The sequence below is a fragment of the Rhinopithecus roxellana genome, chromosome 2 (assembly GCF_007565055.1).
Source record: "Rhinopithecus roxellana isolate Shanxi Qingling chromosome 2, ASM756505v1, whole genome shotgun sequence".
NCBI lineage: Eukaryota > Metazoa > Chordata > Mammalia > Primates > Cercopithecidae > Rhinopithecus > Rhinopithecus roxellana.
In genome coordinates, this window is record NC_044550.1 from 61,692,312 (window position 1) to 61,764,400 (window position 72,089).

Below are 72,089 nucleotides of genomic sequence, written 5' to 3' on the forward strand. Positions count from 1 at the left end.
TTTCCAGTTTTCTATAATAACTTCTGGGTAGTGGGTTTTTTTTTTAGCTTATGTTTTCATGACTTCAGAAGTTTAGAAGGTTCCTGAGCTCTGAAATTATGTGCAAATTTTCATGAATATTATCTTAAAGAGGTCTGTGACCCCAAAATATTAGTAACATTTACTCTAAGCTTTGCAGAGCCACTACACTGACCTCTGAATGACTGGAACCCAATCACTGTTGCCTGCCAGTGCCCCACATCTAGACATGTTTCCTTGCCTCACCAGTTCTTTGTGTCCTTTCTGCAAATGGGTGCTTTCCAAAGTGATTGACTAAATTAACAAAGTCTTTCTAGTAAATAAGTTAAAAGTTAAAAAATTGGCTTAATGTGTCAGTTCTCCTGTTTTTATGTTTATACTTTTATTGGTGGCTTGTACCAAGGCAATATCAATAGACGAATAATCATATAGGAGCATAAATTAGGAATTAAAAATTGTTTAGAACCTCAATTCTATTGTTATAAATTGTGTGACTCTGGTCAGTTGCTTAGATCTCAGGACCTCCATTTTACCATCTGTAAAATGGAGAGAATTGCTGATGCTCTAACTTACAGAGTTCCTATGAAGATGAATGAGATAATGTGCATTAAGCACTTAGCCCGAGGTATAGCACATAATAAACATGCAACAAATGGTAGCTATCATTATTTTATAAAAACACTTTTCTTCTATTCTTTAGTTATAATGTTTAGGCAGTGGTTACCTAGGGTTAAAAAAGATACACATAAACTGATCAATAAATATTTGATTGTTCTTTGCTCAAATATAAAATTTAGTTCCTCCAAAGTATCCTTAAACATAACTTAGACTTATAATCGAATTCTCTTGATTAGTATGGAAACATTGCCTTTATCCATACGATAGAACCAAATAGGAGGCACTGCAGATCTCTAAGATTGTTGACTTCCTATGCTTATCTAATTATTACATTGTCTATTTAATTTAGTCATAAAACAATCACCAAATATTTACTTTGTGTCTGACACTGTGCTAGGTACTGAAGAAAAATGGATGAATATGAGTGAGTCCTTAGTTTCCAGTGGCATAGAATATTATGGGAAGGATAAGCCAATGGGGAGAACCATTTATATTTGCTATGAATCATCTAGTAACACAAAGGAGTCAAAATGTCTATCCATGTCTATCTATCACACTGCTATAAGTCTTAGGGTTTTGAATCATAGGTTTCCAATTGTAGGTGGGTAACTGATTATTTTACAAATGAGTCAACTGAAGTTAAAGAAAATGGTTTTGCCCCAATTGACACAACCAGTAACTTCAGATAGATTGATTCCAACTATGCTTCTTCCAGAATGTCATTACTATATCACTTTTACTTTTTTTTTTCTTTTTTTGAGATGGAGTCTCGCTCTGTTGCCCAGGCTGGAGTGCAGTGGCCGGATCTCAGCTCACTGCAAGCTCTGCCTCCCGGGTTCACGCCATTCTCCTGCCTCAACCTCCGGAGTAGCTGGGACTACAGGGGCCCGCCACCACTCCCCGCTAATTTTTTCTATTTTTAGTGGAGACGCGGTTTCACCATGTTAGCCAGGATAGTCTCCATCTCCTGACCTCGTGATCCGCTCGCCTCGGACTCCCAAAGTGCTGGGATTACAGGCTTGAGTCACCGCACCTGGCCTACTATATCACTTTTCTTTAACGCCAGTGTTAATTGTTTGACAACCCCAAACTTAATCCTTCAACAGAAAAGCTTTGGCAGAATTCAGGTTTAAACAAACAAACCTTGGACTCACGGAAATTCTGAAAGATGATCTACCGGATAATGTGGACTCAACTGCAACAAGGTTGCCCCTGGGAATTAGCTGTCACAGTAATAGGAAGCTTTGTCATTTTCCTTTCACCGCAAACGTCCGACTGCTTTCCCATATGTGCTAAGTCTATGAGTTGCTAGGATTTTCACAAATAAAACAAACAGACAAAATGCTGCATTTTAAGTAACTTAGCTTTGTATTTTCAAGTTCTTAAAATCCTACAGTCTTTTATTTAGGTTAGGAAATATTAATTTCTCAGTTTGTGGTTGAAGTTGATTATTACTTCTGCTTCCTCATATACTTCCAGCTTCCACAGAGGAAGCTAGAATTAGGTTAGGTGCTATATCCTCAAAGACCTAAAAACACATTTATTGAGAGGAATTAGTGTAATAATAGTAATAATAATGAACATGAAGCATTAGGTAACATGCCTAGCATATTAAAACATTTAATAAAAGGAGGTTATTACAACTTTAACATTTATTTCTGGCGTACAATGGGACTATATTTACATTTATTGATTTTAAGGCAATGTTTTAATTTCTCTTTCAATATGTTAAACATATCTTTCATGTAATAATGACCAAAAAGACTTCCATAACTTTCCAATTGACAATGATTTCCTTATTACAGCTTACGAACTCTGGTTTAAGCAAATCCTCTGGGAATTGGATTCTGTTCGAGAGATCTTTCAGAATGGCCATGTAAGTTCTTATGTCACAATATTGGTTTCATATATATTTTTGGAAGATATGGAAAGTATTATTAATGAGAGAAAAACATTAACACCAAATGGTGGTCTTAATGTTTAATGATAAAACAAACAGACATTTTCTGAATGAATAAGGAGTTCAGTCATATTTTCCCATTGCCACTGCGAAATTACATGTGACGTTAAGGTTCCTTTCAAATTTCAGTTTCAAGTCCCTCGTTTAGAACTCATTTCCACACACAAAGATGTTATAAATGGTGGATTACCAAACTAATGGGGATCCTTTAATTAACAGGTATTAGAGTTGTATTTCTACTAAATATTAGCTGCAGGAAGATGGGAGCAATAATAAAAAAGTGATAAAGGAAGAGAAGGAAGCAGTAGAGAAAGAGTGGTGGGAGGAAGAAAAAGAGGAAGAAAAGGGGGAAAAAGGAATGGTGGAATGTGGAAGAAAAGGACAGGAGGACAAAGAGTGAGAGGAGAGGAGGGAAAGCTTCCAGTGATGGCAGGAGTTTGAGCTGCACTTCTCCATCTCCCACCCTGCTTCCTCTTGCCATGGCTCTGAGGATCCTTCCTTGGGTCCTCTACCTCTGAGCCCCTGCTCCAGGAAGGGCTAGGAGAAAGAGCACATACATACAGATGGGACTCTTCCTGCCTGTGTGAATCCACTTCCCATTTATGTCAGTGGCAACTTTGGCCCTCAGTAAAGAGTAGATTGATCTACATGTTGTTTAATCCTCACCCAGAGGTTCCTGTGTTATCTTGACCTCTCTCCTTTGAAACAAAACTAAAAGAGAAACTTGTTTTGAAATCAATGGGGGGTTGTATTCTAGAATTCACTTCTACCTTGCTTCTGTATAATTTTCTATTGTCAAAGAAAGAAAAAACTTCTTATTTTGCAGAAATTCCTTGCACACAATTCAGAACTGTTATTAGTTCAACATATACTCTTGGCAAATTTTAGTTTCAAAGTTTCCCTTTAAAACAAAATTAGAGATAAAACTAATGGGAATGCAGTGCCATTGTCTATTTTGTATTTTCTAGAGGTCAGCATTGCTAACTCAGTGTTTCATTTCTTAACCATCAGGTCAGAGATGAAAGGAACATGCTTAAGGTTGTTTCTCGGATGCACCGGGTGTCAGTGATCCTGAAACTGCTGGTGCAGCAGTTTTCCATTCTCGAGACGATGACAGCATTAGACTTCAATGACTTCAGGTGCACACCTTTGACGTTTTAAAAAATGTGATGGAGTTTACTTTCTCATTTTGGTGGGTAAAAGGAGCATGTGTGTGTTGTGTGCCATGAGGAGCCTGTCTTACTAACACTTTGTCACTATATGGACTTAGGGGTCTTCAATCACAAAGCATCTGAGAAGTTATTAAAAATATTTTATTATTAATTTTTACATGTAAGCATAATATGATCAATTAATTTAAATTCATCACTGTGTGTCCTGTTTTTCTCCAAAAAGAATTTTAGACAACTTAGCACATTGACTAAAATAGTTAATAAAATACATGTAATTAAATTTAAAAAATATAAAAACTCAAAACAGGAGCGATATATACAGAAGCATGTCAATCAAAGTAGAAGTTATGGATTAAACCATAAATTTTACCTGTACATTTCAAGGCAATACCATATAGATAACTTTTTTCTTACCAAAATATAAGAAGAAAAAAGTTTAAAAATCTTTCATTGGGTGCAGGATGTAACAAGCAATGTACTGAACATGTCTGACAAAGGAAAAGTAGAATTTGTGGTGAATTTAAAACGTTAAAGTCTTAGCAGCAGCGAAATGAAAGACATTCACAAGGATGTAAAATGGGGAGTGGGAGTAATAACATTTTTGATATCCAATAATGTTTAAGTAGCTCATTTTTCTGAATTCAGTGAGTCAAATCACAGGTCTAACTCTAGACAGTTGTGTGTATCTGCTCTTGATATCCAAGAGAGCAAAACTGACAACCTCTTACAATAGAAGAAACCATTATGGTGATTGATAATGTGAACCCTTCCTTTCCTCTCCTCCCCTCCCCTCCCCTCCCCTCCCCTCTCCCCTCCCTCCCCTCTCCCCCTCCCCTCCCCTCTCCCCCTCCCCTCCCCTCCCCTCCCCTCCCCTCCCCTCTTCTCTGCTATTCTCCTATCATCTCTTTCCCTTCCCTTGCCTTTCCTTCCCCCATTTAATCTCAAAGAGAGTACTTATCTCCAGCATCAGGCTTCCAGAGTTTGCAATTCCGACTATTAGAAAACAAGATAGGTGTTCTTCAGAACATGAGAGTCCCTTATAACAGAAGACATTATCGTGATAACTTCAAAGGAGAAGATAATGAACTGCTACTTAAGTCTGAGCAGGAAAAGACACTTCTGGAATTAGTGGAGGTATGGATTCATACAATTTCTAAAGTTTAACTCAATACATCTTCTTAATTTAGCTTTTGCTAAACAGAATTTTTAAAACTCATCAAAATTGAGTTACATTCAGTGGAAATAAGGATAGAAAGAATTCATAAAAATACATGAATTTATAAATTCATGTTACTAAAATATTGAAAGTGTCAAGAACCCCAGCTGAGAACGTCAGAAATACTTATGTAATCAATTGTATGTTAAATTTAATAACCTTGTCATCTCAACAACACAATTCCTTAAATATCCCTACTAAGTAACACTTAATTAGCTGATTTTTAGACTGAGTGTGATTATTTAGTGAGCTTTATTGTTTTAAAATATTCTGTAATTGAAAATTTTCAGTTATTTAGTATTTTTCTTAGCTGAATTAAGTTACTAAGAATATACACCTCAGAAAATGTTCCCTTCGTATCCAAATTCCCTAAAGGTCTACAAGTAGCCTTTAGGAATTATTAATTTTTTCTTCAAAAATAAATTACTAAACAAAGATTGCATTGTCTTGGTTTCCATTGCAAAGCCTGTTCTTCTGCAAATCAACTTTTCTTGTGTTGAATTATACTCTGCTCATTAATCCTCTGGGTAATGTAAATGTGGATTTAGGTTAATGCGTTACATATAATGTCAAATAATGGCATATAAGAATAGGGAGAAAAAGAATTACAAAGCTAATTTCAGAACTGTAATAAGTATGGGTTAAATGAGAACTCACAGAGGTACATGAATTTAGTTTTATTTCTAGATTTAAGAATATTTTAAAATCTCAAAGTAATTGCATGGATGGTTAATTTCAAAGTTGCTAAGTACACAGTTCTCATGAATTTAGAGGAGATCATATCTTATACACATCATCATTTCTTCAGCTCCTAAGACATGAAGTAACTTGAGAATAAACCAGAAGATATCAGTAAAATAATTATTAAGAATATACTCTTTAAATATGTTTAGATAGAACATGTTTAGATATGTGTATAGATTTCTAGAAGACAATTGGAATTTTTGTAATCACATATTTCTTAAGAAACAAAGAGTAAACATTATTAATGGTTGCCATAAAATTAAGGAAATTGAATATATTAATTATTTCATAAGTGAAAAAAATGAAGAGAAATAAAAAACATTTACAAATAAAACTTGTAGCATACGTTTCTGGAAACCGTGAAGATTTCTTGTTTCAAGTTTATACATGTCAGTTACAATGCATTTTACGTAATTTAAATTTTACCATGTACTCACTTAAAAAATAATGTTTATTCAAGGCATGGCTGGAAAGAACCCCAGGTTTAGAGCCACATGGATTTAGCTTCTGGGGAAAGCTCGAAAAAAATATCACCAGAGGTCTGGAAGAGGAATTCATAAGTATTCAGGTATTTAGAGGACATGAGTTAATATCAATTTAATACAGAAATATTCAAAAGTTAATTATTTTTACTTTTCTCTTAACCTTTCATTTTTCTCATATTTTTTTCTTTCATGAATATATTTTCTTGGACTACATTACATGATTGATTTCATTTTCTTTATGTGCAATAAATATTATACTAAAATAAGACCTTCATTGCAACGGAGAATTTTATCTATGATAAGTAGCTGAGATTAATATTATTTTTTCATTTCTATTGAAAATTCTAAATTAGGACCAATTCTAGACAGAACTAGGCCCACAATGAATCAACGAACCAAATCTGTTTAGCCCTGTAGCTTTGCTTTTGCTCTTGTATATTTACTGCTCTTGTATATATTTCTGGCAGCTCTCAGACAATGTCAGTTTTCTCCTACTTAAAAGATACTGTTGATTTCTCATTGTCCTGATCTTTCAGGTCGCTCATCCTCTTTGCATGACTAAATTTCCTGGAAGAGTTGTTTAAATTCTACATCTTGAGAGGTTGCATCAGGTAGTGCTGAAAGCATATACTTTGAAGTCACGCTGCTTGGGTTCCAGTTCCGCTTCCACTTAAACAACTATGTGACAGAGAACAAGTGACTGCACCTCTCTTTGCCTCTCTTTCAGCATTGGCAAAATAGAAAAATAAGAATATCTAACTCATAAGATTATTATGACAGGAAATTAAATAAATACTTGTAAATCATTGAGAACAGAAGTCAGAATAATTATTTATCTCTCATCTAATCCTCAGCTTACTTCAAGCTGTCTTCCTATGCCGTCATTTTCATGTGGTCTTCATGTACATTTTTAGTCTTAACTTAGTTGACCTCGCAGAAACATTCAATACTAATGACTACGACTTATTCTTTCTTGAACATTCTTTTCTCTTGGATTTAGTACATACCATTATGTTTGCTTCTAATTCTCTGGCCCTTTTTTCTCTATCTCTTTACTTGCTCTTATTTCTCTCTTAGACCAATAAACGATAGAGTTTTGTAGTCCATTGGCTTAGATCCTTTCTGTTCTATCTCTATACTCTTTCATTAGATGGTGTCATTTATACCCACTGCTTCAATATCTACTTAGCCAACATAATTCTCAAACATTTATCTCTGGTTTATATATCCCCTTATATTTCAGAACATGTATATAATACCTTACTTGATATTTCCTCCTGGTCCTCTCAAAAACACACCAATAAAACCAAACTTGAACATTACCCCTTCCATCCACTCTTGTACCAACATTGTCTTCTCTGCATTAAAGAATTTTTTCTCCTATAATTCGTCTAGGCTGTCGTCAGACTCCTATCAATCAGTGATCCTTGGCTCTGCCCTCTTGTTTCACCACTTCTTCAAGCTATCGTCAAGTCCTACCGATGTTGCCTATTTAGTTCTCAGATATCATCCTTTAATCTACCACTACCACTCAAGTGCAACCTGCCATCGTTTTTCACCTGGACTATAATAATCTCCGAACTGTTCTCCCCCACCTTCCCAGTATGCTTTTATTCCACTTTAGTCTCCACATTGCAGTCTGAATAATCTTTTCAGAAGGCAAATCTGATCACATCTTCCTCTTGTGTAAAGCCTTTTGATGTTGCCTCATTGTTTTTAGAATTGAGATAAAAACGTTAACCTGGTCTATAAGGCCTTTATGATCTCACATTCATGTGGTCAAACCATACTGAGTTTCTTTATTAGCTAAGTTTAGTTCTTTGCATTTAGCACCAAGGAGTCCTTTTGTGTTCTTCTCTGGACTTAGAATGCTCTTCCCCAACTACCTCCTTCCGATTCTTAAGATCTTGGTTTAAGGAAAACTTCTTTAGGAAGGTCTTTCCTAAACTCCTTATTACTTTAAGTTATGATGCCAATACTGCTTCTGTATAGCATGGTCTATGGTTGTAATTTAATGACTGGGTGATTATTTGTTCAATGTCTTATTCCTACCAGATAATTCCTGTACAATATCACAACTTTCAAGTTTTGCTCACAATTTTATCTCTATCATCTTAGCATGAAATGTATTGAATAAATAATTAATTGGAAATAATACGCATATAGGTTAATACTACATAGGGTGGTTGTTCTGATGAATTGGAAATAATTGGGTTACATAATTTGCCCTAGCTCAATTAATTGGCTTATAAACAGAATATGTGTTGTAGGCAGAAAAAATAAGAATTTTCTTAAACCAATCAATAGATAGAGAGAAAATGAAGAAAACATGAGTCAGAAATATCTAAGAAACTGTATTTACAGAAGTCAATACTGAATATAGAATTTCAATAGAGTTAATAGTTCTTTTGACTAGGAATTCTTAACTTTTTCTAAGTGAAGTTACCTTACTTCCTGTGTTAAATAATTCTTGTTTAAAATTAGGTCATTATTAACTGCTGATAGTTATCTCTGCTTTTGTCCATCTGGGTTCATTGTTCATTATATTTATGAAGATAATATTTAATATTGAGAAATCATTTAAACTTAAATGAAAGGATAGAGCCACTGAGTGTGTGGAAGATTCCTTTACTTTTCATAAGACATAATTTCGAAATAATAATATTAGATGATACAGTAAATATTAAAAGTACATCATTTCTGCAACCGCAAGTCTCTTCCTCGTAAGCAAAGTTTTCTAAAATATCACTCTATTTATTCTCTCTCAGGACTTTTTTTTTTTTTTTTTTTTTTTTTTTTTTTGAGACGGAGTCTCGCTCTGTCACCCAGGCTGGAGTGCAGTGGCCGGATCTCAGCTCACCGCAAGCTCCGCCTCCCGGGTTTACGCCATTCTCCTGCCTCAGCCTCCCAAGTAGCTGGGACTACAGGCGCCCCCCGCCACCTCGCCCGGCTAGTTTTTTGTATTTTTTAGTAGAGACGGGGTTTCACCGTGTTAGCCAGGATGGTCTCCATCTCCTGACCTCGTGATCCGCCCGTCTCGGCCTCCCAAAGTGCTGGGATTACAGGCTTGAGCCACCGCGCCCGGCCCCTCAGGACTATTAATGCCATGTTTTTCCTAAAGGCTAAGGAAGAGTCTGAAGAAAAAGAGGAACAGGTGGCTGAATTTCAGAGGCAAAAAGAGGTGCTACTGTCCTTATTTGATGAGAAACGTCATGAACATCTCCTTAGTAAAGGTAGATATTTTTATTTTTTATTTTATGAATCTTTTCCCTGAAATGTGTGAATATGAGCTCAAAACATCATTTTATAAGCCTATCAGCCTTACTTTGGAGAAATAGAATGAAAATTGATATTCTACTGATAGAAACAAAAATGGAGTAAATGTTCTCAGTGATAAACCTATTTTAACAGGTTTCTATGTCCAGATTATTTCAAAAACATTAGAAAAAAAATTTGTATAGTCTATGCCAGATACAAGGGATATCAAGATCAATTGCATATAGTTTCTCAAATAGTTCACAGCCTAATAGGAACAGAAATGAAGACAAATCGTTGTAATAGTAAACACTGTGGTAGAGGTAAGAAAAGGAAGGAATAGCTACTGTGAGAACAACTATTGATGTCACCCCATTGTTTTAGGATTAAAACAAAATCTTTAACGTGGTCTACAATGATCTCATATTTGTGTGGTCCAGCCATACTAATTTTCTTTTATTAGCTAAGTTTAGTTATTTGGATTTATCACCAAGGAGTCTCTTTATGTGTTCTCTGGGCTTGGAATGTTCTTACATTCCAATTACATGGAATGTTCCTGCCCTCTTTCTCTCCTCCTCCCTCCTTTGTGTGTGGGTGAGCTCTTTCATACAAATCTGCTTGACTGACCAGGAGACCAGGAAATGCTTACATTTAGACTTTTCGCACAATTGGTACTGAGCTATTAGTTCCTGAAACTTATTGAGCCATAAAATCAGTACTTTCATTTCTAAACTTTTGTGTTCATTTTTACTTAGAACTTTTATTGTAAAGAATCTTAAACCTTTATGGAAATAGGCAGAATAAAAGTAAAAATTAATTTTTATAACACAAGTACAAAACATAGCAACATATGAAATTGGTATTAAGTTTAATAAGCTTAAAGGTTGTTAGCTTCTGTTTTCTTAAAACAACAACAACAACAACAAAAAACCTCAGTAAAGGAATAACAAAATCTTGTTTACCTGAAGCAAGGAGAAAGTATTTCATTAGAGGACACATATATGATTTTACATAATTGTGCTCATTAAAAACAAGTTAACTAATTTCAAGTGAATTAGTGAAAACTACTTTGAAATGATGCTTATAACGCATCTGTACTTTTTGAAATGAAAGACATACTATTTTACTTGGAAAACGAATTTTGTTATGAACGTCAAGTATTTTCTAGAAAAATCAGGTTTTCTTAACATGCTATTTGAAGGTTTTGAAAATTTAAAATATGTACATTTTTAGTTTGTTTTAAAAAATCCAATGTTAAAATTGTATTTTAAGTGATATATTTGTAAATTCAACCTAAGGGATAAAAAATGTAAACTGAAACTTATATTGATTTCTAAACACATGTAATCCATTAAATTTTTTAAGATGATGATGCTGAATTAATATAAAATTACCTTAAATTACCTAATAAATTTAAATTTGCTACATATTTTGCAGGTGAAAGACGGCTGTCATACAGAGCACTTCAGGGAGCATTGATGATATATTTTTACAGGTAAAACAAATCAGAAGAGAGACTGACATTAAAATTGAGGGGTGGATATGGATAACGTATCCAGTATAAAGCCTAAAAATTATAATCATAGTTCAATGCAGTAATTTAGTTTTTGGAGAAAACTTAGAAAATAATTAGTAATGAAGTTTTAAGGCCCCCCCTTTTTTTCTTTTAAATAATAATAGCATAACTTTTTCCCTGAACAGGGTTAAATGGAGTTAAACACTGCACAAATTAATCAAATATCCTTTTTGACTGAATTCTACAAAGCACTATGTAACATTACGTGTCCTAAATGGCCAAAGTTTACTCTCTCAGAGACTCACTCATGAAATGTGTTCTATCATTAAACAATGTTGTAAGATTATTCCTGTTTAAGAAAATAAAAAATGCATGAAGTGAAAATAACTTGCAAACTGTACCACTTATTCAGCAATTTCAAGTAAAATTATCTTCATGGTCTAAAATGTTTGAAGTATTCCTTAAATGTTGACTCATTCCTACTCTATTGTATGAAGGTCCCATCCTCAGGGTTCATGAATTAAATATTTCAGAACAATAAATATCACACTAGTAAAAAGTATCTATATTGATAGGCTGTCATGCTTCTGTGTATTTAATTTTTAAAATCTTTTCAAGTCTTTCTTCAAAATGGCAACATAAACAAAATCTTCTGACTCTTTTCCTAAACTCAAGTAAATGTATGCCAGTCAGGCATATGTGTCCTAAGTAGAAAATATACTGAGAAAGTTGAAGAAATAGATGTAAAAATAAAACAAAACAAAAACAAACAAACAAACAAAAAAACCCAAAAAAACCAAATAGATGAAAAGAAATAAAAAGTGTTTTTCCTTTTGTGCTTTAATATCTTTGCCTAAAAGTGTTTGACTATTTTTGGCTGGAAAATCTGTGATAGTGCATCTGTCTCCTTTTAATAAAAACCAATGTTAGGTGTGACTCTGGGTGATTACTTCATGTATCTTACATGGAATTTTCTAGACTTCAAACAAACACCGCAAGTTGAGTAGTAGTATTTCATCTTTGAGACAAAGAAACTGAGACTGAGAGAATAAGCCAAAGCTGTCACAGCTCCTCACAGGCAAAGCTGACATTTGTTTCCAGGGCCAACTGATTGTCAAACTCATGCTCCTTCTAACGCACTCTATTTACTTGAATATATTCTTCTTTTTCTTCTTTTTGCTTTAGGGAAGAGCCTAGGTTCCAGGTGCCTTTTCAGTTGCTGACTTCTCTTATGGACATAGATTCACTGATGACCAAATGGAGATGTAAGTCCTTCCCGCTCACCCCATGCTGCTTCCCCACATGCTGTTCCTGTGCTCTTTATCTTGGTCTTCTGTGTGACCTCGTGCCCACTTTCTCTCTTCCCCCCTCCTTTGTGAGTGGGTGCATTCTTTCATACATACCACCTTGGCCATCACTCTCTCCCAGGGCCAACTGATCCATATGCACGCTAGGCACAGTACCTAAGGCCCACAATACTTTTGGGGGCTCATGAAAATATTTTTTTTTTTTAATCTGAAGGAAAAAATAAACTTTAGGTCAAAACAAGTTTTATTATATAAGAGTAACATATTTGCCATTATGCCAATGCAGTTTTAAATTTTTAATTTAAATGTTTTTTAATTTTTTTAGATGAAGGAATTTGCCATAAAGGCAAAGGTGGCATGGGCTCATGAGTCATGTTATGGCCCTGGTCTCTTCTATTGTGTCCATGGGCTAAATGCAATGAAGGAGGGAGTGAAATGCATGTAGCCTGAAGCAAGTGGAGCGCTAGGCAACCTCACAGTCTCATCCGGCTCTCGTGTATGAGCCTTCCATATGGCCAAGTGTTAGTTGTCAGCCTTTTCTCAGAAGCAATAATCATTACCAACCCCTTATTGTTAGAACATTGTGGAACTAATGGTGGAAAAATATCCATGCGGTAAATTTGTGTGTTTGCCTAGATAACCATGTGTGCATGGTGCACAGAATGCTGGGCAGCAAAGCTGGCACCGGTGGTTCCTCAGGCTATCACTACCTGCGCTCAACCGTGAGGTAGGTGGGGAAATTTTCCTTTCTTCCTGGTGGCAGTCACCAACAATTTGTTTCTCCGTCTATACACTGATTACCTTTAAAAAGTAATTTTATTTGCTCCTGTCTGAACTATTAACAACACATTTGTAGTTAGAATATTCCAATTCGGTCTTTTGGAAGTAATTTTATAAAATCTTTAATTATGAACCTTCACTGCTTTGATCCTGTATGAAAAGGGGTATGGTATCAATGCCTGCATGATATGTGAGGAAACAAAGGGTTTAACAGTGCTTACATCCAGGCAGAAATGTCTTCAACTCATTGTGGCTCAAGTTTTGACTAGACGAAAACATTTATCATTAATTCTACAAATGTCTTCCTGGCTAGATAAACGACACAGTTAAAGTAGCATCTCGTTTTCTGATGTGACTCTATATTATAAAACTATTTCCATCTACTCCAGAGAGTGCCCTTTTCAAAGTGTTTACAAGGAAAGAGATCAACATTTATTAAGGATTTAAAATATGCTAGAGAGGTTCCTACGGGATGTACATTCTTATTTTGATATTCACAATATCATAGAAAAATGGACAAATGGATACATCTGGAAACTGAAAAACTTCTATGGTCCCTTGAAAAAGAAGAATCAATTCAAGAATAAATTAGACATTTGCATTTAGCGCCCCCCCAAATCTTTACAGTACATTGATTTCATCCCTACTGTTATTATCAGATTGGTTGGTTTCTAAAATAGGTTTAAATTTTTATCAATTTTAGACATTTTCACTTTCCCTGGAAATAAATTCTGTAAGCACAAAACAATCAATAACTGCCAATACCAAATGAGCACACACATCAGTAGGTGGTGGGAATAATTAACACAAACAGCATCTCTAGTGTGTTGTTACCTCAGTTTTAAAAAGACCTGACCTTTTGCTGTGCAGAAGCTCTTTAGTTTAATTAGATCCCATTTGTCAATTTTCGCTTTTGTTGCCATTGCTTTTGGTGTTTTAGACATGAAGTCCTTGCCCATGCCTATGTCCTGAATGGTATTACCTAGGTTTCCTTCTAGGGTTTTTATGGTTTTAGGTCTAACATTTAAGTCTCTAATCCATCTTGAATTAATTTTTGTATAAGGAGAAAGGAAAGGATCCAGTTTCGGCTTTCTACTTATGGCTAGCCAATTTTCCCAGCACCATTTATTAAATAGGGAATCCTTTCCCCATTTCTTGTGTTTGTCAGGTTTGTCAAAGATCAGATGGCTGTAGATGTGTGGTATTATTTCTGAGGGCTCTGTTCTGTTCCATTGGTCTATATCTCTGTTTTGGTACCAGTACCATGCTGTTTCAGTTACTGTCAGCCATCCCATTACTGGGGATATACCCAAAGGATTATAAGTCATGCTGCTATAAAGATACATGCACATGTATGTTTATTGCGGCACTATTCACAATAGCAAAGACTTGGAATCGACCCAAATGTCCATCAGTGACAGACAGGATTAAGAAAATGTGGTACATATACACCATGGAATACTATGCAGCCATAAAAAGGGATGAGTTCATGTCCTTTGTGGGGACATGGATGCAGCTGGAAACCATCATTCTCAGCAAACTATCACAAGAACAGAAAACCAAATACCGCATGTTCTCACTCATAGGTGGGAATTGAACAATGAGATCACTTGGACACAGGAAGGGGAATATCACACACGGGGTCCTATTGTGGCGGGGGGGGGAGGGATAGCATTAGAAAATATACCTAATGTAAATGACGAATTAATGGGTGCAGCACACCAACATGGCACATGTATACATATGTAACAAACCTGCACATTGTGCACATGTACCCTAGAACTTAAAGTATAAAAAAAAAAAAAAAAAGACCTGACCAAAAGGAAGGACTGAAGTTTTCATTTTACAGTTAGAAACTGGGGCATTGAAGTTTAAACAACTTGTCACAGGTCCTTGAATTGTAGGTGACAGATCCAGAATTTGAACCCAGATTTATTTGACTTCAAAGGCAAATGTTCTTCCTCCATAAAACTGTAACAGTTAAAATTGTTGACTAATAACACAAACGCAATTTTAGTGTTAAAACTACTTCATAGACATTTATTATGAGTCTATTAAACCCTTAGGGCAGTTATTTGGCAGCTTTTCAGTTGGAAATATTTCCAAATGAGCATCTAAGATTCTGTATGCGTTACATGTATTACCTTGCATACCATCCTTCAGAAGTAGGAAATGAGAACACATCCTTATCTTTATGAAGGTGCCAGCAATAAGACTCTCAGTTTTAATATGAAACACCCTGTTCTAAAACACATAATACTGTTTTATGGGCATAAACTTTGAAAATGGAATAAAAAGTAGGCAATCAATACTAATACTACATAATACCTAATTTAATATATGATATATACAACATGAGATGTATAATATTGAATACTAATTAATTATGGATAATGTCAGAGAAATAAATTTTCTAATTGAAAATTTTAAATATTTCATGTCAATCAATGTAACACATCTTCATGTATGTGTTTTTCCAGTGATAGGTACAAGGTATTCGTAGATTTATTTAATCTTTCAACATACCTGATTCCCCGACACTGGATACCGAAGATGAACCCAACCATTCACAAATTTCTATATACAGCTGAATATTGTGATAGCTCCTACTTTAGCAGTGATGAATCAGATTAAAATCATCTGCAAAATCTATGAAGAATACTGGTTTCTCAGTCTATTTTTTATTTTCTATGAATTTTCATAAATAGTTTTAATATATGTATACATATGTTGTTCAGCACCACAATGCTCTGATTTAATTTTAGAAATAATTTGATTACCTCTCATTTGTGGCAAGACTAAGCATTAAGATGAGAAAGAATTCATTTAAATAGTAACATTGTATATAGGGTGTTTTCCTATTAAAAATTCAATTTCCCCTGAGACTTAATGTAACCACTTAATGTAATCATTATCTCATTGTTTCATCTTTATAAACTTGTAAACTTCAGCTATTTCAAATATTTTATGCAGTACACTATGTTATTCTGTACAAAGACTTTCAAACAAAATTTTAATAAAAGTATTAATTTTTCTCCTTGTGTTGTTTTTGAAATATTGATTGTATTTGTCAGGAATCTTAATGACCAAAGACAGAAACCTATCTGAAGTTTGTCTAGAGGGGATATACTGGAGGATTACCAGCTTGCAGAATTCAAATGAACACTGCCCAAAAAGCCTTGAAAGAGGAGCCTGGAAACTCTGATGCCACAAGGACTGGGTCCAGTTCCTGGAGTGCTATATTCCCGGAACACTCTGAGATCTTTTTTGTCTCATCTCTTGTCTGTAGGTGTTGGCTTTATTCTTTCCTGTAGTAGAACAGCTTCTGTCTCAGGCTGGGTCCCAGTTTCCGGCACCACTGGACTCATGCAGGGCAAACCTTCTCTTTCCCCCAGCTCCCATGCCTGTGATCTGGAAGGTGCAGTGAACTCTAATGCATGCAGAACTGAGGTAGGAGCAAGGAGCAGTCCCCTCAAAGAAGATGTGCTTTCCAGAAGAAAGGACACAGACTGAACAGTGACCCAGTTCATTTCTAATAAGACATTAATTAGGCTAAGAGTTTAGATCAGACATGAGTTTTAATTTTCTTTTTCTAGCTTGGCCAGGTTATTGGGAAAACATATTTTTGTTATGGGAGGAAATACATAATATTATTTTAAAAATCTAAAATGTATGTCTAAGTCTATCTCTTGAACTAGAGTCATTATCACTAGCAAGCAGTAAGTTCTTGATGGAATTGAACTATTCTTTGGCTTCAATTGCGTTTTTTTCTTATAAGGATCATATCACCTAGTTTGTCTTAGAATTGTATATAATTGCTTTTGCCTCCATGACTGTTGTGTGCTCATGTATGTGTGTATACACAGTATCTGATGGCGGCTAGGCTGATATAATACAGAGTCAAATGGCATGGTGGCTAAAAGGCACTAGTTTTGAAATCAACAAGCTCGAGGGCAAATTCTGGCTCTGCCATTTATTAACTATCTGGTACAATCATCAGTTGAAGCCTAGTTTCCTATCCATCTGGGGGTAAAAGTACTTATTTTATAAGCTTTGCTATTTCTTAGGAAAAAAATATGTTAATAGATGTTCTGTCACCAAAGTGCCTTAGAATATTGGTGTAAATGTTATTTGTCAATGTTTATCATTATTTTAATAGACTGTATTAGTCGGGATTCTCCAAAGGGACAAAACTAATAGGATAGATGCATATATGAAGGGGAGTTTATTAAGGAGTATTGACTTACACAATCACAATCGGTGGACTGCCTCTCCCAGTCCACTGACTCAAATGTTAATCTCCTTTGGCAACACCCTCACAAACACATTCAGTAACAATACTTTGCATCCTTTAATCCAATCAAGTTGACACTCAATATTAACCATCACAACTTTGTCAACTTGAACTCATCCATATCTCCTGAAATCATATATAATCTTCAAATAAGGACAATAATAAGGTCATAATTACACCCAACACAGTACAGCTATCCTCTGTACAACTGGAAGTGCACCAATCCCCAACCCAAATGCTACTACATAAAGTTAACAACACTTAAATGTTGATACGAAGTAAACAAATCTGACATCACATGATAAAGCAAAAAGAAAGGAAATAAAATGAATATATTTTCTTAGTATAAGTGTATATATGTGCAAACATGTTCTCAGCAAAATAAGGAGGAAATACTCATGACAATTACAGTCCTCATTTCTGCAACTTGTCTCATGGCTGAAGCTGCTATTGATGACTACCTTATTCCACTACCTCTTATTCTCTTTGTCTTCAGCAAGAACTTCAGCAGGTCATGGTTTCTTACCCGGTGGAGTGACCCAAACCTTCATTCCTGAAGTGTCTGGGCCATTTGCAGTCCTGTCAGGATTGGGCTGTTGTAGTTTCCCACTTACATTAATCACAGGGCATGACAATACTAAGAGATACCCCAAGGGATCTCCTATGTTCCACGCCTACTTTCCCTTACCTCCATTGTGGAGTAGTAGACTGATTTCATCTTGATAGTCCGGGTCAATCACCCTGGCCAATACTGTAACTCCCTTCTTAGCCTGTTGTATTAGTCTGTTGTTATGCTGCTAATAGAGACATACCTGAGACTGGGTAAGTCATAAAGGAAAGAGGTTTAATGAACTCACAATTCCACATGGTTGGGGAGGCTTCACAATCATGGTGGAAAGCAAAGGAGAAGCAAAGGCATGTTTTACATGGTGGCAGGCAAGAGAACTTGTGCAGGGGAACTCCCATTTATAAAACCATCAGATCTCATGAGACTTATTTACTACCATGGGAACAGTAGGGGGAAACCACCCTCATGATTCAATTATTTCCACCTGGCTCTGCCCTTGACATGTGGGGATTATTACAATTCAAGGTGCGATTTGGGTTAAGACACAGCCAAACCATATCATAGACTATACGGTTATATTTAGTTCTTTACACCTATATTTCTTGGTGTGACTAAGCTAGAAGTCGCAAGAGTTTTATCAAAGGATATATCAGTTATTCTTAACATAAATATCAAAATAATTTAGACTGTAAGTTCCCACCCTTGCCCAGTAACACTTGCTTGTAGTGCTGATGACCCACATTATAACTTTTAAATGGGTTATAAAATCACTGTAAGGTTGGCTAATTTAGTATTCTCTTTGAGATCTTTGTGAAACTACATCCAGAAACACGTTGCTGACTTTCATTATGACCTCTAATTATTAGATGAAGATTTTGTTGCTTTGTCTTAAGTAGTTTGTTATGGCTGGAGCACAGCATAAGAGTGATTGAACTATGCAGCACAGCAGCAATCGTGGTTGAAAAGGTAGAGAGGAGCTTTTTCATGAAAGCTCACTTAAAAGAGCTCGCATGGTATCATAGGCACTGGGAACCCTTGAATGGTTGTGAACAGAAAAACTGATATCTTTGAGAAATGTAAATGCAGGGGGAACAAAGTAGATGGACTATAAGAACATTGATCTGAATCAGTGGACTCTGAGTCTGGATTAAGGGACATAGAGTATGAGTACGTTACTGAATAATGGAGATAAATGACACTAAAGAACATTGCAACTAAGAAATGACAGTAGCCACAGGAGGTAGGTAATTCATTGATGGGTTACCAAGGTGTAGATGACCTGCTTCAATGTTTAGGATTTGTCTTAATTTTATTGATTGGGTGATTCCATAATGTTGATTCTGTTAACCAAAATAGAGGCTCCAGGAGGTAAAGGAGATTGATTTTTGTTGGGGGCGGTGGGAGGAGTTAGGGAAGATGATGAATGGAGTTTTGGAAACACTGAGGTTAAAGTGCCTATGGAGAAAACCAAAAGCTGGATATATTAATTTAGAGCTGAGAAAACAGTGTAAATATAAAGCACATTAATTCTGTGTTGACAAAATGTAAGCCATACACTAAGAGGTTCTTTTTAAATCAAAGTCAAATGTAGGTTGTTTTATTATAAATATCATCAAAATCCACAACAGCAGAAACATATTAATCATTTTGAAATTTAAAAATCCTTTAGAACTTGAGAAAGAGTATTAGAAATGCATTTATATCACATAGAAAGTCAGTAGCAAATACAAACTAGACAAGCAGGACATAGTTCTTTTCTGGCATGCCTGAATAATAAAAATATTTATCAATTAAAATGTCTATATTTGTCTTACTGGAACAACTCTAAACCTGAGTCAACAAACATTCTTTTGGGATTGGTTCTGATTGGTGTAAGAAGAGAAATACAGCATTTTGTTTATCTAATCACAGGGAAGGATAAACAAAGGGCAAAAGTGACAGAAAAAATTAGATGTCCTTGAATTTTTTTAGTGGTTGCTGCTGCATTTCATGTTTCATTTTTGTTAGATCATACACATTAGAAAAGAATGACAAAGTTTAAAGAAATATGTATGTACATAGGATCAGAAATAATTTTCTTGTATTGACTCATTTAATATGGTTGTACTTATATTCAATCAGAAGGTCAACTCTTTTGCTATAAGGTTCTTACACTGCTAACAAGAAATGGCTTGTTTTCTGGTTGCAGGTCATGAACAGCACACACTGTCCCTTCTAGGCACACTGGATTATTGATCACTGCGCAGACGCAGGCTAATCAGAATTGCACCTGAAATCACTTGTGCAATTAGTGATGCAAGAGTGATCACAGGAATCAAGACCGGGAGCCAAGGGAAAGAAAAATAGGTGCACAAAGAAGCAATTCAGATGGGAGACCAGGAAAGCTAAGGGGAAAACTGGGAAACAGAGTCTGGAAAACTCACAGTTTGACTGATACCTAGGGTTAAGAGATGGGACTTTGATAGGAGTGGTGCCTATGAATTAGGGGAGGAAGGAAGAGGTGAGATCCTAATGTTGGTAAAAGTATAGAGACAAAGGGAGCCAACTAAGTGGCTAGAAAATAGAAATGGAAAGTAAAAATTAGACTTAATTCTTTAGTCAGGGAAGCAAAGCCACCAGGAAAACTTGAGAAAGAGTAAGAGAAAGAGAGGGAGAAAATATGAGATAATATTTTGATATTTTGATATACTAGAGAACAAAATAGTATTCTCCAGTATAAAAAGAACAAAGTAAGAAATACGATCTATTGGATTCCTATTCACAAAGAAAATTAACAAACAGTAATTTGTCTCTTAGGCAATGCTACTAGAAGTTACTTATGTAGTTGTCTTATTGTTCATTTAATTTCAGTTTGAGGGGATTTTACCCTTTTCCTTTCTTCTACATGGTCACTCTGCTGTTCAAAGAGTAAGCACCATTTGTTTAGGTCAAGCAATTGGTGTTGCAAATCCTTCCGATATACCATCTCAGAGGGCTGCTAATATAATGAACTGTACAAGGAACACAAAATTTTAGGTTGGCTGTTCTTGTGTATAGGGGTAACCTAAAGCTAGTAATTATACCCCACAAAAGAAAACAAATTCTTATGACCTCTTTGATCCCATCTGAAATATCTCATAATAAACAATCAAATAAATAATAAGCACATAAAAGTAAACAGCAGCCTCCCCCAGTTGCAGGGGCCTAAAATATTTCCTAATCTGAATTTCCTCTCAGGGCAGGAAACTATTCCATAGGCTTCCTTGCAGGCTTCTGCGCTGGAGTGTGTCCCACTGACTTTGGTTGTCCATCTCTCTACAAGAAGGTAACATTCTGAAACTTAGTTTAAATACTACTAGGCCTTAGAATCTTTTGTAGGTAGTTGCTGAAACTTGAAGTTGAATAACACTTTGAAGTACTAGGTTACATTGCATTATGAAAACCTTCATTTTGTAGCTGTCTCTTGATCTGCCCAACATGTCACACAAATATAGAAGAAACAGAATCTGCAATACCTGGGAAAAAAGGAATCATTAGTCTATTTCCTCTTTAGATGCTTTTGAAATTGTAAAATAAAGCAATTTTTCACTTGGATTCAGAAAGAGTTAGTATCTACTAAGAAAATAATGTAATACTTATCACAGCTTGTCAATGTAAACATGGTATCATCAAAAGCAGATATTAGAAGAGATTAGGCATATTAGAAGTATGCCTAATACTTTCATTTTAAGAAACTAAAATAATTTTAAAGATTTTAAAAATCTACAACAAAAACTACTTGTTAACTGAATAAATTTATGCATCATGTATTGAACTAACACATTATTTCTTAGAGGCAAAATAACTTAAGAAATTATTTTAAATGCAATTTCATAACTCAAACTCTAAAATTTGAATGTGGGTAAAACTTTAATAAATCACAAGTGTGCTATGCTTTCTTTACACACAAGAACACAGACTGCAACGTCATAGCAAAAGCAGTAACTAGCCTATCCGAAGACTGGTTTTTATTGTAACTAACCATATCTTCGAAATCTCTTGCAGCTATGAAATACTATCTGCCTTATACCATTGTTCATAAGAGTAATATGACATTGTTGTAACTTTCGGGGAATACTCACTTTCAGGAAGAATTTCAATCCTTGTATGATTACTAACCAGGCATGCCCTTAAAGATTTATATTATGAAAGCAGGTGGAGAGTAGAAATGATCTCCACTCACCCTTAGTAGCTGAGGGATGGAGAAAGGCTGTGGTGAGGGATGTAGTTATAACTGAGGCAATTATAACCAATATTTGAATTATGATATTTTAACACTCCTGTCAGAGATTTGAAAGCAGTCACCCCTCAGCCCAAATCCAAGATCCACCACTGCTGCAGTCAGACATAATATATGTTTAGCAGCAAGGGTTCAATGATCAGCATCAGTAATTTTTTATTTTTATTTATTTATTTATTTTTTGAGATAGTGTCTTGTTCTGTCGCCCAGGCTGGAGTGCAGAGGCCTGATCTCAGCTCATTGCAACCTCTGTCTCCCAGGTTCAAGTGATTCTCCTGCCTCAGCCTCCCAAGTAGCTGGGATTACAGGCGTGCACCACCATGCCTGGCTAATTCTTGTATTTTTAGTAGAAACAGGGTTTCATCATGTTGGTCAGGCTAGTCTTGAACTCCTGACCTTGTGATCTGCCCGCCTCAGCCTCCCAAAGTGCTGGGATTACAGGCGTGAGCCACTACGCCCGGCCAGCATCAGTAATTTATCTGCAAGTTCCAACGATGTATGAGCTCCCAGTAATGCTGAAAAGTGGAGGCCTGATGGGATTGCTAGTGCTCTGGCCAATACATTTCTATGGTGTTGACTTTTTTCAATGAATAACTTATTTTATTTTATTTTATTTTTTTGAGACAGAGTCTCGCTCTGTTGCCCAGGCTGGAGTGCAGTGGCCAGATCTCAGCTCACTGCAAGCTCTGCCTCCCGGGTTTACTCCATTCTCCTGCCTCAGCCTCCCGAGTAGCTGGGACTACAGACGCCTGCCACCTCGCCCGGCTCATTTTTTGTATTTTTTTTTTAGTAGAGACGGGGTTTCACCGTGTTAGCCAGGATGGTCTCGATCTCCTGACCTCGTGATCCGCCCATCTCAGCCTCCCAAAGTGCTGGGATTACAGGCTTGAGCCACCGCGCCCGGCCTGAATAACTTATTAAAACTGTCTCATCAGGGTGACAGAATAGATCACTCATGAACTCTCATAGATTCTGCCTTATGGAATGATTGGATAATAAGCATTAAACATAAACTTTCAAATTTTTCTGTAACTAATCAGTCTCATAATCTGAAAGATTCTGCATTTTTAAAAAATTGTATATATGTTGGAACAAATTATTATGAGAAATGACATGATTGCTCTAATATGTAACTTAGTTTGGGTCTAGCTTCATTCAGAAAATACATTGATTTCTAAACCAAAAGTTGTAGAACATAGGTTTAAATATGGTTTTATAACATGGTTAAAATTCTTAACCAGCTATTTTAGTTTGGTTGATGGTCCATTTAAAAAGTCATTCAGGCCGGTCATGGTGGCTCACGCCTGTAATCCCAGCACTTTGGGAGGCCGAGGAGGGCAGATCATGAGGTCAGGAGATCAAGACCATCCAGGCTAACACGGTGAAACCCTGTCTCTACTGAAAATACAAAAACAAAAAATTAGCTGGGCGTGGTGGCGGGCCTCTGTAGTCCCAGGTAATCAGGAGGCTGAGGCAGGAGAATGGTGTGAACTTGAGAGGCGGAGCTTGCAGTGAGCCGAGATCGCACCACTGCACTCCAGCCTGGGAGACAGAGTGAGACACCATCTCAAAAAAAAAAGAAGTTGTCATTCAATAAAAAAGCATGTTTGGTATTTGCCTAAGCCTCTCAATTCTAGTGGGTGTTTTGCTAGAATTTTGTAGATGGCAAGGGGCCTATTAAGTCACAAACAATACTAATGCTGTTTCCGTATATTTTAAAACAAAGAAAAACTCTTGATAATCATTGAGCAGATATTACAATACACAAATTAAGAAAACTTTATAGTTATGAAATGTAAATTTGGAACAAGAAGACATTTCTGCAGGAGTCCAGTCTCCTTTGTGTTTATCTCGTTTTTAAAGTAATTAACCTTGGTAAATTATTACTTTATCTTATGTTTTAAGATATATAAGCAACATATATTTTTTACTAAGGTCCCTCTTCCTTTTTCCAATACTAATATGTTTAACAGTTCCTCTTGTAAAACACTTTTTTGTTCATCATTTGGTTAAAGGACAAAAACTATTACTGCTAAAGTGGTTTGAGTATATTGTAACTCTAAAATATTCAAATAATCTCCTTAATATTTATCTCGAGGTTCTAAACACAAATTTATGACTTACCACAAACATTACTTCCCATTTTGACATGGGCGTAACCATCTACTCCCCATGAACTTCCCCAAGAATTCCGCACAATCCAATATGGAGTGCTTCCTACAATGAAACATAAATGGCAACAAATCCTGAAAACTCAACTTTGTTATGAATGTTTAAGTTTCTTTATTTTAAGTTGGATTCTTGATAAGGATAGTAGCTCTGAGAAGAAGATTAAAAATGTAATGTAATGTAACTTAAACTACTTAATTTTAACTAAGTAAACCTGAGCAGTACTTAGGGACACACTCCAATCAGTAGAAATATGCTTGAATTCACTTCCCTTTATACAGGGACTGCATAAAATAAAAACAAACACCAATTTCCAAGGAATGAGAAAAAGAAACAAATAACTGATACATACATATGATAAAATAATATGCACTTACCTTTTCCCAACAATTATTCTAAATATTCCAGATAGTTTTATATTGATAAAAATTATCATCATTTTAACAAGATATCCACCCAAAAATTGACAGGTGGAATCTGACAAGACATTTATATTGGGAACAGGCCCCCCAAATCTGGCCATAAACTGGCCCCAAAGCTGGCCATAAACAAAATCTCTGCAGCACTGTGACATGTTCGTGATGGCCATGACGCCCACGCTGGAAGGCTATGGGTTTACCGGAATGAGGGCAAGGAAAACCTGGCCGAACCCAGGGCAGGAAACAGCTTAAAGGCGTTCTTAAACCACAATATTAGCATGAGCAATCTGTTCCTTAAGGACATGCTCCTGCTGCAGATAACTAGCCAGACCCATCCCTTTATTTCAGCCCATGCCTTTATTTCCCATAAGGAATACTTTTAGTTGACCTATAATCTACAGAAACAATGCTTATCATTGGCTTGCAGTCAATAAATATGTGGGTAAAGCTCTGTTCAGAACTCTCAGCTCTGAAGGCTGTGAGACCCCTGATTTCCCACTCCCCACACTATATTTTGTGTGTGTGTCTTTAATTCCTCTAGTGCCACTGAGTAAGGGTCTCCACGACCAAGCTGGGCTCGGCACATTTACACCTATAAGATTGTTGAGAAGTTGTGAAGGTCTTATGAGGACTTAGCCATAGCAGAACAAAATTTCAACGTTCTACAGGATGGTGATCATGTTGCAGTCAGCATCCAAGCTGGAAAGCAATCAACTGAGTCTTATCAGCACTTACCTGTTTTATCAAACCCAGTTATGAGAACTGCATGATTTGCTTCTCCACTAGAGCAGTGATGCTGTATAATGCCTCCCAGATAATCTTGCCAGCTCACTGCATCTACTATGACTACCAAAGGGCCAAAGGTAAGAAGTGCTTTTGCCATTTCATCTTCTTGGTTACTACCAAAAGAGGAAATATTTGGTTAGAAAATTTAGTTTTTAAGGTAAAAATAACAATGACTTATATAATCTGTGTATGATTCTGAGTAGGTTTGGTTGCAGTTACAAAGGACCTAAACAAGGGAAGCTAAGTCAGAGAGATTGGTAGTCTATGGTTGGGATAGGGTTACAGGACCCAAGCTCTTTCTGTATCATTGTGTTGCTATTCAAACGTCTCCATTTTCAGGGTCCATTCATGGTCCAAGATGGCTGCTGGGACTCCAGCCATTTAACCCATATTTAAGACAGCTGGAAGTAGAAAGGAGAAATGGTACATCTCTGTTGAAAAGACTTCCCAGAAATAACACGCAACACTTCCACATATATCTTCACGGATTTCATTGGCCAGAACTCAGTCATATGACTAAGTCTAGCTTAAAGGAAGATGGGGAATGAGTTCTGTAGCTGGCTGGAAAGTTAGTGAAGATATAGGGCTTCTTTTATTAAGGAAAGTGGAAAGACTGGATATTTGGAGATATCTTGCCATCTCTGCCACACCGTGAGAATCAAGAGACTAACTTATGTTAGTCACTTTCAAATATAGAAATTATAGGGAAGGGCTACCCAAAAGTGGCTAATATAATTATACAATAGTAGAAATGTTAAACAAATATTTTAAAAAGACAAGAAATGTTAGGTTGCCAGAAGAACTAGGTGCTAGACTGTGAAGACTGCAAAATACACAATTATTGCTTTCAGACACGGACATAAAGTCTCATATTATACAACATTTGTCCTTCATGGATCTTACAAGTGAGTGATCAAATCATTATTGACATTTTTCAAAGGACAGCTTTCTGGGTGAAGGATACTGAAACAAGTTCCTAACAATTCAAGCCAGGAAGACAGCATTTTGTAGTTTACTGCTACAGCAAGCCAGGGGTGGATTAGTGGCTTGAAAGAGTAAATAATCTTTCATGATGACCAGCTGGAGACCAGCTTCTAGAGAGGGAAACTGTCCACAGAGGAGCAAAAAGTTGACTGCATAATAATGGAATTTTTTGAAATAGAAACTATATACTCATTTTATACATTTATTCATGTTACCTATTAACACGAATAACTGCTTTTTGAGATAAGCAGACATTTCTAATTTTTGCTACTGTAAAACAGTTCATATTAACTAAGATGATCCTGAGACAGGCAAAATTGTAAAGTTTTTAAAAGGGTCATGATAGGTTACAGGTTTTTAATTATCCCACACCTGGGTTCAAATTCCAACTATACACTGCAGCCCTTCAACCTACTGTGAAGAATCAATATAAGGATAAAATTATGGTATATACTTTTGCAAGACATGAATTATGTAGCATGCCCAGCACATAAGTTATACTCCAAGTTTACAATAAGGATTATTTAATTCCCTCATTTCTAACTTATCTAATAACTAATTTTGTTCCTCATAGGATTTAGTGTATAAAGTTTATCTTATGGTATCAAAATTCTTTGAGTATTTCCTGATTTAAACATGATATATATATATATATAATAATCTCTCTATCAACCAGAACACAGCTGTCTCCACCAATCTGCGATAAAAAGGATTACTGGAAGTTCATCTCATCAAAGATCCAGTTTCAGGGACACCAGGAGAAAAGCAGAAAGATCAAGAAGAAGGAATATTTTTAGAATGCAAAGGGTAACTGACATTGCATAATCAAAGAAACAATTTAGTAATAATCCCTGATTTGGGCTAGAGCTGAAGAAAAGATATCAAAGATTAGAAGTGAGAAATAGAATGACAAGCCTCAGTCATAAGCAGAGGCAAATGTTCCATTTGGCCCCAGAATTGAGTGGCATTGTTATCATTTGTCTTTCAGACAGATGTCAGCTTTTACAAGTTCAAATATGCTCCAGACAGCATTTTAATTTTCATTATTAACCCAATATAGAACTACTATCAACATGTACATTGTTGATAATGGCTATATTATCAAACATTGATTCCATGAGTTTACTATTCATTTCACAGATTAATAATTTCCAAAACCTACAGTCTTCAAAGAATTTTCCTAAATTTTATTGTCATCAAGATGCGGCAATGAAGGCAAGTCTGACCTGTTACCAACACTTCATGATGTAGATTTCCATCTCACCTTCCCTAGAATTCAGTGCGTTATACTGTGTCTGAATTTTTCTGACTGTTGTTATATGTAGTAGGTTCCTACAGTTTTTGTTTATTTACATGGTCATTCTCATATTCTAGTTTGAGTTCTCAAATTTCTGGGGTCTGATAAAAATTCATGAAGAACCCTGGGGGATCATTTTGCTTTAAAATTAGATTATATTTTTATGTTTTAGAGGATTTTTTCCCTTCTTAGATGTGTTCAGGTTCTGTACAATATTTTAAAGAGTGTTTGGCTGAAAACCTAAGACCTCATGACCTTACCAATAGTGTTGGGAGTAAAAGCACAAGCTTTGGAGTTGAACAGATATGAGTTCTAATCCGACTTCACAGTTTACGAGCTGTATGGCCCTCCCTGAGTCTCAGGCATCCACCTTATATGGAAATAATATTGTTGAAGTACAAAGGACCAGGTCTTGTGCCCAGTTAGAGCAAATGCTTTGGAAGACTTTCCCACATCCTCAGGCTGTCACCAATGCAATGCACACTCACCCAACTTGCAACAATGAGATCCTGCAGCCCTTTCCCTGAGCTGTTTTCCTCCTAGAATCCGGAAAGCAAGCCTAGTCCCCATCTCTATCCCCAGCTGCACCCTCAACTAATGAACCAGGGAAGACAACAATCATCAACTTGGGTGGGATGGCACTGAAGTGTACATTTTACCCTGGCCGCCAGAGTTCCCCAGCAGGACTAAGCACGAGGTTAGCCACAGCACTAACTGGCTTAATCGAGAAACCCTGCTGCCCTGGTTCTCTCATTTCCCCACCCCACTACCAGTCTTCCCTGGGATCACTTCCTAGGTGTTCCAACTGAACTCTTGCTGTTTCCTTCTAAATCTGTTCCTGTCTTAGACTTTCAAGTTTCATTAATGGTAATTCTATTTTTCAGTCATTCAGATCAAAAGGCCAGGAATCCTCCTAGACTCCCTTCTCTCTTATCTCCTCTCCAATAAAAAACTGTGTAGGGCTTTACCCTCTGTTTGGGGTATGAATCTATACATACCCCTCATCTCTCATCTCCACGGCCATTCTTCTAACACCCTGCTCTAAGGCTACTGCTTGGGGACTGATACGGTTTGGCTGTGTCCCCACCCAAGTCTCAAATTGAACTGTGTCTCCCAGAATTCCCATGTGTTGTGGGAGAAAGCCAGGGTGAGGTAATTCAATCATGGGGGCCAGTCTTTCCAGTGCTATTCTCGTGATAGTGAATAAGTCTCATGAGATCTGATGGTTTTATCAGGAGTGTCGGCTTTTGCTTCTTCCTCAGTTTCTCTTGCCACTGCCATGTAAGAAGTGTAAGAAGTGCCTTTCACCTCCCACCGTGATTCTAAGGCCTCCCCAGCTATGTGGAACTGTAAGTCCAATTAAATCTCTTTTTCTTCCCAGTCTCAGGTACGTCTTTATCAGCAGCATGAAAATGGACTAATACAGTAAATTGGTATTAGTAGAGTGGGGCATTGCTGGAAAGATACCCGAAAATGTGGAAGTGACTTTCAAACTGGGTAATAGGCAGAGGCTGGAACAATTTCAAGGGCTCAGAAGAAGACAGAAAAATGTGGGAAAGTTTGGAACTTCCTAGAGACTTGTTGAATGGCTTTGCCCAAAATGCCAATAGTGATAGAACAATAATTAGGTCCAAGCTGAGGTGGTTTCAGATGGAGATAAGAAACTTGTGGGAAATGGAGCAAAGGTGATTCTTGTTATGTTTTAGCAAATAGACTGGCAGCATTTTGCCACTGCCATAGAGATTTGTGGAACTTTGAACTTGGGAGAGATAATTTAGGGTATCTGGTGGAAGAAATTTCTAAGCAGCAAAGCATTCAAAAGGTGACTTGGGTGTTGTTAAAAGCATTCCATTTTAAAAGGGAAACATAAAAAGAGTATAAAAGTTCAGAAAATTTGCAAACTGATGATGCAGTAGAAAAGAAAAACCCGTTTTTTGAGGAGAAATTCAAGCCAGCTGCAGAAATTTGCATAAGTAGCAAGGAGCCTAATGTTAATCCCCAAGATCATGGGGAAAATGTCTTCAGGTTATGTCAGACACCTTTATGGCAGCCCCTCCAATCACAGGCCTGGAGGCCCAGGAGGAAAACGTGGTTTCATGGGCTAGGCCCAGGGTCCTCATGCTGTGTGCAGCCTAGGGACTTAGTGCCCTGTGTCCCAGATGCTCCAGCCATGGCTCAAAGGGGCCAACATAGAGCTCAGGATGTGGCCTTGGCAGCTTCCATTTGGGGTTGAGCCTGTGGGTGCACAGAAGCCAAGAACTGAGATTTGGGAACTTCCACCTAGTTTTCAGAAGATGTACGGAAATGCCTGGATGCACAGGCAAAAGTTTGCTGCAGGAGCAGGGCCCTCATGAAAACCTCTGCTTGGGCAGTGCAGAAGAAAAACGTGGGGTGTCTGACCCTGAAAGAGTCCCACGGGAGCTGTGAGAAGAGGGCCACTGTCCTCCAGTCCCCAGAATGGTAGATCCACTGACAGCTTGCACCATGCACCTGGAAAAGCCGCAGACACTCAATGCCAGACCATGACAGCAGCCAGGAGGGAGGCTGTACCCTGCAACGCACAGAGGCAGAGCTGCCCAAGACCATGGGAACCCACATCTTGCATCAGCATGACCTGGATGTGAGATCTGGAATCAAAGGAGATCATTTTGTAACTTCAAAATTTGACTGCCTGCTGGATTTTGGCATTGCATGGGCCCTGTAACCCCTTTGTTTTGGCCAATTTCTCCCATTTGGAATGGCTGTATTTACCCAGTACCTGTATCCCTATTGAATCTAGGAAGTAATTAGCTTGCTTTTGATTTTACAGGCTCATAGGCAGAAGGGACTTCTCTTTTCTCAGATGACACTTTGGACTGTGGACTTTTGGGTTAATGCTGAAATGAGTTAAGACTTTGGGGGACTGTTGGGAAGGCATGATTGGTTTTGAAGTGTGAGGACATGAGATTTGGAGGGGCCAGGGATGGAATGATATGGTTTGACTGTGCCCCCACCCAAGTCTCAACTTGAATTCTGTCTCCCAGAATTCCCACATGTTGTGGAGGGACCCAGGGGGAGGTAATTGAATTCACGGGGGCTGGTCTTTCCCATGTTATTCTCGTGACAGTGAATAAGTCTCACAAGATCTAATGGGTTTATCAGGGGATTCTGCTTTTGCTTCTTCCTCATTTTCTCTTGCTGCCACTACGTAAGAAGTGCCTTTCGCCTCCCGCCATGATTCTGAGGGCTCCTCAGCCATGTGGAACTGTAAGTCCAATTAAACCTCTTTTTCTTCTCAGTCTTGGGTATGTCTTTATCAGCAGTGTGAAAACAGACTAATACAGGGACAGTATGACCTCATCTCCTACTAGTCTTGTCTTTTTTCTCCACACTGCAGCCACAGTGGCTTCATCATTGTTCTAACATGCGAGACACGTTTCTGCTTCACGATCTTTGCATTTACAGCCTCTCTGCTTGCAACAATTTTCCCCCAGATATCTGCGTGGTTAAGTCCACACACTTCTCCACATCTTCACTTGAGCATAACCTTTTCAGTGAGTGAGACCTGCTAGGCAACCCTTTCTCAAATTGTACACTCCCCCTACTACCAGATCTTCCCCTCTTCCTCCCACTGTTTTCTTTTGTTCTCTTTGGAAATTATTACAGTTAACATGCCATATGCATTTTTATTTTTCATTGACTGTCTGTCTCAATTACTAATGAGGGCAAGGTTTTTGTCTGTTTTTTTCTTTGCCAAATTCCCAGAACTTAAAAAAAAGTCAGTAAATATCTGAATGAATACATAAATCAAAGAAAGATCTTCCTGCAGTCAAATGCTATCAGCTTAGCATTGTACTGTTAGAGTTTAATCTTCAATATAAACAAGAGATTTTGATCGGGACCTCTTCCTAATGAAAGGCCCGATGCCAATAACTCCTGCATTCTCTCTTTCCCTTAATTCAGACTAATGCCTATTATTCTTTTGCTGCTTCTTAATTTTTTTTTCAATTTCCTACCATGACAAGGGATTCCCTTAATCCCTTTTAATGATATTTTGTAAATCTAGTTTTTGCTTGTACACATCCTTCCCTTACACTCTCAAGGAAGTCAGTTTATAGGGCACACTTTCTCATTTTAGAAAGCACATGACCTTTACCCCCAAAGGAGATGTTGACCAAGGTACTCAGTGACCCTGAACATTTCATTATAAGTCCTACGCAGCCTGCCAGCTGTGGAATTAAGGCTGGCTGGTACATGGTTCCTAGGGTCACCCTGAGGACCCTTGTTGCAGACCAGAGCTGTGTTGACAACCTGCCAGTTCTCTGGCACACTTACGCTCATTTAAACGGGTACATTTTGTTCAAGGATGCAATTTCACCCCTGATTTCTTTCAGATCCCCTGGGTAGATACCATCTGGATCAAGGGATTCTTTTATATTCAGGACCACTAAGTCATAGGGCATTCTGTTACCTTATCCAAATTTAATTTAGTTCCTCTGTTTTCTCTGTTTCAAAAGACTGCGAAGTTCCCATCATATATTTTCTTAATGAAGCCGGGAGTTGGTTGGGTCTCCCTTTGTCCTTTTCACCCATGAACTCTGTCAAATGATCATGATGAGTCTCCAGCCAGCTCTGTGTTTTTCATGTGTTTTTAAAGCATTTTTAATGATTGTTTCCCCCCAAACTATCCAAAGTTATCTTGCCCTCCAATCCCAACACAAGTCCTTTCCCTCAGCCTGTCTTTATCTAACCCTACATTCCCATCATGCTTATAGTGTATGCTACATAATTTATCTTCAGTAATATATGCTTCCTTCTTGTTTCTAATCTGAAGTTTTGTGTTACATTTTTCAAATGGCTGATGTCTTGAAAAATGCAAAGAACATAAATGGTATTCAAAATATGCTTCCTGATATGTAGCCTGTGTGACATTAGCTGCACAAAGCAATTCTGGATGGACTCACCATTAAGATTGAAATATGTTAATGGTATTATAACACCTAAATTTGGTAAGATGAAGGTGGTAAATATAAATATAAATTATGCACTAATAATTTATAAGTATAATAAAATATAAAATATAACAAATAAATATACATATAAATTATACCTTAAACAGAATTTAAATTTTTCATTTCTATTGCAATGACACTTGGAAAATTAAGTAGATTATAATTAAGAAACAACATTTACAACATTTCATTGTAATTGCTACTGTTTCTAGTAAAAAGTAGGTTTTACAACGATTAAGAGTATGCAGTGATGCCTTCAATCAAATTATTAACTAGTCAATAGATCATAAATTTAAAATATATAAAGAAAAACACAATATAGTAAGACTTTTACCTGAAATCATATGCAGAATAACCTTTGATTGAAAATCCGGAATGTGAACCAGAAAAATAATGGCACAGACCATTTTGTGCTTTAAAAGGATATTCTGAATCTTTCACCAGTTTTACTTGCATCTAAAAGAAAACAATCACTGAAAATGTTTACTGTCAATTGTTTTATAAATCAAATAGAACTTACTTCACTGTGTCAAAACAGGTTCAATTTCACACACCTCCATCACGTGCATATACTTTGCATTCTTTTGCTTTTCTTTCTTAATTTTTTTTTTTAATTTTTTTTTTTTTTTTTTTTTTTGAGATGGAGTCTGGCTATGTCACCCAGGCTGGAGTGCAGTGGCGCCATCTCGGCTCACTACAAGCTCTGCCTCCCGGGTTCATGCCATTCTCCTGCCTCAGCCTCCTGAGTAGCTGGGACTACAGGTGCCCGCCACCATGCCCGGCTAATTCTTTGTTTTTTTTTTTTCAGTAGAGACGGGGTTTCACTGTGTCAGCCAGGATGGTCTCGATCTCCTGACCTCCTGATCCGCCCGCCTCGGCCTCCCAAAGTGCTGGGATTACAGGCGTGAGCCACCGTGCCCGGCCTGCTTTTCTTTCTTGAGACAGAGTCTTGTTCTGTTGCTCAGGCTGGAGAGCAGTGGCTCGATCTTGTCTCACTGCAACCTCCACCTCCTGGGCTCCAGTGATCATCCCACCTCCATCTCCCCAGTAGCTGTGACTACAGGTATGAGCCACCACACCAGGCTAATTTTTTGTATTTTTTGTAAAGACCAGGTCTCACTCTGTTGCCCAGGTTGGTCTTAAACTCCTGGACTCAACAAATTCACCTGCTTTGGCCTCCCGAAATACTGGGATTATAGGCATGAGGCATTGTGCCCAGCCTATACTTTGGGCTTTTAATATTATAAATTAAATCTATCCAGAACAAAATGCTTGTTCTGGATAGCCTAGACATTTGGAGTCAATATCTTTTCTTCTCCCTTACTTCTCTGTATCTCACAGCATCCTTTTGTAGATCCTCCATGGATCTAGTAACAGTCTTGTCATCTTTCTCCTAATGGTGCTATAGGACAACTCACTTTCCTCCCAGTGCTTCTGGTTCTGCCAAGTCCTTCAGACTCCATTCGGTGGTTTATACACAGGCAATGGGTAAGCCAAGCATTCTTTCTATCTTCACTTTTATGCCATTCACATAGCATGTGTCAAATACTTCATAGTTATCTGTACAAAATCCTCCCTTTTTGAATGCTAGGCTAATGAAAGGGAGGAGACTCATAATTCTTTGCTGTATACAGTGTGTACAAAGCACCTCCTGGAATATGTGATTAAAAATGCAACCAATGGATAATGGAAGAGAATTCAGGTTTGGGGAACTCTGGCTTGATGATGTTTTACAGAACCCAATAGCACCCTTATTGGCAAATTTCATGCAGTTGATATCGGATCTGGGACACTGTGAGGGCAAGTCCTAAGAACACTGAGGGACACTGGGGTATACTAAGCAAATCCTACTGTGAGAGGCCAGGGAATGAAGGTACAACTCCGTCTCAGCTACTGACTTGGCAACATGATCTCACCTTTCAGGCTTCATTTCTTCATCTATAAAAAGAGATACAGGCTGGGCACGGTGGCTCATGCCTGTAATCCCAGTACTTTGGGAGGCTGAGGCGGGTGGATCAAAAGGTCAGGAGTTCGAGATCAGCCTGGCCAATATGATGAAATCACATCTCTACTAAAAAACCAAACCAAACCAAAACAAAACAAAACAAAAACACCAAAAAAATTAGCCGAGTGTGGTCATGGGCACCTGTAGTCCCAGCTACTCAGGAGGCTGAGGCAGCAGAATTGCTTGAACCCAGGAAGCGGAGATTGCAATGAGCCAAGATTGTGCCAGTGTACTCCAGCCTGGGTGACAGAGTGAGATGCTGTCTCAAAAAAAAAAAAAAAAAAAAAAAAGAGGTAAAAGATTAGTCTCTAATTCCCTTTTAACCTTAATATTCAGAAATTCCATGAAAATAAAAAAATCATATATTCTCATCTTTCTGGGGAATTATGAGATATTCAGATTTGCAAAAAAGCATGTATATACTAAGAAATGTCAAGAAATAAATATAAATATTGCTCTGAAGACAGACTTCAGATTTTTCCCCTTTTTATTTCTTGACAATTGCTTTGCCTAGAAATGATTCTTTTTAAATATTCTGATTAATTACTTCAAACTTTGATCATCTACATTTCTGAGCATGGAAACATTATTTAATATATGCGAACAAACTGTCTGAATTTTGAACACACAGTAAACAAGCAAAAAAGGAAATAAAGAGTTTAAAAGGCTGAGAGACTAGTCACCTTGTTTAACCAGTTCAAAGCATTGAGAGTAGAGCCTCCATTGCAGCCATAATTAGTATACGAACAGTCAATGACCTGCTGGACACTTAGGTCTTCCAGGGGCTTCCCTTTTATTGCATATGCAGATTCCACTGCCCCCACCACGCTGAAGGCCCAGCATCCTCCACACTGTTTAAAAATAGAAAAAGGGGTAGTATTTATAGGGTTTAAATCAACTTACCAACATCTCTAAATATAACAAGTTATCAAATCAAGTAATATATATGCCTATCCTCTAGATTTTTAAATTGAAAAAAAGAGAGAACCAAAAGTCTCTTCTGAGCATCATTTAATTATTAGTTCATGTTGTCAGCATTATTACTATTCTAAATTTGGCAATGCAAGGTAAGGGTGAATTTTTAGAGACTGAGGAAATACTTGGGCTAACTGATGATCTTCTAAAAGACTATTCAGTTCACTGAATATGTGACTTCTCTTTGTAGGTGGCTTTTCTGCTGGAGAGCGTGTGCTGACTCCCACTCCATCTTTCCATCCCCCTTGCTTTTTTCAGGACACTCTGCTTCCATGGTCATATACCACTTCCATCCTAAGGGTGAGGAGGGGAAAGATGTATGTTGTGCTCATTATAGTTGATGGATATAAGAGAATTAATAAATATTAATGAATTACTTTTTAGGCTATAAAGATACTCTATTAAGTATGCTTATAGTGGATGCACATGAAATGTCCTAAGGATATAAACCCATATTAGTCGTTACTCCAGTATTAGCTGCCAATCATGCTGATAGTGGATCTATTAACTTGCTTTCACTTAACAAACTAGAACAAAAGAATAAAAGAACTAGTCCTGAAAGAAAGAGAGGAGACAGAGGGAATGAAATTAGGGATCATAGGATCCCGTAAAAGGAAGAAGGATCCACAGAGAAGGCAGAGGAGAGTAGGATTTGAGATTGGATGAAACTGACATAACCAGAGGGCCATGTGTGGCAGAGTTAAAAGGAATGACATTTGGATATCTTTGCAGAGTTAAATTTTGAGCAACTTTATGGCTTTACGTGCTCTTTTAAAGGTTATATCTCTCGTGCCTATGGCATAGTGAAAACACTCACTATACAGCAGGGTCTGCAAACTTCAACAAAGGTGAACACAGGGTGGCTCACGCCTGTAATCCCAGCACTTTGGGAGGCCAAGGCAGGCAGATCATGAGGTCAGGAGTTCAAGATCAGCCTGACCAACATGGTGAAACCCCGTTTCTACTAAAAATACAAAAATTAGCCAGGCATGGTGGTGCGCACCTGTAATCCCAGCTACTCAGGAGGCTGAGGCAGGACAATCGCTTGAACCTGGGAGGTGGAGGTTGCAGTGAGCCGAGATCACACCACTGTGCTCCAGCCTGGGTGACAGAGCAAGACTCCATCTCAAAAAAAGAAAAAAGAAGAAGAAAAAAGGTGAATACAAGCTGCTGACACCACCCCTATAGCCAGTTTTAGTCAAGCCACAAGGGCAGTTCCTGCTTAAAAAAAAAAAAAAAAAAAAATCTCTCGAATATTCCTTTAATTAAAGATCCCTAATTAAAAGTTCCCTCTTTAATACACTGTGGACGATTTTTGAAAGGATTCTATTTATGTCTAATACACATGTTAGTACAAATCCAGTAATAAAGCAAATGATTTGGTGGTAAAACTTAATGTACAAAAATGAAGATAGAATCTGAGAAGCAAAAATCACTCTAACTAGACATTGACTGAGAAACTGCTGGGACCGAAACACTTTCCATACAAGGGAAGGCTGAATGATCTGTTGAGGTTTCCACTGCAGACAAATTGAGACTATCCACCTCTCGTTATGGGTTCGACCTTCCCTAGTTGGCAGGTATTCCCTATGCCAATAGTGAGGGGTGCAGACAGGTAGGGGATGTCAGCAAAGCATGCACACACCCCTCAAACATCTGCCAACTAGGTGGGCTCACTACATGCATTATAGGTCATTGCCACCCACATCTGCTCTTACCACTTTCCTTCCTATTTCAAAGGCACCTCCTTCCACCACTTCAGAATAACTCACAAGCTGCAGCCCTTCCAACTCCCATGTCCTCAGCAAACTTTGAGTCTTTTTTCAAGGTAAATTGCTATATTCATTGCAGCACTTACGTATTTCTTAATCAGTAAGCATGTTTAAACTGTGCTACTGTGTTTATTAGCTTTCTGTCTTTTAAAAAAATAGGTCATTGATTAAGTTCCTAGGTAGCGTGACCTAACCTCATTTCTCCCATAATCCCTGTCATGTTACTGCTCAATTCTGCATAGGTGGTGATTTTCTGGAATGTGTCACGTTATGGCTGAACTGACTACTGACTATACTTTTAAGACCCACAGATTCAAAGGCATATGATCCTGTGAAGATGGGGGCAGGTTTTCTGATAGAGCTTGCAAGATGAGTCTTGAGAAGCCAGGAGATTTAGCCACTCTGTTGGTAAATTTATCCATTTTCATTTTACTTTTTCACTTTTTTTTCTTGAACCATTTAAGCCTTTAATGCTCATGTTTACCTTCTCCAGTCTTCCATCTGCTATTGTACAGAAAGCTTGGTATCTATGATACAGCTACTGGGAAGTATCCCTGAGTTACTATGTTGGTGGCAATGACAATTAGTAAGAGGACATAGCTTCAGGAATAAAAGTCAGGGCTTTAACATTTGCCTCTCATTCCTCTAGAGATTCTCCTTTCATTGTCATTTTGAATGACTTAGATGTGATTTTCCTGGAGAAATGATGGGTTCCATTACAAGTTTGATTAAATTTGACATCAAAGCTGCTTTTCAATGCTTAGATGATTAGAAAAGAAGAGGGATTTAAACTTACTGTCTGCTGGTTTCTCACTTGTGTCACAACATGCTTGTCCCTCCAGTCAAATCTTAACGGCCAAGACACATTGGGGACGGACATATGTACTTCTGCTGAGTATCTGGGAAACTTGGAAGGTTTGCTTCTTAAATAAATGGCTGAGTAGAAACATAAAATGAGAAGACAACCAATATTATATTACAATGCATCATATTATATGTAATATATATTTGTTATATATAAAGACAACCAATATTACATTATATTACAGAGAGACAACCAATATTATATTAAAAGACAACCAATATTATATTCTATTATATCTTTGGGATTCTTTGGGAGGAACTTTTAAAGAAGAAACAGTAGCGTTCTAGTAGACCTGCTATTTTAGATTTTTCCTTTGTGCTTTTCTATAACATAAAATGCACTCATTAAAAACTGTAAAAGAGAATTCCTACAATAAGGCTGGAGTTGACACATAAAATGACTTGTTTGATAAAACCAGGTCAATAATAAAAGTAAGTATAATTGACATCATTTGTTCTATCATAACCCATGGAACCATGTGTGCCCTGAACAGAAATAGCACTAGAAAACTGCAGAAGTGATTAGACAATTACCCTTTAGAGCCACATGGAAATGTGCATAATTATAATATTCATTTCTTAAGCAGTAATTAGAAGACAGTGGCCATGAATTTATTTTCTTATGTGAGCACATGGTACTTGCCTGACACTTAGTAGGTAAATAGTTAATAAATGTTAACTATTACTCAATTTATTAGATTTACAATTAATATTTACCAAAAGTTAAGCAAGCAAATTAAAATCAGGGAATCACTCAAATAGCACCATCGGACCATACCTTTAAACTCTTCAGGAAACAAGTAGGAAAACTGATTTATTCCATACAAGGCGGTGGAGTTTTCACCGGGAAATAAAGAATTCAAGTATCGATGTCTATTAAGGCTTTCCTAGAAGAAAAACAAAAACTATTTCATATCTACTATGTCAGTTTTTCAAAATAAACTGTGTATAACTAACTTGGAGATATTTTTCCATTATAAAGTTAAAGGTTGATTTCCTTCAGACTACAATGTAAAGTTGTATGAGATATCCATAGGAAATTCATAAACATTTTCTATTAGAATTATTATCTAATTTCAGGCATTTTTTGAGGCTGAGAAAAGTGTATTTTATTCATTTATAATTCCCCATCACCAGGCTAGTTGCAAGCATTCCATACACGGCTATTAAAGTATTGACATAGTGGGAAAAAAGAAATAGACTGCAAATAAACACTAGATACTAGAAGCAAATTGTCACCTACAGACATTCACTCATGTGGTTAAACAATTATGAATATGGAATATGTCCTCTTCACCTTTGTGTTTCCCAGAACTAAGTAATGAAGCATGAAAAACAGACTGAGTAAATAAATTAATAAATCAATCTGATTCTATTAAAGCTTTATAGATGTCTCTATCTCATGTAGGGTACAAAAGCTCTGTGACAGATGCAATTCTGGACATATTTGAAGAAGGCAGCCTGGTTTCTCTATCTGGAGGGGAAATGTGACCATTATTTACTGATTTCTGAACTTTGAATTTTGTGATAATTTATCTTAAGCTTATCTTTTATATAAACATGCTTCAGTTTCGTAATACCAACCAGTTACGTAGAATAAATAAAATTTCAGGGGGCTATCATTGTGGTACCTTTTCAACCCTAGTGCTTCTACATATTTGTCTGTATACTTATGTCTTTATTGTATGTCTGTCTCAAAAACCTATAAGCAAAATGATGACTCCTTATATGTGTTATTCCTTACGGTGATACCCTCACATAGCACATGCCTGGCACTCAATAAATCCTTGATAAGTGTTTGTTGGTGAATAAGTAGACAAGTGACATTTTCCATATCATGCCCTTAATAACTTTAAGCTGTTTATTTTTAAGTAAATTATTTCTGGAACTTGTCATAATCTTATTTTTTTTCCTTTTGTGCATACCTAGGAAGATTGCTAATCAACAAATTAATAAAGTTTTTGAGGTACTTAAAAATAATCTTGATGAAGCAAGGCTTTCAATATAACCTGGATATATAAACGTAAAAATAGAACTAGAATACAAGGTAATTCTGTATATGGCAAATGACAAATATAAGCCAGAAATTATTAACTGCTAAGGAATGCAGAGGATTCACTCAATCAGTAAGTACCACCTGGCCATCTTTGTGAGCTGGAGTAGTCAGGAAGACACTGAGAATGTAGGATGTTAAGAATGCACAGGAGAGAAAGTGGCAGCCATGAGAATGTGCCTGTAAGCCTTCTTTCTATAGGGAGTTTAGTTGTTGCTAGTTGAATCTCCATGATCATACCAAGGGAAGCCACAATTCTTATAGGCCGCACCTAGCTCATGACTGAATGCTAAGGCTTGCTATTTGGGGGACTAATGGGACTCCCCTGAAAGCTGGTTTTTGATTAATGACTCCTTGATGACCTTGCCAAACCAAACTTTCCTTGGACTGTGAGACAGCATGGAACCCTTCCCCGACCTTCCTTCCCTTTTTCCTTCACTCATGGTCAGAATTACATTGCAATCAGATAGCTCTACCTGGACCTCTCCCTATTCGTTCACAGGAAATACTCCTGTGATTGATTAAAAAAAAAAAAGAAAGAAAGAAAGAAAAAAAGGCTGGGCGTGGTGGCTCACGCTTGTAATCCCAGCACTTTGGGAGGCCGAGGTGGGTGGATTACTTGAGGTCAGGAGTTCGAGACCAGCCTTGCCAACATGGTGAAATCCTGTCTCTACTAAAAATACAAAAATTAGCCGGGTGTGGTGGTGCATGCCTGTAATCCCAGCTACTCAGGGGGCTGAGGCAGGACAATCATTTGAACCCAGGAGGCAGAGGTTGCAGTGAGCTGAGATTATACCACCGCACTCCAGCCTAGATGACAGAGCAAGTCTCCAACTCAAAAAAAAAAAAAAAAAAAAAAAAAAGAATGAGAAGACACGAATAACAAATTTACTAATATTAGGAATGAAAGAAGAGCCATGATTACAGATGCTTCAGGCATTAGAAGAATAATATTTTGACAACTTTATGACAATAACTTGGCAAACTGTACAATATGGACAAACTTTTTGAAAGGCACAGATTGCCAAAGATGAAAGGAGAAACAGAAAATTTGAGCAGCCTTTTATCAGCTAAAGGCATTAAATTTGTAAGTGAAAACACTCACAAAGAAAACTTCAGGCCCAGATGGCTTTTTGGTGAACTTTATACAATGAAGAAAGAAGTAATACCAATATTATCCTTTGAGAAAGTCAAGAAGAAGGGAACAAGCTGCAACTTAAATAAGAACAGTGTTACCCTGATTCTAACAGAAAAATACATCTAAATAAAACTACATACAAAACTACAAAATAGAACTACATACCAGTATCCCTCATAAATATGCTGTAGATGCAAAATCCTTCATAGCAAACCAAATCTAGCAATATATGTAAAGGACTATACATTGTGACCAAGTGAAGTTTATTCAGAAATGCTAGGTTGGTTTAAAATTTCAAAATCAATCGTCGGTATGGTACATCATATTAGCAGAACCAAAAAGGAATATACCACACACACACACACACGCATGCACATGAGGTACAGGCTGGTACACCCTTTGGAGATACTTAAAATTACACAAATTGTTTAATTAAGAAAATCTAATTCTAGGAATGTATTTTAGACTCTTGAGGGTAGGCAATGCTATACGTGTTCGTTCTACACATGTGTCTGCGAGGGGAGGCAGTAGTTGAGCCATATATTCTATTTAGTTGGAGAACTAATGCAAGTTTATCTTACTAGATCATTTGTGACATCTACGAGTAAAACAATATATTGCCACTCAAGTTTGCAAATGCCAGATGAAACAAACTTACATATCGTTGTCAGGGAATCCCCCTGTACTCCTCTTAATTTTTGTGTTGCCTTATGAGTGTCATTTCACCATCCAAAGTTTAGGTGTTCTGGTTGCGAAGTAGTTATAACAACACTAATTTAATAATGAAATAAATTAATATATTATTTATTTATCTTATATATTTATGTCCCTAATTTACAATGATGATTCCAATAACAGTTACTTGGTTTTGGTCTTGTGCCATGTGTTTGAAAAGCCAAATATCTCCACATATATTTTCTATTTGTTATCACTTGATATACTGTTCTTTGATTTATGTCAGCAGCACCAGTATCAGCAGGACTTCTGAAAATGTTGCTGTCTTCCACTTGTTTAACCAGGAGACAACTTCTAAAATAATTCCATTTGCCATTCTGGTGTAATGACTCCTGTCTTTTGACAGCTCTCCATAGCCCGTGTCAGGGTTACTCAATCTTTATACGAGTTGTGTACTTCTTGCCAAGAACAAAATACTCTAAACCACTAAATGCTCTGCTTCCTCTTCTCCCTACCACTAATCCCTACCCACTTGTTTTGATTTTGCAAAACCATTAATAACATTAAAAGTACTTTCCTGGCGACTTCTGAACACAGCATAATAATAATAATTATTATTATTGTTGTTATTATTTTGAGATGGAGTCTGGCTCTCTAGCGCAGGCTGGAGTGCAGTGGCACGATCTCGGCTCACTGCAAGCTCCGCCTCCCGGGTTAACGCCATTCTCCTGCCTCAGTGTCCCGAGTAGCTGGGACTACAGGCGCCTGTCACCACGCCAGGCTAATTTTTTGTTTTTTTTTTTTTTTTTTTTTTTTAGTAGAGATGGGGTTTCACCGTGTTACGCAGGATGGTCTCAATCTCCTGACCTCCTGATCTGCCTGCCTCGGTCTCCCAAAGTGCTGGGATTACAGGCATAAGCCACCACGCCTGGCCTCTTTTTAATTTTGCAACAATTTGAAATGTCTTACCATTGCTGTGCAAGTTTTGACTATATACTCAACCTCTCTGAGCTTTATTTCAATCAACAAATGGAGTAATACTGATCTAGCAGAATGTAAGGATTAAATAAAATAATAATTGGAAAATACATATGACAGAGACTGGCAAAATAAATGCTCAGTTAAAATACTCTCATCCTCTTATCTTCCTTTTCCTTTAAACAGAGTATGTGGATTATAGAAATGGCGCTCAAAGACCATACTTTCAGATTCACTTGGAGCAAGTATTTCTCATGTCATTAGAAATGAGGATCAATATTATCTACTGAAAGCAATCTGTTGCTTTCATGGTAAAATAATACTATCAGTATATCCAAGAATATTTATTCTCATTTATTTATTCTCTTATTTGCTATAACACTTATCAAGTTCACTAACCTGGGTTTCACATCATTTAAAATTTAAAAAGGCTTATATTTCATTTCTTGAATTATCAATTCTTTTAAGTGACTTTTCCGATCTCTCTTGACTCTGCCTATTAAAGACTTCATAGAAGCATCACAAACTGAGAGTTTGTATGAGGCCCTTGCTGCTCATTACATCCAACATCCTCCGGTAGGTAAAGGATCAGTGAGCAGATGTTCTCAACAGAGGATATGATAGTGAGCAAATTTAGAGTAGCTGTCTCTAAAGTCATATAAAATATTAAAGACCTGAACCTTAACTTCATTTATGAGAGGAAAGACATAAAGTTTTGATGAATACGTAGGAAACATCTCATTGATGTTTTTGAAAAGTGCAGATGTTTAAAAATTAGATCTTACATGAGAAAAATTAGAGCTGGTAAGTCAGAACAGTCTTTGAACAGATTTGGTGAAAAATAACTACCTTTACCTTTTTGTTGTTGTTATTGTTAAATGTGTTTAACTGAATGAGTTACAAAGGGAGATACCAGATTCCTGAACAGAAGGGTAACTCAGAACCTAAGAGCTTGAGGAAATTATCCTGATTATAAAACTAGGAAAAACATGTCCCTTGGGCATTAGTAGATCTTGTGCATACTAAATCTCTATTTATTACAGGTATAACCTCTCCACTTTATACCTAGGACCCTGTCCCTGTACGACTCTGTCCCTAAAGCTATCCTTATTATGACTTCTAGCAGCCATCCTTCTAAGAGGTAGAATCTCTTAAAGCTGCCTTTGTGTGTGTGCGCGCACGTGCACTGGAGGTGATCACCTATTTGAACTGTGATTTAAATGTAATATGTTTCTAAGCACTGTCTTCCATATTCTAATTTCCTGCCTGTTAGACTAGCTAGGATGCTTCGTAACTACGCTAAAGGAGGTTGATAAGAACTGCAGAGTAGTCATGAAGCATCCCAGCAAGGCCAAACAACAAACAGAGGATGGGTTCAGTCTGATCATAAAACAGAATAACTCTATTGACAAGAGACCTGAACCAGTCTCATGAGGAGGTTAGGCTGCAGTTTTAAAATTCCTCGGAAACCAACATTTTTCTTACAGGATCAGAGAGTCCTTCCAGCAATCTCAGGCATCTTGGCCCTCTTACCTTTCCAGCTGTGGGTAACCATAGTCTTAGACAATGCTCGGGTTAGGGTAAGTTAAGAGGAAAATGGTCATGTTCAAAACGATCTAAGAGCAGAAACCCATGGAGGGTGGCTTGAGGGGTTCTCAGATATTTCCTTAATCTACTTCCCTGAGGGGAAAAATCTGTGAAATCTTTCTCACAGACTGCCACTAAGTAAGAATAAATGGAATCATGTATTTTCTTCCTGCATGTACTCAACTGTTTCTAAAGGACTAAGCGAATCCTTTACAAGCAAACTGTTTTCATTTCTCTACAAAGAAAGTTCTCAGCCACTGAATGCACTAAATACAAAGGGTTGAAGGGATTGTTAAATTGAATGCAAGTATTCATTCCAAGTGTTTTATATGAATTAACTTAGCCCTGTATAAAGGTAATTGCTAACATTACCTGCTCTTCACATATGAAAAAATCTGAGAAACAGATACATGATTTGTCTAAGGTCACACAACTAGTATTTGGTGGAGGGGTATAGTTATTTGGCCTGTAAGAAATCCACCGAAGGGACATAAACTTTAAAGGACTTCATGTCTGTTTTATCAGCTGAAAAGGCAGTGAACATCTATTATTTTTTCCCCATTGATATCTAGGTTTCCTTCCACTAATCATGATGATTTATTTGCCCTTATCAACATACGCAATGATGTGTGTATTCCCTTACAGTGAATCCCATGTATTCATGGGATAAGTTTTATATTGAAATTATCAGAGATGCCTAAGGTACTTCGGAAGATCACTTTATCTTTGGCACTTTAAACTCATTGTTTGTCTTGCATTCCATTACTCAGACTTTTAACAACTTTCATTTGCAGATTTTGAAGTTTCATAGCATAAATCATAAATTGTACACATAGATTTAAAATGTTCTCCTTGGGAGTAGTTTCTGGAAATTGCAGTAAATCTGAGGATGAGCAAAAAAGGTAAAATATTTGTATACAATATTAAAGCTGAGAATTTCTTGGAAGACTTAGGAGTTGTAAACTTTAGATCAGTGATTCTTAACTGAGGATAATTTTGTCCCTCATTTGTCATACTGGGGATTGTTATACTGGTGGGATGCCAGTGGCATCTGGTACATAGAGCCCATGCATGCTGCTACTCACCCTACAATGAAGAGGAAGGCCCCCCACACCAAATCACTATCCATTCTCAAATGTCGATAGTGCCACTGTTGATAAGCCCCGGATTAGAACAATAAAAGCTTTTTAAAGGATACATTTTTATAAATCACTTTTGAAAAGTTTCTTAGACAAAGTATTTCCTATACAGTGTACTGAAGTCTGTATAAACATAATGCAGATATGTATTTACTATGTATGATAAGAACTGTGTAGTCAGTATTTGTGTGAGCATGTACACAAAAAGATTGAATTAAAAATACATTCTTTTGTGAACTACTTGGGAGAATCTATTTCTCTAGTGTATAAGTGTTTATATTCTTCTTTTTATTTACAGGAAAATGGAGAATACAATGTTTAAACATAATGATATTCATTTTTTGTGTACATTTCTTAGAGCATAGCACATGTCTTATTCTCCACTGTATCCCTCAGAAAACCCAGACCAGTTCTTTAGACACAATAGAAATTAAATAAAGTATTGGATGAATGTATGGGAAGATGAATGAATGAATGAATGAATGAATCATAATCTATGATTTTATGTTTATGTTTCCATTTAGCCAATGTATACTTTAAGTGAGAATCATCAGAAAAAGTCTGCAGAACAACATTATCTAACATCAAATTCATGTTTTTATCTTTATATAAGGTAGAACATGGGTCTCAAACCCCTTGGCCATGGACCAGTACTGGTCTGTGGCCTATTAAGGACCGGGCTGCATAGCAGGTGGTGAGGGGCCTGGGAACGAGCATTACCACCTGAGCTCCACCTTCTGTCAGATCAGCAGCAGCATTAGATTATCATAGGAGCACAAACCCTACTGGGAACGGTGCATATGAGGGACCTAGTTTGCTCCATCCTTATGTGAATCTATGCTTGATGATCTGGGGTGGAACAGCTTCATCCTGAAATCATCCGCATCCTTCTCACCCCACCCCCACACCCCAGTCCATGGAAAAACTGTTCCATGAAACCAATCCCTGGTGCCAAAAAGTTTGGGGACCACTGAGGTAGAAAATAGGTTTTAAAATTTTCTTGAATAAAGCCTATTTGGAGGACCTAATTCCAGATTTCAAGGAGCTGATTATGGCAAGCACATATAAGTGGCTCATTAGTTAGGATCACTTGTTATAAAGATGCTATGGCCATCTATTTATACATAAATAAACATTCCTAAATGTATAATCTCATAATAATATAACATGTGTCATTATGGCAACTGGTCTTAAGGTGAAGCTTCTGAAATTTTATGTAAAATCACATGTGCTTTGGCATAGATATTATTCTAAACTGACAGTATCAAACAACTTTTATTGGATCCAATATTGGGTCTTTGCCTCCCAAAGGGTAAGAATACCAAATGATCTGTGGTAAAATAATGAGTATCAGTAAATATGAGGGCATACCTAGGTTTTGGCACAAAGGAAAGTAGGCTGAATCCAATAATTAAGAGCTTCCTGAGCACTAGAAGTTTCTAAAGTAGTGAAAGCGCAGGGACAAGGGGTGCCATCCAAAGTAAGGTATCTTGTGAGGCATCCCATAATAAACCATAGAGGAGTCTAGGTTTCACTGCACAGAATATAATATTCTGTAGGAAAGCCATGGACTAAGCTAACTTTCACGTAAGGTGCATTCGCAGGAAACTTACAAAACTATCTAAGGCTAAGATTAAAACAAATTAAAAACCTTCACCATTCTCTAAACCCATTACATGAAAGACATTACTAATTAATCAAGGACTTTCTTGAACCAGATCTTCAGCTGCAAATCCCTGAGTCATCAATTCACCAATGAATTCACTTGATTTCAACAAGAAGTTTCATAGTTACCACGGAGGCAGTCTATATAAACATAATGCAGATATATATTTACTATGTATGATAAGAACTGTGTAGTCAGTATTTGTGTGAGCATGTACATAAAAAGATTGAATTAAAAATATATTCTTTTGTGAACTACTTGGGAGAATTTATTTCTCTAGTGTATAAGTGTTTATATTTTTCTTTCTATTCACAGGAAAATGGATAATGCAATGTTTAAACATAACGATATTCATTTTTTGTGTACATTTCACAGGACCTTTCCCTGTGTCCAGCTCTCTATCCCAAGTCCAAACAGCAATCCCCAGCTAACTAATCTAACTAATGTCTGATGATCTGAGATGAAAGAGTTTCATCCCAAAACCATCCATCCCCCCACTTCCCTCCTCCACCCCCACCGTCCATGCAAATACTGTCTTCTGTGAAATCGGTCTCTAGTGCCAAAAAGATTGGGGACCGCTAAGGTAGAAAATCGGTTTTAAAGTATTCTTGAATAAAGTCCAACTAGGCACCAAGAGATGTTCAGTTTCCAGCAACTGTGCTTTGAAGCCTCACTGTTCTCCTTTCTGCGTATCCCTCTCATGAAGAAAATTCCTACAGGCAGCAATTGCTTTGAAAACTTTTTCGGTATTTCTTAACCCAAGGTTTTTAAAATGTACTAAGAGTCTTCATAATTCCGTCCTCCTCCACTTCCAACTTTCCATCTTTCAGCCTGGATCTTTGTATTTCTCCTGAGAAAAGTTACATTTTCTAGACGTTCATCTGGGTATAGCCTCTTCACAGGACCAGTATGAGTCACTACATAAATTATATACATATATATTTATAAATTATCTAAAATCTAAATAACCGTTAAAATGTAAGTCTAGCCCTTTGAGCTTTGTCCTGAAATATTAATTTTTAGGAGCTTGACAGTGTGTTTATTTATTTAGCCAATGAATATGTTATCAGTAAAGGTGAGACTGACTTTTCCCCTAATGGGTTTTATTTACCAGGAAATGGACCTAAGTTCAGAATAAGGGTAGAATACAAGCCAGAATTTTGTTCTTGAAAGAGTAAGAGGACTTCTGGTTTTGAAAACCAGAACTGAACTCAAGAATAATAAAGTGGAGATAACGGTACACATCTCGGTTTGGACAAAACTTAAGAGTGGACAGAATCAGGGAAGGCTAGCCTTCCTAAACATTGGGGCTTTCCAGGAGAGAGGGGGGAAAAGAGCTTAGCTATGAAATCCTGTGAGAAATTCCAACAAACACCAGGAAAAATGATACACTCCCTTGAGCAATATTACTGAACTCAGACTTACGTTTGATTCAGAATGAATGTTCTTTTCTAATAAATTAAATCATGATAATGGCATCTTTCACGAATTTAAAAATGTGTTAAATAGTATCAGATATCTAGAACACAGTGAGGCAAGCACGAAAGCGGCATCTCTTGCAGTCTCCTTGCTTTCAGGAAAATCGTTATTTGTACTCAGCTAACTGGTCCCTTCCAGAGTTTTCACGCTAGACTCAAATCTAAGCATTTATTATAAAAGGTTTTTCATAATAATAAGAAAAGGAAATTAAATGTTTCTCTTTTCTCCAACTCAGTCTCCAACAAGGCAGGAAGAACTTTTAAGGTGGTGCGTTAGTTTAAGGAGAATCATTAACCATCAGGATTCTTTAACCTGCCTAAAGGCAGGCTCTTTGTCTCTAACTTCTGATCACTAGCGCCCTCCTCGGGAAGAAAAAAACGACAGGTTCCTTCCACCAACAGGCTGCTCCCTGTTTCTGGTTCTCATAAATGAGAAATATAAGAGCTTTGCAAGCTAGTGGCAACGATCGAGGGGATTGCTAAAAGGGGGTGCTTCTTCCCACCAAGAACACTTTGGACGTATCTATTTATTCATTTGGGTGCGTCCCAAAAATTCATAGCGGCAAATCTTTTCTGGAAAATCAAATCGTTTGGTGAGCAAAAGCATCGGGGAGCGACACCATGGCACAAGGGGAGGGGAGAGAGAAGCTGGCTTTTGCCCCCGCAGCTCAGTGCCCCAGACGCATCGCAGAGCCACGGGTGCCCACTAGCAGGGTCACCTCTCGGGGGCCCTCTTCCGCAGCCCAGACCCGTGACAGGAAGTGGGGGAGCAGGGACAGACCCCGGGGAGGCGCACGTTCGGTACCCGGAAGGCGGCGGCCTCATGCTCGCGGCTCCGCGGCCAGGTCGGGGTGAAGGGGGCGCGGGAGTCCGCATCGCAGCCGCCACGGCACAGAAGCCACAGCAGCCACGGCAGCGCCCGGAGCTCCATTGCGGCGCCCGGCTCCTTCGCGGCTTGCGCGGCCTGTTTTCTCTTTCGGTTCCTCGGCTCCTCCCATCCTGGGCTCGAGGGGCGGAAGGAACCCGGTGGAGTGCATGGTGCTGAGATTGACCCTTTTTTAGGTCCCCGGTGCACTGTGACTGAAAATCCGGTCAGCTGGAGGCTATGGACCTCCTCATTGAGGCTAGTTTTTTGTTTTTGTTTTTGTTTTTTGGAAGAATCAGGCACTTGACCATGTGCTTTCGAGCTTTTACCTCCATCCATTAGAAAAAAGAAAGAAGCCCGAGAGTCATTCTTTGTGTGTGTTGAGATCAGGGCTCACTGCAGCCTCGACCTCCCAGGTTCAAGTGATCCTCCTGCCTCAGCCTCCAGAGTAGCTGGGACTACAGGCACATGCCACCACGCCAGGCTATTTTTGTATTTTTAGTAGAGATAGGATCTTGCTGTATTGCCCCGGCTGGTCTCGAACTCCTGGCCTCTAGTGATCCGCCCGCCTTTGCCTCCCAAAGTGCTGGGATCACAAGTGTGAGCCACCTGGCCTGCCCTGTGAGCCACCGGAACGTGCCTTGTTCCTTCTTGCGACAATCCCTAAGTTCAAGACCTGGTTCTGAAGTGACGAGGGCCAATGCATAGTCATCCATTCAGCAGATGTTTATAAATACGTAACAAAATTGTACAGTTGTGAAAAGCGTACACAATTTTTGGATCTATTATGGCAGTTTCAAAACTCTTGGAGTTTGTTTCTCCATTTACAAAGGAAGATAGAGCTAGGTACATAATTTGCAGGGCCCCGCGTAAACTGAAAATGAAGTTCACTTGTTAAGGATTTCAAGACGGTAACAGCAGAGCATTAAACCAAACCATGATCCTTCTAAGCACCCACTTCTGAACAGGTCACACACTCATGAACCTGACTCTACTGAGCCTGTTATAATCTATTCTGAACAAGGCTTCCATGTCTCTGAAATTCTTATCATTACCCTTGTGGATTTTTAGAACTAACATCAGATTTATGTCTTTAGTTTTTACCTAGGTGCAGTGTGTTACAATAGTCTCTGATGCAAAATTGGTAGTAAAAATAAAAATAATGTTCTGGGTATTAAGAGGAAAGACACGAGAGTTTTTTATGTACATTCATGGTAAGATATATTGCTCTTGGAAAGTGTGGTGATAAAGATTTTATTTAAACCATAAGTTCACAGAACAATGTTCATGTTAACCTCAGCAGTTCTTTTGCACTTAGCCCTTTCTTGTAACTCATACAAGCACATGCTTTTCTTTTTAAACTGAGGTTTGCTTTCAGATCATAGTCCCCATTTATTGACAACCTACTGAGTCAGGAAATTTAAATATAGGCAGTCACCCTTACTGTAGGATAATTGCTATTGTAAAAAACCACTTGAACTAAACTCACTTCATGAGCTCGCATCAAGTATTTATTGAGTACCTGCTAAGTGTCAGGCATTGTTCTAGGTAATGAGGATTTATCAAGTAAGTGCATAAGTGACTAAAGGAAAATCCCCATCCTTATGGGGCTGGTATTTCAACTGATTTACATCAACAAATATTTATTGAGTACTTCCTAAGTGTCAGGCATTGTTCTAGGTCATCAGGAAACATAAAGTGCATAAGTGACTAAAGAGATGAAAAGCCCCACCCTCCTGGAGCTGGTATTTCAGTGAGGGGAGAGACGCAATAAAATTATTACAGGTTGAGGATCCCTTATTCACAATACCTGGGACTGGAAGTGTTTCAGATTTCAGATTTTTTTCCTCCAGATTTTGGAATATTTGCATATACATGATGAAATCTCTTGGCGATGAGACCCAAGTCTAAATACAAAATTCATTTGTGTTTCATATACACTTATGCACATATCCTGAAGGTAATTTTACTATTTTAGATAATTTTATGCATAAAACAAAGTTTTGAATGCGTTTTGACTATGAACCACCACAAGAAGTCAGGTGTGAAGTTTTCTTTTTTTTCTTTTCTTTTCTTTTCTTTTCTTTTCTTTTTTTTTTTTTTTTTGTTTTTTTTTTTTTTTTGTTTTTTTTTTTTTTTTTGTTTTGAGACGGAGTCTCCTTCTGCCGCCGGGGCTGGAGTGCAGTGGCGGGATCTCAGCTCACTGCAAGCTTCGCCTCCCGGGTTTACACCATTCTCCTGCCTCAGCCTCCGGAGTAGCTGGGACTACAGGCGCCTGCCACCTAGCCAGGCTAGTGTTTTGTATTTTTTAGTAGAGACGGGGTTTCACCGTGTTAGCCAGGATGGTCTCGATCTCCTGACCTCGTGATCCGCCCGTCTCGGCCTCCCAAAGTGCTGGGATTACAGGCTTGAGCCACCGCGCCCGGCCAGGTGTGAAATTTTCTAGGTGTGGCGTCATGTCAATACTCAATAAGTTATAGATTTTGGAGCATTTTGGGTGTTTGGATTAGAGATGCTCAACCTGTACATGTGTTAAAGGACAATAAATCCAGATAAGGAGAGTCATGAGTTTGAGGGGTGGTATTGCTATTTTAAATAAGCTGTTTAATACTGTCCTCACTGATGAGGAGACTTTTGAGCAAAGATTTGAAGGAGAAGAAAGTGACCCACATGGATATTCAGATATCCAGGGAAAGAGAAGCTAAGATAGAGAGAATTGTCAACACTAAGGCCTTGAGATGGAAGTTTGCTTGGCATGTTCCAGAAACGTAAAAGAAGTCAGCATGGATCGAGTAAAGGAAAAAAAAGAGGATGGGAGGAGAGTAGAATATGAGGTAAATAAGAAGCATGCAGATTGTAAAGAATTTTGGGTCAGTTAAAAGGGAGATCAGAATCATCTATTAAGTAGTAAAACAAAGTTTTTGAAAAGTGTCTTGAAAAGTGAAGGTGACAAGTATCTGCTAATTCTTAGAATAAACACTACAAATTACATGTATATGTGGAGATGTACTTTTTTCATCAAATTTGCAGAATAGCACATGGAACTTCCTTCAACTCTGTATTAGATATCTATTACCACATAAAATATAACCCTCAAACTTAGCATCGTAAAAATATGAATTTTTCTTATATAGTTTTTGTGGACCTGGCAGGACCAGCTTATCTGGGTGGTTCTAACTCAAAGTGTCTCAGGAGGTCGCAGACAAGCTGTTGCATATGGCTGCAATTCTCTGAAGGTTTCCCAGGGTTAAAGGATTCAATTTCAAGCTCATGTGACTGTTAGGGGGAGTCCTCGGTTCCTCTTGGGCCTTTGGACAAAATTTTCAGGGTCTTATCAGAAGGCTGGGCTTTTCCAGACTGCTCTTTGTTCCTGCAGAACAAGTGACTGGAGAAATTGAGACAGTGGACCAGAGAATAACTGAGGTGGGAGTAGCAGTGTCTTTTTATACCTTATCTTGAAACATATCATCTCTTCTGCCATTGATTACACAGAGCCAGTTTGGTAAGATGTGAGAGGTGGAGCTGACATAGGGTGGGGTCGTCAAGTGCCATCTTGGAGGCCCACTACCACAACCTCATGTTGGACATTATAAGCTCAGTAACAAACACAGTCATTTCTTTATGTGTGAAAATACTCCAGGACTAACCATTTTCACAAATGCCTCTCAACCTTTATGATACACATATCAATATTTACTGTTGCTTTTATCCCGTTATGCACCTTCTGGGTTTTCTTCTACTTTTAATCATGCTACTTCGTGTTTCAGTGACTTTGCTCTAAAGTTATTTTGTTTCTTTGTTTCTTTTTTTACCTTTTTTTTTTTTTTTTGAGACAGAGTATCTCTCGCTTAGGCTGGAATGCAGTAGCACCATTTCGGCTCATTGCAGCCTCAGCCTCCTGGGTAGCTGGGATTACAGGCAGGTGCCACCACGCCTGGCTAATTTTTTGTATTTTTAGTAGAGACGAGTTTTCACCATGTTGGGAGGGCTGGTCTCAAACAACTGACCTCAGGTGATCTGCCCGCCTCAGCCTCCCAAAGTGCTAGGATTACAGGTGTGAGCCACCGCACCCAGCCTTGTTTTTATTTTTACTTGATACACAACACATTCATGTGTTTGTTATGATTTACCACTGTACTAAGCATTTTGCAAATATTAACCTTAATTCCTCCTTGCAGAAGGTAGTATTATCATCATTTCTGTTTTATAGACGAGAAAACTGAGGCAGAGAAAAGTTAAGTACTAAGTGCATAAGATATTGGAAACTTCATACAATCAGCTAGAGATTATTCAATAATTTGAAACATAAACTGAGAAAAATGCTAGGGTTAATCTGGGGAAAATATTGGAATGAATATCAATTGTATAGGAGATTAGGTATTTAGTGAGTTTTTCATGATATGAAGAATTTTGCATCCCTGCAACCTCGTGATTGCAGGATTTCAGATATTTAATACACTGATAAGAAGGAACCATGTCTATTACCGCTAATCCTTACAACAACCCAGCAAGGTAGAAATTATTGTTCTCACTTTACACATGAGGGAACTGACATGTATAGCGATTAGGGTCTTATTCAAGATCCTAAGTAGAAAGTGGCCATGGTGAGATGTAAATTGAGCTGTCAGACTTCAGAGCTCATGCTTGGGTTTTCTTCTACACCAGCCTGCTCTAGGGAACTCCAAGGCCTATCTTGCTATTTGTCGTTACTATTTCTATTTTATATTGGCTTTTCTTTATTAACGTACCTTTGGTAGTACACTGTGAGCTTTTTATGTTCTAGTTTAATTTACAGGCAAGCGTGACATTCGGTAATAGACATGAGTCATTGTAGTCCCTCTGAGTTGAATTGTTGAGGTTTTTTTTTCCCCTTTTTAATTTTTTTCCTATATCATGGGAAGGGACATTATTTCTCCAGGAAGCTATTTGGCTTGTGTGTGAGTTGAAAAGGTTGATTATCTTTAATCTTAGATTTTACACCTGAATATTTTACTAATGCCAAGAAATCCTTTTTTTATTGTGGTTGTTAATTAAGTTCATAGTCATTGCTTTGTTCTTAACTTCTTATAATGGTGACATTCCATAGGGATAATGTAAATCTTGAATAAGAAAATGAATTACATAAATTTCTAGGTAAGAGATGTTCAAACTTCCTTTCTGACTGAAATTGAAGAAATGCTGTCTGAACAGACACTGCTAAGGGGCAAGATTTGTCAGGTAGTAGAAATTGATCATTCCTGTTTCTCAGCTGGAGGGGAAAGGCTGTAAGAGGGGTTTGCAAAAATGCCATAAAACAAAGGAGGACATGGTAACTCCACCAGCCAACTTCTAACGACAAAGTAAATAGCACAAATGAAAAGCCATAATGTATACCTCTTTCTCCAAACAGTTAATGGAACAAAAAGCCTCAAGAAACACCTGAACTCAAGAGCAGTTTCTATGGAAACCTCAATTCATTTCTCTTCTGCTGACATTTGAATAAATGTGAGCCGACACATGCTTTAGCTCAGTCCCATTACACACTGTGGAGACAGCGCTAATGGGTTTATCTTAGAACCATTATTAACTACTCAGAGCACAATCGCATCACTTCTCCCCTCATAGACTTAGACTATTCCACAGTCTTAAGTACTTCTGAAAAATCTGGGATCAGTAGGCAAAAACAACACTTTTGACATGACTACTATTTTGCAGGCTCCAAAACTCCCTTTCCTACTCATGTAAAAATTTTGAAGAGCCAAAATTTGTCATTTTCATGATCTAAGAAAGCAACTCAGATATCTTTAATGTGTCATTAACACTAATGCATGTCATTAATGCTGATGCTCCATTCTGCTTTAACAGCCCTCCATTTCCCTCAAGTTAGATGGAGCCTGCAAGAATTACACACCTTTTGACTTCTGTTGCCTGAGCAAAAATCACATTATCCCAAAGGAGGGATGCAAGAGAAAGCAAGACTCACAGGGAAGACATACACATAGACAAAACTGACTTCAGATGGAATTCACGTAAAAGAAGGTGACCCATCTTAATTGTAAATCCTGCCTTCCAACTAACAATTATAGAAAACCCTGTAGCTCAGGCAGCATATGCGAAAGAGCCACAGAAGCAGTTAGCTCTAGAAAAATTTTATTTCGGGCATAGTGGTGCAAACCTCTAGTCCCAGCTACTCGGGTGGCTGAGGTGGAAGGAACTCTTGAGTGCAGGAGATCAAGGCTGCAGAAAGCCAAGACTGCACCCCTGCACTCCAGCCTGGGCAACAGAGTGAGACCTTTTCAAAAAAAAAAAAAAAAAAGACAAAGTATGTTTCATTGCTTTGAAGAACTATTTGGTTTAAATGATTTTTATTTGATCATCATATTAAATATCATAGTGGACCACCTCATAGTTTCCAAGGTAATCTTCAGACTAAGACCCCAGGTAATGTCAAATGACATAATATAGTAGATACAACACATTATTGAATTCCAATTAACATGGGTTCTTCTGCTTGTTTGTTTACTGGCTTTTGTGACCTTCGGAATGTTAGTTATCCTTCTTGAGCTTCTATTTCGTTACCTGTAAATTGGAAATGATAATTTCTAGCTCTGCTGGTGTTCTGAAGGTCAGAGACAATGAATACAGAATGCTTGCATCATAGGCGTTCATTCATAATGGCAGCTATAATTGGCGATCAATTTCCTTTTGCGGTAAGATTTAGGATCAACATTATTAGACTTTACTCTCTTCATTGATAGGTCCTTGGACAAAAATAATTTTATATTTCAGGATCATAGCCCTTCCCTGTCTGTTCTGCTTCTTAAAGATTTTCTTTGCTAACATCGCATTAATAATTATATCATATTAGAGATGGCTATCATTAATACTGGAGAAATATGGTGCTTTTCTAATGACTTTACTTGTTTAGGTTTTATAAATACAGTAATTCATCCCTAGCCATAACTTCTTTTTAGATATTCTCGCTGATCCAGGAGACTCAGAGAATTTTTGTTTAAGGTTAAGTCTCTAAGGTTAGAGATGTTTTGTGAAATAAGGTTTGGGGATTTGGAATAGAAAAGAGAGGTAATGTGGATGGCAGAGAGGGAAGTATGATTTCTGCCATGGAATTTGGGGAGAGAGAATAGTAACCGGGGTGGAGTTGCTAGCTTCCTGTATCTGCACAGTGCTTTAAGAAGAGGCTCTAATGGCACGTGCTCTGGCATTCGGTTATAATGGGCAGAGATAAGTCCATTAACTTCAAGTCTTACCGAGGTGGTTAAGGAAAAGTAAGTTAAACAAAGCCTAACCAAGCACAAGTCCTCCTCCCACGGGGGCTTTCTGAAGCTTAATCCACACAGCCAGGGAGTGACTGTGGTATAATTCAACAAAGCGGGGCAAGGAAAGAACGCGGCTCAGAACCTAAGACTTTTAGGATTACTAAATAAATGGAATGTGGAGGCTAGCAGAGCATGTCCAAATCCTATAGCCTGCCTCTTTAATTTGCAGACGAGAAGTTTCCTAATAAGATGAACATGCTCCTAAAATCACAGAGCTGGCCCTTGGAGAACCAGGGGTTTACACAGTATCCCGCCTCCTACTGTCCACCTCCTTCTGATATTTTTGGGTGCCTTGTTGAGTGGATAAGCCCCTCTCACTTTTAAAACTTAACTTACTCCATTTATTTTCCTTTATGGAATTTAAAACACAGTCATTGTTCATCCATCCCAGGAAGTCATACATAAAGTTATAAACCTGTAAACGTTTTCCTGAATTACAAACTTCAAATAGATCTATTCACACTCACAAGTGATAAAGTTAGAACTGCTTAGAAAACTGGTACTCATTTGTTATGGCAACCTGTTTTATCTCTTTATTCATGCCATGATTAAGAGTGAATATAGGGCTGGGTGCAGTGGCTCATGCCTGTAATCCTAGCACTTTGGGAGGCCGCGGCGGGTGGATCACCTGAGGTCAGGAGTTTGAGACCAACCTGACCAACATGGTGAATATTAATCATTAAATGAAAGAGTATTGTACATAATTAAAAAATAAGTGAACATTCTGTGAGCTCCTAATTCTATATCAGATGTTCTGTTAATGCAATTTTCACATGTTACCTCACCACATTTCAAGCTTTCTATGTGCACTTCCTTGTGAATGTGTCCTGGAAACAGGAACGTGTTCCTGTTAGAGAATGGGCTCTTATAAATATGAAATGATTGAGTGGAAAGCTAGTGATGAAAGAGTTTGGGCTATGGAGTCACACAACTTGAGTCTGATGATGGCCTTACCATTTTATTTATTGTGATGTCTTGGCCCATTTCCCAAAAGTAGTTTAATTTCTTCATCTGACAAATAATAGATTTAAAAAACCTATCTTAGAAAAATCAAACGAGATGAGATATGTAAAATGCTTGTGGTTCCTAGCACATGCTAGTGCGCATTAAAATTAACTACTATTGGTATTCATATTTGTAATAGTATTTCTACATCAAAATCTTACATCACTATGAGTGAGTTAATGCTTGGCACTTTTGTAAACAGATGATTCAAATTGATTTGAGTATTGACTGTGAAATTTAAGCTCAAATATAGGATTTCATTCATCATTCATTAAAACAAAATTTAAAAATGTAATTAACCAGTTTTAGTCATCATTTGCGTGTTATTTCAAGTCTGACCACATGAGGGCAGCATGGTACCTTTTAAGACAAAGATCATCGCCTAAGTGGAGGGAAAAAAAATCTAATATTAAAGTTGTAAAAATCATGGGTACAAAATTAAAACTAGAAGACTCCATAATTATCTTCTTATCCAAACTTTAATTTTACAATTGAAAGAACTGAGGTCTGAGGAGGACAATTAGCAAGTCCAATCAGACAACTGATGTATTTTGAAGGTACAGCAAAGAACCATTCAACTGCATTAACAGTAGCAATAATAATTGCATTATTGGAGCACCTAGTTACTTTAAGAGACTTTTTATTAAGCACTAATGTTTTGTGTGACAATACTTTAGAGGCAATCGAATATTTCTGATAGTGAATTAGCAAGAGGAATGTTCCTTTCTGAAGAAAGAGAAAAATAAAAAAGAATCTTATTTCTAAAAGGACTTAAGTATGTTCTTGAAAGCAGAAGAGTTAACTGCATGATTTTTCAAGGTTGTTATTAATATTTTGCTCACAACCGTGTGTTTGTGAGCTGCCTTGAAAGTGCAGCACTGTCTCCAAGAAGCCGCAGCAAACAAGAGAAGGGTTCTTACTGGTTTTGGCTAGAAATCTTCTAGCTTCCTTTAACCTACTTTTTCTCATCATTCTTGCCCCAATTCCATTGTCAAACAAATCCACTCACATATAAAGCCAGAATCATGCAAACAAATCCATACTCTCCCCTGGCAGCACCACAGTAGGAGTGCTTTGGAGGGAGGGATGATTTAACTTTGCAACTACAGTCTTTCTCATACGTATCCCTTCTCAAACTTCAAATAAACAAATTATCTGGATAAATAGAATATGCTTACTCTACAATACCACTCTTTCCATTTCTCTCTACCCCCTTAATATCTTTTCATTCTTTGCAGATCTTTCCTTTCTACTGTCATCATTATCACTCATCTGTATTATTTCATCAGCCTAAGAAATAGGACACTGTGATGGGTAGTTTATGTGTCAACTTGACTGGGTCATCGGATGCTTAGAGAGTTGATTACACATTATTCTAGCTGTTTGTGTGAGGGTGGTTTTGAATGGGACATTTGAATTCAAGATGATAGCCCTGATGATATGGGCAGACTCATCTGTTGACTCTGACAAAAGGCTAACCTTCCCTGAGTGAGAGGGAAGTCCTCCCCTCTGATTGCCTTCTAACTGGGACACAGGCTTTCTTCCTGCTTTCACCCTCCAACTAATCAGTTCTTTCTGGGTCTCTAGTCAGATGGCCTTTGGACTAGAGCTTTACCGTAGACTCTCCTGGTTCTCAGGCCTTCTGTCTGAGATTGGAACTAAACCATCAGCTCACCTGGGCCTCCAGCTTGCCGACCTGCCCTGCAGATCTTCATCATTCCATGAGGAAATTCCTTCTAATCTCCCTCTATATATACATGTGTATATCTTATTGGTCCTGTTTCTCTGGAGAATCCTAATACAGACCGTTATACTCTTTTCAATATATTTTCATTTGAAACTAGAGAGCCATTTGTACAATAATTTATGAATTAGGATTATATACTAATTCAACAAATAATCTGTTAAACATGGGACCCCTACATCATGCTAGGCACTAACCTTTAGTCCTCAATGGTCATCATTGTGTTTGGTGTTTAGTAGGCATTTAATAAATATGTGTTGAATGGGTGAATACATAAATTCCATCAGTTATCTTGTGAAAGAATTTTTGTTTCTACTGGAGTGCCAGCGTTTTTTCTTCCATCTATATTAAGGTGATTAGTTTCTTGCAAAGAAAGCGCTTATCATTTTGTTGCTAGGAAACCACTTTGTCCAGCCACAAAGGTATGCATATTATAGTTTTAGGACAAAGGACAAAACAAGTTCCATGTATGATTAACATCAAATAAAGAGGCTTAATATATGTTAGTTTTCGGTCAATATGTTAGATCTTGAGATTTTTGATTAAATAAATCTATTAAAATCTATACTGGTACTATGACTGTAAAGATTTCCATTTTTTACGGCTTCTAAAAATAAGAACCAAAGGGTGGTTTACTTCTGGTATGCATAGTTACTGAACGGTTGGGGAGTGATTTTTAGAAATGCAGTATTTGCTGTTTCTTCATGGGCACACAGCTTTTCTGGAAGTCACCATTATCTATGTCAAAACTCCCTCAGAGACCCGGCCCCTTCCTACTCGGGTTCCCCTGAACCCCCAAGTACCACGCTCACCCTTGCTCAGTGGGTGTCAGGCAAGAGCCTTTTTTCCCCATGTCTCTTGAACACCACAGGCTCATTCACACATGACAGCCTCTTTCCTCTTTTCTGCGGAGCCTAGAAATCTCTTTTTGCAGTATCCCACATTGCTGGCTTCTTCTCTTATTTTTCCTTTAGATTTCACTCAGGTGTCTTCCTTGATCTCCCTGTTTCAAGTGGAGCACATCCAGCGTGTCATTTTCTATCCTGTTTCCCGGTTTATATTCTCCATAACACTTTATCTAGAAATATATTTTCTTTTCTTTTTTGAGACAGGGTCTAACTCTGTCACCCAGCATGGAGAGCGGCGGTGTGATTAAGGCTCACTGCAGCCTCCACCTCCCTGGATGCAGGTTATCCTCCCACCTCAGCCTCCTGGGTTGCTAGGACTATAGGCATGTGCCACCACCCTCGGCTAATTTTTGTATTTCTTGTAGAGCTTGAGTTTTGCCACGTTGCCCAGGCTGGTGTCCAGCTCCTGGGCTCAAGTAATCCACCCATCTTAGCCTCCCAAAGTGCTGGGATTACAAGTGTGAGCCACTGCACCCAGCCTTTCTTTTTAATTTGGTTTGCTCTTTCTGTCGATATCACTGGCAGACAATATCTGTAAACTCTGTTGTCCACGATGACCGAAGCTGTCTGTACTGCTGACCTTTACGTTTTGAGTACTCAGTTCCTAATACATAGTACAAGATCATTAGGTGTTCTCTGAAATGACTGGCCTTTGATTCAATGAACAATTTATAGGAAAATTCAGTCATGAGAATAAGACTTCTTTGAGATGCTAATCTGAAAATGATTCGAGACTAAATTAAAAAGTACAACTTTAACTAATGTTCTTTAAATCAGATACTGCCATTATTTAAATTTATTGGCTAAAATTTTATGGAGTTTCTGTACTTTCAAATTAGAAGAGTTGTATGTATATGGTACTGGGATTCTTTATGAATAAGATATATGTATGTGTAATTTAAAAAGATAATTTTGAGAAGTTCGAGGCCAGCCTGGCCAACATGGCGAAACCCTGTCTCTACTAAATATATGAAAACTAGCTGAACATGATGGTGAATGCCTATAATCCCAGCTACTCTGGAGGCTGATGCTGGAGAATCACTTGAACCCGGGAGGTGAAGGTTGTAGTGAGCCTAGATCGGGCCATTGTGCTCCAGCCTGAGTGACAAGAACACAACTCTGTCTCAGGAAAAAAAAAAAAAAAAAAAAGAGAATTTCGTAATGTCTCAAATACTTGATATCAGTTGAATAGGACTATAAAAAACCCTTAAAGTTCATATTTGCCATCATTTGAGTGAGGTTACCAAGGTATCAAATACAGGGATGTATGTCATGTGAAAAGTAACTGTAAATCTTAATGACAAGAGGCCATGATAAAAGCATAAACTATCTTTTTCTACTATATTTCATGGCTTATCTGGTATTTAGGAGGCCGAACAGCTTGTACTCAACCTTTGTTTTAAATAAAAATGTAGTATATAAAATCAGATCATGTATTTTTAGTATATTGGTTAAGTAGTCTAGATTCATAGCATTTTGCTGACTTATGACTTTCCTATTTTGAGAATAGATACTATCCTCCATAAGAAGCTGGTAATTTAAAGTCAGGAAACACTCTGTAGTCATGGTGGTCAGGTTCTCGGTGCCAGATGCTTATGGTTAGGGCTTGGCTATTGGGAGCACCTGACCCAGGCTGAGTGAGTAAAAATAAAGGGTTTGGTAAGAGTGAATATGTGAGGGAGAGCCGGAGCTAAACCTAGAAGAAGAGCTGCTGTTTGGTAAATCATTGCCAGAATACTAAACCAAATGAAGGCCAAGAGGCAGTGCTATGTAACTGAGCCATGGAAGCATCCCTATCAGTGCCTGAAAGAAGTAACTAAACAGTCAGGGGCTTCCCTGGCCTGCATCAGATGAGCCTGAGTCATCCTTATTAACCAGTGTAAACTGCCACATCCTGACATCATGATTTTCCTAGCAGAGTGTTTATAAGTTATTATGAGATACTAGGTTTTATTCTCCCTCTCTTTACTTACATACCTGGGGTAGATTGTATTATGAGTCCCTAATTTTCCCTTCTCTCCCCTATCTTCCATAGCTTCCCTGTGGGTGGAGTCTATTTCCTCACCCCATTGACTTTAGGCTTGGTCAAGTGATAACTCCTTTGGCTAACGAAATAGTGACCAGAAATGATTATGCGCTTGTACCAAACTGATGCCTTGAGAGACACACAAAATTACCCACAGTGCTCCTGGGATATCTGCCCTTTGCCACAAGAGGAGCAAGTCTCAGGGAATTATTGTTTTCTCAGCCTGGGTGCTGAAAAGTAAACCCTTTCTGAGGTCTGTGATCCATGCTAGGGCTGAAAGCTTAGGCAAGCCCAATTGAGATGAGCCCAGTGGCAGATCCTCCACTAACATAGGAGTGTGGAGAAAGAATTATTTTTATAACCCATAGACATTGCCTTATGTAATTCCTGGAAAAATTGTGTTATAGAAGAAACCTGATTAATTCAGAAGAAACTAATTAATTTACCAACTGATAAAGCACCATAAATAACATAGTGAATTTATTGAAGAAAAGATAAAATGATTAATAGAAAGAGTGTTTATAGGAGTTAATATTGAATATTATTGACAAAAATGATACAATGACTATGCATTTATTTAAATAACCTGCTAAAGCTCTATTGGATGACTCTAGGAAATTACTGGTGACAATATCTGAAAACAACCAGGTTGGATAGGGGCAACTCTGGTCTTTGAGCCACTGTATTTTTTTTTTTTTAATGCCATAAAGCAATTCTGTGGCAAGATTCTATTTTAGGAAAGGATAGATAAGTATAATTTACCAGGACACTGGTACCTGAACATTTGTGATCACAGAATTGAATTTTCCCAGTGAGCTCTTTAGAATAGTACATGTCCCATGTACAAAGTTATGTATGAAACTGTTGATTCTTCTAATGTGGAAAACCTCTCCTTATTCCTTTGTATTATAATAGATGAATCCTATGATTTTTTTCCGTACTACATTCTTGTTTATTAGACTCTGTCTCTTCCAAACAGGTAAAGAAAGAATTAGAGGAATATTCTTATCTTTGAAAGCATGCGTGCTGGCTGAGTGCAGTGGCTCACGCCTGTAATCCCAGCACCTTGAGAGGCCGAAGCGGGCTGATCACCTGAGGTCAGGAGTTCAAGACCAGCCTGACCAACATGGTATAATCCTGTCTCTGCTAAAAATACAAAAATTAGCTGGGCACAGTGGCAGGTGCTTGTAATCCCAGCTACTCAAGAGACTGAGGCAGAAGAATCGCTAGAACCTGGGAGGCAGAGTTTGCAGTGAGTAGAGATCATGCCACTACATTCCAGCCTGGGCAACATAGCAAGACTCTCTCTAAAAAAAAAAAAAAAAAAACTTCATGTGTGCTACAAATAAAGGCTATGTTGGATGCCTTTGTCTATGTTTCCAAATTGCTGGCATTTTCTTCATGTGTATTGATGCTTTTATTTAGGTTTCCTATTTAATTTTTAATACCGTGAAGGCAGAGACTGTTGCTCTCTTTAAAGTTATCCATGGGACACGCTAGAAAGGTTTGTGGAAAGTGAGTATTAAGTCATTGTTGCTGATTGCCTCTCTTCTACACTTCACTTTGCTATTACAGACCTGGCCAAAGACTCTTTGTTTAAATGAATCCTGTCTTTCTTTCCAGCTAAGCTAATAATCACCCTTTTGGAAGAGGTGAATTTTGGTCTCTAAAACAAGCAATAAGTATGCATCACACATTGAAGGAAAGCTGTAGTTAGTACATGCATTAAAAAAATCTAAACTAAAGGCCAAATTATTTTACTCCTCTGAAAATTCAGACAATCTGGAGTTTCTGAGACATTTTTATGTGATTGTCTTGACCTATAAGATCATTTCACACATCAGTAACTGATGCTTTCATTTTTTTTAAAGTAGTATAACTATCCCAAACCTGGAAAATTTTAGTAACACTAAAAATAAACCAGTTAAATAAACATAGTCACATTTTCAAAGATAGTTTGGGACAAAAATACTTTTAAAATCTACCCCACCTGCAACTCTGGAGTATTGATTCTGAGGTTTTTTTAAAGTTATACACTATATAGTTTATACTATACTATGAATTAAAAGGGCTAGGAGAATAACGGCAGTAGTTTTATTATAAGCTGATTTTTATGATATTAATATAATTTCTTAAAAAAAAAAACTTCAACTCAACTGCATAAGTTCCTAGATGTTAAATGTAAATTTTTTTTCAACTATCAAAGTACAGACCATGTATCTGTAAAATCTAAAAAGGAATAAACTTTTGTGTATTATGGTGGGATTTTTAGTTTCTGTAGTGATTGAGATTATTTTTAAGTGTTATTTTTATTCTCTGTATAGTAGATTTCCATAATATATACCTATTAGGGACACCTCTCAAGACAATGCTAACACAATTGCCAGCATATTGAAAACTTCAAAAAATCATTTCTCTATTTTAATGAGGGCAATACTGTCATATTGTAGTAAGATTTTTGTTCATATTAAATTGAAGCCACATCTGCACAGCAAAATAAATAATCAGAAGAGTAAACAGACAACCAATAAAGTGAGAGAAAATATTTGTAAACTATGCATCTGACACAGAACTAATATCCAGAATCTACAGGAAACTCAAACAAATCAGCAAGAAAAAAAATAATAATTCCATCAAAAAGTGGCCAAAGGACATGAATAAACAATTCTCAAAGAAGATACATAAACAGCCAACAAACATATAAAGAAAATGCTCAACCTCACTAATTATCAGGGAAATGCAAATTAAAACCAATGTGATACCACCTTACTCCAGCAAGAATGACCATTATTAGAAAGCCAAAGAACAGTCGATGTTGGTATGGATGTGATGAGAAGGGAATATTTTACAGTGCTGGTGGGAAAGTAAACTAGTACAACCACTAAGAAAAACAGTATGGAGATTCCTTTTCTTTTTTTTTCTTTTCTTTGAGACAGTGTCTCGCCCTGTCACCAGGCTGGAGTGCAGTGGCGTGATCTCAGCTCACTGCAACCTCCACCTCCTGGGTTCAAGTGATTCTCCTGCTTCAGCCTCCCAAGTAGCTGGGACTACAGGCACACACCACCATGCCCAGCTAATTTTTGTATTTTTAGTAGAGATGGAGTTTCATCATGTTGGCCAGGATGGTCTCAATCTCTTGACCTCGTGATCCACTGGAGATTTCTTAAAAAACTAAAAGTAAACTACCATTCAATCCAGCAATCTCACTACTAAGTACCTACCCAAAGGAAAATAAGTCATTATATGAAAAACACACATGCACACACATGGTTATAGCAGCACAATTTGCAATTACAAAGATATGGAACCAACCTAAATGTCCATCAACCAATGAGTGGATAAAGAAAATGTTGTATATATACATTGTGGAATGCTAATCAGCCATAAAAAGGAATGAAATAATGTCTTTTGTAGCAACTTGGATGGACTGGAGGCCATTATTCTAAGAGAAGTAACTCAGGATTGGAAAACCAAATATTGTATGTTCTCACTTATAAGTGGGAGCTAAGCTATGTGGATGCAAAACAGAAGAATGTTACAGTGGACTTTGGGGACTCGGAGGGAAGGCTGGAAGGGGGTGAGGGATAAAAGACTACATATTGGGTACAGTGTACATTGTTTAGGTGACAGGTGCACCAAAATCTCGGAACTTATCCATGTAACCTGTACTGCAAACACCATTGAAATTAAAATAAAATTTGAAAAAGTTGAAGCAACAAATAATGTAATAAAATGCCTATTCAAAATGACAAAGTAAACAATAATGGCTTCTTTCTTCTGTCAATTACATTTGAGGTAGTGATTGTCTTGAACCATCTCAGGGAATTAAATCTTTAATAGATCACTCTCTTAGCCCATTAGTTATTGGAAATGTCCAAAGGAAAATTATCAGTGTAGGGAATTGATAGAAAAAACACACCTTATTATTAAAACAATTCCATAGAGGACAGGGAAGCCTGCATTGTTAAGAGGGTAGAATTACATGCCTCACAGGCTATCGGGTGAGATACCTGACAGAGAATGTGTATCTAGCTTTGCACAAGCCAAGCAAAGTGTGGATCTGCAGGGAGAGGTGGCTGGCTCTAAATGAGCAGAGCACTGCACGTTAGTTAACTGCTGATTCAGCCACAGATGCTAATCAGAACATCCAGAGAAGAAACCAGGGTACGTACTCCCCAAGAAATAACAGAGGTAGAGCCAGGACTTGCATGGACCTCAAGGACACAGGACAGACCTAAGGGTCTATTCCCTGTGCCTCCTCCCAATCCCATACATGTCCTTGCACTCACACATCAAACACTGTCTAGAAGGAACATGATGGAGAGCTGGAGAGCAGAAATAATAGACCGAAGTCTTTCTACTGCCTTGTGTGGGAGCTGTGAAGACTAGGATAGTTACAAAGCTGTAGCTGGAGTAAGTTTGTGACCACATCACAGAGGAAAAAGCAGAATCTGTGTACACCGAATGTTTGTGCTTCTTGCCATTTATTCAATTCGAATGTTTCTCAGGCTTTTATTTCCCATTTGCAACTCAGCACTGATGAAAATTTTTCCCTTTACTCTAAAGTTGTTAGCCTGAATTCAAGCCTGAAAACTAGCACGATCACCTACCCTACATTGTAAAGACAACCATGAATCATTGCAACCAGATACCTGCAGAGTCAGCCCCATGAAAAGGGGAACCCCTCCAAGACTATATGAGGAGGTGCCCCAGGAGGGGAAGAAAAAGTCGCCAGTCTTCTGGGAATTACAGTGTTAGTGCAGAATATTGAGTCCCTCATCCTCATCTAAGGAAGAGGCGCTCCCTTCCCAACGCTCAGGTTTACTGGCAGCAGTGAAGATTCATGAGGAGGGAATGAAAAATGGAGGGATTGTCTGCAAAAAATGGAAAAAAGCGAAGCCTCATGTTCTGATTTGCATTTGGATGCCTGGTTAGGCCACACTCCTGCTTCTCTTCTTATGCCTTCCTGAACAGGGGAAAAGGTGGGTTGGAGAGAGGGAAGAGGAATAAGGAAGAGGGCGCTCATAACTCTGGCATGACAAGAAAGTGTGTTTCTCATGAGTCAAGTGGAACCCTCCAGAGGGAGTTTCCAGTGCATGAGGGGAGCCTAGTAGTGGGCTCAGGGTGGACTATGAGGGTCTGGGGCTGGAGACTGGACTAGACTCAGGTTTCTCATCTCAGAGAACTGTGCTCCAGGAGCCCATGGAAGGCCTTCCACGGACCACACACACGTGCTCAAGGACAGGGTCAGCACAGGGGTCTGCCTCACAGAAGGCTGGACAGCCAGTCAGTGAGAGCTGGAGGGGCCACAACGACCCACCCGGAAGCCCCGCAGCTGAGCCCTGTCAAACAATGTCTCCCTGCTCCCCACAATCCAGCCTCCTGGTCACAATTATCCAGGACTCAAAGTTGTCAACGGCGTGGAGGAGATAGGGAAAGAGCAAAACATGTCCCTTTTCTTTGCTCTCTTCACAAGCAGAGCCGGAGGTGGCAGAAGGGAAAGCTTTGAATCAGACATGAGACTGGAATTTTAATATGCACAGGACTGAATTCTAATTTGTTAATTCTAAACAGAAAGATATTCAGAAAGTTCTAAAATCTGCCCAAGATGACCTTCAAGGATGGGAAAGGGAATTCAAGTGACATGGACTGAGAGTAGTGACTGAAAAAATATAAAGCCATTTCATTTTCATAGCCCCAAAAAACTGCTTTCACAATGAATGTGAAATAATGAAGTTAGATCAAAGTAATGGAGATGATTTTGTAAGGAAAGCAGAAAGAAAGCTAATGGTTATTGCACAGACATTAATAGGTAAGTCGTTTGCAAGGGGTCTATGTCTACTACCTCATTTAATTCCTACAGTGAACAGTGTATTACTCTCCTCAATTTAACTGAAACTGAGAGAAATTAAAACTTGCTCAGTGACACAAAGCTAATGAATGATAAATCTGGTATTAAATGTAGGTAAATATAGTGTCAAAGGCAGTACTTATTCCACTTGTACTCTACTGCCACCCACTGTGGGGGACGTGAGACATTTTTCATAGTAAAACTTCTGTTGTGTCTGCTTTAATTGTGTCTAATCTAGTATGAAAAGACACGTTATGGTATAGTATACTTTAGTTGAACCTGTCAATGGTATATGATGATTCCTTGTCAGTTCAAATACTAATTCCCTATTTAAAAACAAAAAGGTACAGTTTTGCCTTTACTGTGAATTTCCTTTGTTTGGGTGGTGTACTTTGGTGCCATGGGGATGATATTCGCAGACAGATGTTAATGTGTCATTATAAACACTGCCTGTTCTTGCTATCTCCTGAAAATGAAGAGTTCTGTTAGTATTTCATGGCACATCGCCACCTGGATTTGACTCAGACCTTCTCTTCTGACACGTTTTCACTCTGAATGACTGGTTTCCTTTTTGTTTGCTTCTGGTTCAGGTTTCGGAGGTCATATTTCAATGTCCATTTTGAAAAGTGAATCGTGGGAGAAGGAGGAGGCAGAATGTAGGTTGGACAGAGAAGACAGCCTTTTAAAAATGTTTTTATGCTGGAGATTTTGATAGAACAATTCTGACAGTAAGCATTGAGTGAGTGGTTTATTCAGATATTCCCATCTGAAGAATTCCATCATCCTAAAAACACAGATCAATTTTTCTGATATTTATCTACTCGCTTAGCTTCACCAAGTTTGATAATTGCCCAATTTTGAGAGTGAATATTTGACTCTGTGCTCAATATCTGATTAAGTCTTACTAGTGCATTCATGTTGGACCTAAGTCTCAAATGCCTCTTCTACATTCCGTATTTATTACCCTTCACTTTGGAACCAACCAAGGACATTTTCTCTTACACTACAGATAGTCAGTAGTTTTCTATCTTAAGAACTCATATGCTCTTAGTCATAGCATTGATATTCATTTGGACCTTATTTTTTTATTTGACCTGGGATTCACTCCAAGCAGTAAATAGCTGGCCTCCTAGCAGTAGTCTCTCATCAACACCCAGAAAGACATCTCTGAGTTGAAAAGGAAAAAAATGAATAAAACAAAAGAGGGGGTCAATATAGACTTTATTAATAATGTATTAGAAATTGAGAGGTTGAATTAACTCACATCTGTACTTCAGACCAATAAAAGGGGGGAAAGAAACATAAATAAAGTCTGTAATTATACCCAGAAGTTTTAAGATAAAACTTTAGAAGGCATACTTCTATTTTTCCATGCAAGTCTTACATTTTGATTCTGTGTTCACAATTAGACCCTAACTGGAGGCCTGATGAGTGGATTTATTGAGGCAGGAGACCAGCTTAATATATACATAAATATAATAATAATATATAAAATATACTGAATATAATTAATACAATGTATATAATATATATGTATACTATATATATATATTTATATTTATGAGACAGGGTTTCACTCTTTCTCCCAGATGGGTTTGCAAGTGGTATGATCTCGGCTCACTGTAACCTCTATCTCCCAGGCTCAAACGATTCTTCTGCCTCATCCTCCCGAGTGGCTGGAATTACAGGCATGAGCCACTACCACACGGTTATTTTTTGTTTGTATTTTTAGTAGAGACGAGGTTTCACTATGTTGGCCAGGTTGATCTCAAACTCCTGATTGCAAATGATCCACCTGCCTATGCCTCTCGAAGTGCCAGGATTACAGGCGTGAGCCACCGAACCCGGCTGAGATAAGCTTAATCTTATCCGTCCTTGTTGTTTTTGTGGCTGTCCTTCTTATAAGCATCAGTACTTCTATTTTTATTTTCCATTCTGTCTTTACGATGGTATAGGAACAAATGCTTTATAAAACCCAATGAACAAGAAAATCATCCAAATAATGACGCAGATGCTGATTTATTGACAAAGAAGGTGATGTTCCAAAAGGAAGTCATTGGTCAGAAGACCATGCAAAATGAGGTTGCTCAAAATATTGAATGCCACATACTGTATGAATGTCTGAATTTGACAGATGGGAGGTGACTTAGAGTTGTTAAAAAATAATATATACAAGTATAGTTTGTATGAAAGTTGAACTTCAGAAAATTTTAGTCTAAATTTTACATTTGCATTTTACCACAGTAAGTCTAGATTTGGTTCTATGTGTAGAAGAAAAAAAGTTACAAATATGCCACCTAGATTAACTTGAATGCCTCTGCTTTCAACTTTAAGGGAAACTTGCGGTGCTATTCCCGACCTATTGTTTGCAGAAGGCTGCAGTCTGTGGCCATCGTGGGCTGCTGTGTATTGAAAGAGGCTGGAGATCATGAATTGGTTAATGCAGAGTTGGTTGGATGAAACTGCTTAAAATCACGTATTTAAATCCACATCACCAGTCAAGTGACAATGTGAAAGGGGTGATAGTATTATCTTTAGCACTTGTTTACTCATTTTGAGGTGAAAGGACAGGAGCAACCTCCTGGATTCACTTTTAAAAAAGATGGTAGCTATCAGGTTTTCTGAGTATTCCTATGAGCCCTCCCTTCCAAGCAATATGTCCTTCCTACTGAGCGGTTATTTGAAAAGCTCAGCGAGAAAAACCTCTTTGAACTGTATTTTTTCTTTTCAGCTGAATGAGAACATCTGAAAGTCCATCTCCCATTTTCTTTCATTGACACTAACTCACTTTGACAGTCCGTACCCAATAGAACTATATATCACAATGTGAACTAGAGCTGGCCAGACATTTCAGTGCTTACCAGCCCTGAACTCACAAGGCCATTTTTAACTTCTAGTGTGTTTGTAGACTGCTGTTAAAGGTAAGTTCCTATGTAAAGCGACTGCCTTTGTTCTTCATGAAATTTACTTTTATTTCTTAGGCAATCTAATTTTTTCTTTTTTTATTACATTACAAAACACTTTAGGAGTCCAAGAAAGTAATTTTGCCTTATTTTCCATTCACTACTTGTCCATTTGTAAGTTTATGACAAACCAGATGTCCATCACAGCAATGAGAATCAGATACTTGATGAGTACACATAAATTATGCACATAAAACTAGGTGCAGTTTTGTCCATGAAGTACATGTACACCTGTGACTTCAAA

The 72,089-nt window shown here is 37.8% G+C and overlaps 2 protein-coding genes across 3 annotated transcripts in view; one reads left to right on the forward strand and one right to left on the reverse strand.

Annotated features, from left to right (window-relative positions):
* TDO2 (tryptophan 2,3-dioxygenase) overlaps nucleotides 1-16,113 on the forward strand; it is an 18,229-nt gene extending 2,116 nt beyond the window's left edge. The window contains exons 4-12 of the mRNA XM_010358038.2: nucleotides 2,442-2,512; nucleotides 3,608-3,735; nucleotides 4,716-4,902; nucleotides 6,189-6,296; nucleotides 9,335-9,446; nucleotides 10,906-10,963; nucleotides 12,170-12,249; nucleotides 12,928-13,018; nucleotides 15,552-16,113. Of these exons, the coding sequence (XP_010356340.1) occupies nucleotides 2,442-2,512; nucleotides 3,608-3,735; nucleotides 4,716-4,902; nucleotides 6,189-6,296; nucleotides 9,335-9,446; nucleotides 10,906-10,963; nucleotides 12,170-12,249; nucleotides 12,928-13,018; nucleotides 15,552-15,705 (989 nt within the window). The 3' untranslated portion in view covers nucleotides 15,706-16,113. The remainder of the gene's footprint in view (nucleotides 1-2,441; nucleotides 2,513-3,607; nucleotides 3,736-4,715; nucleotides 4,903-6,188; nucleotides 6,297-9,334; nucleotides 9,447-10,905; nucleotides 10,964-12,169; nucleotides 12,250-12,927; nucleotides 13,019-15,551) is intronic.
* Nucleotides 16,114-19,497: 3,384 nt separating this feature from the next.
* Nucleotides 19,498-50,162, reverse strand: CTSO (cathepsin O). Of its 2 annotated transcripts, none has more exons than XM_010358039.2 (8): nucleotides 49,973-50,162; nucleotides 39,232-39,340; nucleotides 38,386-38,525; nucleotides 35,526-35,693; nucleotides 33,172-33,293; nucleotides 25,515-25,678; nucleotides 24,316-24,408; nucleotides 19,498-21,427 (listed from the first exon to the last, which is right to left on the reverse strand). In XM_010358039.2, exons 1-8 carry the CDS (start codon nucleotides 50,096-50,098, stop codon nucleotides 21,393-21,395), a joined length of 957 nt encoding a protein of 318 aa, XP_010356341.1. In that variant the 5' UTR covers nucleotides 50,099-50,162; the 3' UTR covers nucleotides 19,498-21,392. The 2 variants fall into 2 exon arrangements, with proteins under 2 accessions (XP_010356341.1, XP_030774771.1); XM_030918911.1 differs by having other exon boundaries at nucleotides 49,949-50,143.
* Nucleotides 50,163-72,089: the final 21,927 nt, after the last annotated feature.

Coding starts and splice junctions, on each gene's coding strand:
- CTSO (XM_030918911.1), bottom strand. CDS start 50,098: ATGGAGCTCCGGGCGCTGCCGTGGCTGCTGTGGCTTCTGTGCCGTGGC. Junction 25,679..33,171: donor TATTCTGCATATGATTTCAG/GTAAAAGTCTTA, acceptor CTCTTTTGGTAG/TAACCAAGAAGATGAAATGG. Junction 24,409..25,514: donor AACTGGGTTTGATAAAACAG/GTAAGTGCTGAT, acceptor GTTTCATTGTAG/GAAGCACTCCATATTGGATT.